At 39.9% G+C, this 72,089-nt stretch overlaps 1 long non-coding RNA gene across 1 annotated transcript; it reads right to left on the reverse strand.

Annotated features, from left to right (window-relative positions):
• Nucleotides 1-6,011: 6,011 nt before the first annotated feature.
• On the reverse strand, nucleotides 6,012-56,328 carry LOC128851437 (uncharacterized). Its single transcript, XR_008448825.1, has 6 exons — nucleotides 56,217-56,328; nucleotides 53,791-53,876; nucleotides 17,061-17,112; nucleotides 16,184-16,282; nucleotides 11,095-11,190; nucleotides 6,012-6,363 (listed from the first exon to the last, which is right to left on the reverse strand). It is a non-coding gene; the product is annotated as an uncharacterized LOC128851437 (long non-coding RNA).
• Between the last annotated feature and the right edge of the window lie 15,761 nt (nucleotides 56,329-72,089).

Here is a 72,089-nt window from a genome sequence, read left to right on the forward strand (position 1 = left end):
TTTCGTTCTGAATTTGCAGGGTTATCACATTAAGTGGCAGAAAAATTTAGAAATCTTTCAAACAAAACCCTCCAGGATGTTATAATTATCCCACTTTTTAGGACACTGGTTGATTATGGTTTTTTAAGGGTGAAGTGTTTGACTTCACCATCTCAGTAATGTTCTTGTCAACTTTATGGATTTCTTTCAACATGCATAACTTCCCAATATTTTTTAAACGACTGACTCACAAAGCAAAACAAACAGCCCCTCAGAAATTGTACTGTTTTATATTGTATGACACATGGACAGGACACCAGTAAGGTTGCAACTGTAAGGTCAAAGGACAGCCAAAACAAGTCCCAGAAAACTGATAGCAGTAATAGACCACATGAAGACCCTATGTTCTCGAGTAGACCTTGCAGTTTGCACCCTGCTTCGCAGTTTGCACCCTGCTTCACAGTTTGGTGCCTATGCCCTAGTCCATGATGCAGGTACTTGAAGTCAGGAATTACAGAGGATTTTTTTTCTTAGCTCACTTTACTGCTAAGATCTCCATCTGATTTAACTGAGAAACTTTTGTACATGGTACCATTATCATAATCAGAAGGCGGCAGACATGTTAATGGGAAAAGTAACCATTTTTATCAAAGATTTACCAAAATAAATCTGTCTTCCCCAGCTCTTCTTTTCACTGGACCTTAGTGAATATGGAGCTATGATTAGACAGATGACTTTGAGGCTGAGATAATTTCTTGTTTTCTAAAGAGAGCAAAGGATTGTTTGTGAACAAAAGCAAGTCAGTGTCCAATGAGCATTTCCTTGTCCCTGTCTTTGTTGTTCTCAGTGTGCAACAGCCACTTTGAAGGCTCATTTTACTACAAAAGCACTTGTGTGAAGAGAAGCTCACAGGACCCTGTAATGGTGATTAGTCTTTGTAAACTCCCTGATCCTTTGTGTCAGACCTTCAGCAGGACAGTTCAAATGGGTTAGGAGTTCACTCTCACTTAATTAATCCCAGGTTTTGTTCATACGGCATACATTGTTGGTGGCAGAACTTCTAAGCAGGACTGCATTAGTATGAAATCAGCTAACAATGACTTAATTTTTCTTGGTGATTCTATGTGACACAGGCCTTAATGCAGAAAAAAACCCAACAAAACAAGCAGAAATAAACACAAACATACAGCCATCCTTTCCAGAATCAATACCAAGATAAACAATTTCATTTCAAATGTATTCTTCAAGCGTTGTTTACAAGACCCAGATGCAGATTGTCAGAAAAATAAAAAGCCTTCAGATTTTCCTTTAATATATATTTGATACTACCAAACACTGAGCTGACTCTATCACTTCCCTCTTAAGTGATTCCCTGTCTTGCCCCTCTATCAACTTTTTTTTGATGCTATAGGCATTTCTTGTTTACTTGAGAAAAATTAATTTTAATGTATATAGCTAGAATCTCTAGCCCTGTAATTTGAGAGCTGTTCATATGAATGTCTGTTTTTTCAAACTATTGCTTATGAATAGAAAGATGTGTGTACGCATTGTACATGTATATAATGCAGTCCTTTCTGCTAAGCTTAACTTTCGTCTGTGTCTGCACAGAGCACTAATGTGCTTTATGATGCATGAAGGATTTTAAAAATCTACAAAGATGATAAAGCACCACAAATGAACAGGTGTATACTGCTATACTGGCATTTTTTCTCAATGTAAACCTCAACAATGTGTTTTCTTTAGATACATTCTTCAAAATTACTCTCAGGGTTGGAAACACGGTTTTAGCAGGGATGGAATTCATAACAAGTTAGGATGTCCATGATGTAGACATCTTCATCTGAGTTGGCAAACTGCTAATTTATTGCAGATGGTAAAGGGAATTGATGCACACAATTGATCTTAGTCTAGTAGATGGTAAAAAAAACAACGCAAACCAAAATAAAACCAGAAGAATTACTTTCTGCAGAAGTCTTTTTCTGTCCCTAAGGATTTTTAGTGACTAGGGCAGATACAGATTTCTGCATTACAAGCATGTAAATCTAGGACAAATAATTATTATATTTGTCAGTTACTTGGGTTGCATTAACGTTTTATTTACTATGGCTGCCACTAGAGTTCCATATTACAGTCTTTCAGCACAGGATATTGGGGAATCCACCTCTTCTTCTGGTGCAGAACACAAGGACAAATAAAGGCAAATAATAGGTTTGTTGCATTAAAATGACAGTAAGGTCCTGGTGGTGATAAAATCATTAGATTTAGAAGATACAATTGCCCAGAAAACATCCAGTCTATCCAGGGACTGGCAAAAGGAGCACTGATAGAGACAAGTACTTTAACACCATCAATGTGCAGAGGACAAAGCATTACACTCCCCATGTATGTACCTCTTCCATTGATTTTGTCCAGATATTGGACGAGACCAGTTTTTGGTCAAAAATCTTTTTAAGGGTAAATAATCAAAATAGAGGGTAGGCAGGTGGGCAAGAAAAATGTTTTGAAAAATTGTGCAGGCTTAGTATAAAATGCATTTATAGTAAATGTGTAGAAAGAAAATTGCTTATTTTAGGGATTCATTTAAGAATGTTCATTTTTTTTTTGTTGTTGTTGCTAATGCCAACATGCACAGCAGCTCCGAAGTCCATCTAGTTCTGGTGGACCATTAACTGATTACAACTGTATATACCTTTGCTGTCTGGTGCGTGTGTTTTATCACATCCAGGAATATGTGGGCATTAGGGTGTTAGGAAGTAGGTAAATTCTGCAATCGCTGAATGTTAGAGGGCATCTCTGCAGGAATGTAGGTGTAGGTAAGAGAATGGTCTAGATTGCTACATATCATCAAACCCTAAAAATCTTTAAATGTTTCAAAACACATGGTTGATGACCCTTTTCCCTCAAGAGAAAGGTCTTTCTCTTCCTAATACAACACATTGCACTTCAGCTTAAGCTACACTTTTGTCTAAGAGGCAGGAATGAACTCCTCAAGGAAGGAAAGATCTTCAGAGTTCACTGCATTTCCTCAACCTACCCTCTATAGAGGAATAATATGTACAATGGGAAGAGCAAGTATGCTAGGTCTGCTGAAGCCAAAGGCTACATATTGTCCTAACTGTATTAATGCCTTTATATATCATACTATCAGTTGTGCACTTAGCATACAGACAGTGGGTGCTCAGGTGCTAAAGCTACTTCTCTAATAAAAACTAAATGTGGCCAGGACTTTTGTCTGGCACTGAGGCCACCTAGGATGGAGCACTGCCAAAATCAATACTACTAAATTCTATTAAATACTACATCAGTATATTAAAATGTCTTGCTTTGCAAAAAGGGGCAACTGCCTATAGGGAATGATTCCTGCCATGTGATAATCTCACAACCATGCCTGAGAACAATTTGAGAAACTCCTGACACAGGCCAAAAATATGCCAGAAACTTCTCTAATAATTTAAAACCATAGAAGATTGACTTGCAGGGCCTGGGAATACTCCTTCACACTGTTATTATGGTATACGGTATAAGCCTGTAGAGATGAAGGCAGTGTATGGTCCTAAAGAAACTAGGGTAACTGATCTATACTGGAAATCTGGACCAATCAATGCAGCGAGTCTATCAATCCAATTATCTACAACCCTACATTAAGTCTATGACTTACTAAGTGTGTTGCCCTAGAAAACATTTTACATGGTGAAGCATTGATTTGTTATTTCCCAATTATTCTGTAGTTATTTTTAAAGGACACTTTCATTAGGCTCAAGGAGAAGAAATGTTGTCTTTATAAATCACGGATTAGAAGATAACACAAGGGTATATCGGAGTATTGAGAGCAGGGATTAAGTTCACTGAAGCTATAATAGATGCAATTACAGATGTTAGGAACAGTCAGCTGAGGCGTTCTTCTATTTAGGCGTTTGAACTATGTTTGAAGTTTAATTTTTAATTTAAAGCCTTTTTACCACCCTCTTTCCTGCATGATATAGCGGCCTCCCTTAGTCTGCATGAGATTTTAAAATGCTATTTGTGGTGGAAAATACAGAAAAATTAGTATTCTGACAGGTTCATACTTTTATTCATACTACACATTATAAGCATAGCAAGTAGTGTATGTGCAATAACATCAAATAATTTGTTCTATTAGGATATACAGTACCCTTTGCATGACAATATGCACTCTTGTTCTCTTAATCGTGAGATATAATTATTCCTTATGAGCTTGCTATATTTAAAGGAGAAAGGAAAATGCATTAAACCAGGGAAATACTGTATTTCATTTGGCCATGTGTCGCAGATCAGAAAGGACTGAGTTAAACCCTATAGAGTTAAACCTTTACATCTTCAAACAAAACCCAGAATTTTCCTTCTGAGTCTGTTACATCGTTTGCTGTGTAATGTTATCACTAATAATCACTGTGTGTTAGCAAGAGAGGCCATGAGTAGGTTCAAGCAATAGACAATTTTGTGGTTGCTGTTATTAACAGTCTGTCAAAGTCAGACTCCCAAAACAGTGGAAATGAAGAAACAGAGAGAGAGAAAGGAAAGAGTGAAGGAAGAAAGGAAGGAGAGTTGGTTGGTTTAATACAGAGGAACAAATTAAAAGCAGCAAAAAAAGAATGAAAAGAGACCAGGGCTTGGGGAGGAGAGATGAAAGTAAAAGAAAAGACAAACATACACAGCTAAGGCCAGAGTGCAAGTCCTTTCAAGTCCTCATTAACCCCACAGTAAAGAGGTTCCTTGTGAACATTTAGCCTTTTCATTGAGCTCTGCTTTTCCATTGACAAATGTCAGCTGTGAAACATGCTTGGACACAGCAGTAACCCTCTAAAACCTCTTTCATAAAGTGCAAGCCAAATCCTCCACTATGATTTATTTCAATGTGCAGATGCACTAATGTGAATACTATATTAGACCAGTGTGTGGTTGTGAAAATCACACCAATGTTTTTGCAAACAGCCATACAAGAACTGGGAAACTAAAACTTCCCTGATTATAACCTGAGTACCAAAGTCACCAGGTCAGTGTAATTGTAAGAGTGAAGGATGTACGCTCACTCAAAGCTTCTTGCTTAGAAAACCTCCTGGAAGAACATGAACCCCTCATTCATCTTTCAGGGCCTCAGGAGGAGCTGTCACAAACAGGGACGATGACACTGCAGCCAGGGACAGCTTCTTTCTCGCAAGCATCAGGGTCAGCACCCAGGCTCTTTCCTCAGGTGCTTAAGCATGTACTTAACTTTTAAATTTGTAAGCAAATCCATTACTTTCAGTGTGGCTACTCAGACGTTTGAACCCAGGCAGAGGATTGGAGTTCTTTTAAAGCCCTGAAACACAGATCCTTAACAGAGTCTGAAGCCCTTTGAATTTAGGAAGTGCTTTCCTAGGGAGGATTTTCAACAACTCTGTGGATAGGTTTGATATAGGACACTATACAATTTAAGTCGGACAAATAGTATTCTTCATGTAACCACGTTAAAGAAAAAAAAAAGGAAAAAGTAAATTATTTAGGAAGCTTAAATATGTCTGAGCCTGAACTGTGAATTACTTAAATAATGGGACGTCACAAAACTGACATCAGTGCTTCAGTCCCACCCATAATAAGAAGCTATTTGAACAGCTTCATCAGAGCAAATAAACAAAGGTTTTGTGAAGACCCTATTGAGAGCTCAATCCAACAAACATGTATCCAGCCAAATTTTCTTTGTGAAACTAGAAATCCCTCTGATATTTCCTTATTCAGCAAGTAGAGAATGTTTTGATTACTGTAGTAATGACCGTGTACAAAACCAAGTTAAAGAAATCAGTACACATTTCTCTTCTTCATGTAGATTGTCAGCAGAAGAAAACTGACATCTTTAAATCTTGTTTCAGTGGGAATGAAATACCACTTTTTTGGTAGGGGAGGGAAAAAGGCAAGAACATAACAGGGAGAAATGCTGCACAGTCCAGCTATTATGAACATGTCCTAATTACTTTATTAGCAAATGTTACAGAGAGAGAGATAACAACGGACAACGAAAACATTCCTGTGAGAAAGAAAAGGAAAATATCAGTTGTAATGAGAAAAACATAGGCAACACACTTGGAAGAACAGTTTTCAAGGAAACCCCTTTTTACAGAGACAAGAAGCAAACGAAACAAGCCTCTCAAGTGGAAGCATATGTGCTCACCAAGGGGAGCTGATGTAATTGGTAAGCAGAGCTTGGCCTCCTCCAGAAAATCACGTCTTTTGGAGGAAAGAAGAAGGGTGTGTGGCAGGCAGCAAGGGAGGGGTGTGAGGGAGCTCTGTTTACAGCTGAGGTGACGTAGGTGGCTTGGCTACTGCTGTCCTGGAGTCCACACCAATCTGTGAAGGTCACAGCACGGGGTGGACTCTTGGAAGCTGCCCCTAGAAAAGAAAAGAGTTGTTAGTGCAAAGAACTGCACTTTTGGGGAAGACTTTCAATAACAGCTCATGGTTTGGCTGTTGTATTAAGAGAAATTAGAGTAGCAGAGTGTCTATAGGTATTTTATTGGTGCAATTACACACATCTCCACGCCCAAAAGTGCCTGTCCTGTGGGAGGTACCCTCCAGAAACCTTTGTCTGAAAGAATAAACTGCAGTCTCCTCTCCATCGTTTTACATTCTGTTTGCAACTACTGCCGTGGTTAAACACAGGCAGTTGTCATGGCTTGTCACCACTCTGACGCCCTCAAAATGACAAGTGTGCCTGTCCACCACCACTGCCTCTGAGCTCAGAGCCCACAGGGCTGAACAGTGGCAGAACCCAGAAAAAAACAAGTGCATCCAGGAGATAGGTTCAGTGTGGTGCTTTTGGGAAAGGGTGCCGGATTACAACAACCCCTCATGACAAATTTTGTTTTTAAGATGAGTCAGTGACTGTACATCCCAACCCATACATCCCAGCCTGGCCACGAGGCACACCATTAGAAGCTTCCTGCCTCATAGTTGCAGATAGTCAGTAGCATCCATCCACTTTGTACATGCAAGGTACAATTTATGGCATGTGAATTTGTCCTTTCTAGTTATTTCATTCTGTCTGCTCAGATTGTAACTTTTAAAATAAACAACTTCACTCTTTTTTGGGCTCTAACAGCATTTCTTGAGGATTGTTGATATTACAAAGGTTTCCATTGCCACAAAGGCAAAGGTAGAGGCTCAATGCAACGAAAAGGTTAATTGATGTCAGTATGTTTTGGAGAGGGATGTGAAGAAGGAGGAGTGTGTGATTACAGTATATAACCAAGACAAAAGATCCAAGCCCTTTCTCCATCTGTGCAGCAGTCCTCTTGCATGGATCCACTTAATGTCCTTTGCTGATGTTACTGCTGTTTTGTGATGTATCTAGCGATGCCCATCTGATCGTGGCCATGCAATTCTAGGTGGGTTTGGCACAGCATGAAAGGATGAGAAATTATTGCTAAATTTGGGTGAGAAGGAAAGAAAAGTCATGGACGTAACCAGGCAGAGCAGAAGGATATATATCAGAGCACCCATCGGAGAATAGAGACCACAACCACTACTGAGCATTACAGCAGAGGTGAGTTTTAAAGAGACGACAAAACAGTCTGGGGGAACTGGGGCATCCTTCTTGGGCATAGCAGGAGATATGATTAAAACATTTTAGAGAAAATTACAGTAGCAGGTAATAAACATTGGAAAAACAGTCAGAGGGGATGACAGCAGCATGGTAATAATATGGCTGACATATTCTTTTCAAGTTCCATCTATAGTGGCTGAAGCATTAGCATCCCCAAGCCTCCTCTCCACTCCTCACTTTCCATGTAATCTAGGATATTAGGTCCTCAGATGCAGGGATAGAATAGCTCTTGGAGCTAGACAAAGCAATCTTTCTTAGTAAAAGCCAGTTATTTAAAACATAATCTAAACTAGGTTGGCTTGATTTAAATAAAATGGATTAGGGCATGAACAAAGCTATTTAACTGGCATTTTTAAGGAAGTGATAACTTTTCATGATGAGGTAGTTGTGAGTGTCTGGGGTTTGTAAAACTTTCTCTGGTGTCTGGAAAGCATGGTTCCATGGCCTAAGAGAGGATAGGCAGGTAGGAAAATAATATTTATAGCCTATGAGAAGATAGGCAGGTAAAACAGATAACATTTAAGTAGTGGCACTAAAGAGAATAAGGCTTCACTGTACTTTTTTAGCTGGAAAGCACTAAAAGTTAAAAAGCATTATTATCCCATTATCGTAACAGCTCACTCAACACATAAGGAAAATGCACTTTATGCATTTAATTCAGTCATTTGCCTGTTTATATTGAAACCTGGCTGCTTTAACTCCCCAAATGTCTAGTATCAAGCAGGTTCAAAGAAAAGTATAACTCCTCAGCAATGAATTTCCTGACTTTGCTCTTTCTGTTTAGAAAAGATGATAAAATGGATTGCAATGTTTTACAGAATTTCAGTATTTATTACATATTGAGGCTATTGGCCTAGCATTTTAGAAAGATTTACAGGTTTTTGTCTTCAGATGTCATGTAACAACTTTAAGACTAATCTCAACCAAAGATACTAATTTGCCAAGTAGTTTCACAACTGTCTGGAGCCTTAAACCTTTCACACCGGAATTTAGCTCTACAGGGTCAACAGAGTATGTGATTAAAGAAAAAAAGGAAATAAGTGAGCCAGCTGAATCATTTGTATAGTCATTAAGTGAAAAGACTGCAGTGACCCTTAAACCGATGAAATGAAACACTGCAGGAAGCAGAAAAGCAATAAAGAAAATGGCAGAGGTTGTTGGTTACTATGGACAAGGTGGTGTTAGCAAACACTGAGCCCCGAGACAGACCCTACCTAGCAGCAGAGGCACTGCTTCCCTTTCCTTCCTATAATCCAGAAGCACTATGGTCTACTAGGGCTTCTCAAACGTTTACAAAGCACATTTCCCTTTTGGTTCATCTTTTCCATGTGACTATCCTTTCCCAAACCCACTGCAGATCCATTCCTTCAAGGGGAGGCCCTGAGAATGATGTTACTCCTGACTGCACATGCTTGTGCCCTCCTCCCTGTCCACGCCAGATCTGAGTGCTGATAGCAGTTAGAGACGATGTTATCAATTCCCTTGCTATTGCAAGCCTGACAGCCAACACTTACAGCCTACTCTCATTTTGTCTCTACAGAGAAACTGAGCTGCTGCTGACTTCTGCTGCCTAAAATTTCATGACCCCTTTGGATGCGCTCATGACCTTCAAGGGGTCCATGGCTCTAACTGAGAAATATCGGGCCCTTTCTGTAAAAAAACCTATTATTTCTACATGGATAAATAGCCCTGTGTTCTGAAGTGCACTAAAAGTTTGAAATGGGCCCTTGCAGCTGTTGGACAGTGGAGATAGACTGGCATGACCCAGCTATTACACACTCTGGCACCCTAGAGAACATCATATATGTATCTCTGTAGCCACTGATTGCAGATACTGTACAACACCTTGCCTTTCTAAAGGGAGTTTAGCACCTGAAAACATAAACCCTTCTCTGAATTGTTCAGTTTCACTGCTGGGGCAGAAGGAGACTCAGTCTGAACAGAGAATGAAGGAGAGTCATGTGCTGTGACCACAGCACAAGATACACAAGCACAGAGACTATGTCATCTAGTGTCAGCTGGAGAGCTGCAAAGAGTGCCCACAATCCCATCCCCATCCCACCCACCCCCCACTTCTCCAGTCCCTACAGACATCTGCATTTTTATTACCCCATAGTTGATTCCATCCTTTACCGTGGACAGAACTAAGGGATGTTATTGATAAAACATAATATTGGCTCTCCTGGTCCTGCTTTGGAGATTTCCCATTTGGAGAGTACTCTGTGCCAAACGGAAAATGGGAAGGTAAAAACTCATAGGAGAGCATTGTTGATCTCCAAAGGCATCTGATAGAGAAGAGTGAGAGAAGAAAGGAGCAGGAGACTGGCTGATGTCTGATACAGAAAGTTTAGCAATACAATTCTGGATACCAGTCAAAAAGCCATGCCTGTGAATGTTACATCTTCTAACTTAAAGGCACCTGAATTTGTTTATTAAATGTGATTATCTGAAGGTGATATGAGTTTACATACCAAAGAAAGCTGACACATCCATTGCAAAATAGCTAACAGTGAGGGAGAAAGTCAGAGTCTCCTCCAGAGAGCAGCTCAACACAGAAAAGGAGTGACAGCAAGAAAAAGCACTCATGTGAAAGTCCCTGGTTTGATTTATACATCCCAGAATAACTGAGGAACCCCTGTATTGCAGTGACAGATTTTGGACTCGACCTTCCACCGTTCAAGTCCACCAAACAGTTTCAAAGCCTGGGAGGATATTCAGATAAGGCATGCAGGCAGGGTAAGGCAGTCAGCCTTGGATTTGGTCCCAGATTGACCTTCCTGCTTGATCTTAAGCAGCCTGTGAACAAACATTTACTACAGTAACAGCAAACAAGGGAGTCTCTGTAAGGTGTAAAGCTAGGATGCAAATTGCAAACATATGTAAATTGAAATCGTTTAGGTTAATTTCTTATTACTGAATTCAGTGACTAAGTGCTCATTTAAGAATGCTCATTCCATGCCTTGAGCTACTGCTTTGTCCAGCTCTTTAGAAAGCAATTTAGCATAATCCTCCTACTGTAATGTCCAGTTTTTCCACAAAGATTACAGGCGAAACCAAAAGGCCTTATTCTAAAGAAGGCTTACTGCTTTGCAAAGCTGGCCACCATGTGTTTATCTGGACCAGAATGGCCCATTGGAGAACAGAGGGAAATCTCACATTTGGGAGGATGCATTGGAGGAGTCCTGGACAACCAAAACAATACTTGTTTGCCAAACAATGTGTGCGAGGCTTAAAAAATGATGAATTCAAGACACATTTCCTACTTCACAACATTGGAAAATACCTTTCAATCAAGTGAGTAACAAAACTCACTTCCCGTAACCGGTGAGGCTGATTATCATCTAGTTTAAATCACTGTAATACTACTCACATGAATGTAGCTGCACCCACCAGCTGATATCATCTGAGGATCTGGTCCAGGAAGCTGCGTAAGGCAGAATGTAGGATAACTGTGGGAGACCTTCAATTTTTTGGCACGCAGACCTAGCTGTTAATCTTGTCAAAGTCGGTTCCCTTACCTCTTGTATTGCACTCGGCTTGAAATGCTTTGGGTTTATTCTTTCTCACGGTATTTCTGCTTCTGTCTTTGACTTTTTTTGACTTCCAGCTGAAATCTAGATGTTAAAAGAGGCACCCAAATTACTTTTAAATGTGATTTTTTTTTTTAATCTCAGAAATGTTGTTGCATTGTGGGGGATGAAAATTTGAGTTGTTAATTTTACCGCAACTATTCAAACATTATTAGTGAGCAGTTATGTTTCTTTAGAAAAATAAAGTGATGAGGGTTATTTATTTAGAGAGGTATTCAGCGTTATAGGCCTTGGCCTGCCAGAGATGTGGTTCATGCAAGTCGGACATTTGACCTTTTATTGAACTACTTTTGTGAAGAAAATAAAGGAAGTATTAATCAAAGATTTCCTGGTTTTCATGAACAAATTTAAGTTGCCAAAATCCCAGGCTTTGTAAGTTAGTGGAGAAGTGTTTGCAGTCACAACTTTATGAAGCTTTTTCAAAGTACATGTAAGTTATTGAATACACTTTTAAAACTGGAAAATTTGATGCAGTTTGGGGGAGGAACAGTTCAGTCTGTTTCACTCTCTTTCAAAAGTGGATGATGAAAATATTTCATGGGGGTTTTATTCCCATTCCCATTCCCAAGAAGATCTGTACCTTCCCAGTGCGAAGCTGGAAGAGGTAGCTTTCCTGTACTACGGTGACATTTTTTCCTGGTCAAGTTGAGCTAACTCAGAATCTGTTCCTCTGGCCATTTGTGTTCGTACAAGTAGGAAAGGTCACAGTTTAAGTGTTCAGAATTTGAAGCATATTATACATACACTGTAGAGAGGCCACCAAATACCAGAATCCCATGGAAGTTTACTCACTCTGTAGTTTACAAAGTGCTAGCAAAGTGATTTTCAGTATTCTATCTTCTTAATCATTGCTGCTACCATGTTTAAACAGTTGCTGTGGAAAGGATGTAATGTGATTTAGGCTGTTTTTAAAAAGCTTATCTTGGTTTTGCCCACTTTAGCTGGCCCCAGCATTTCACTAGAACTGAGTCAAATGTATTTGCATTCAGTTACAAGATCTACCAAGACTGTAAGAATTTAAGTGTAGACATCAAATCAAGCTGGCTTGGGGTGAGCTTGTGAAATGGCTCATGTTTATGTTCCGCCCATGCCGTGACTCAGCTTGCTAAGAATACAGTTTCTAGAGTCATGGTACATTTACCCTAAAGAAAGTGGTTAAGGATGTTGACTTACAAACACAGTAGGATACAACACAGCCTGCGGCAACAGCTATAACCCCCAGTTGTGGTAGATTCCTTACCTCTCTCTCCCCGAGACACTGCAGCCTGCAAACCCGACTATGCATGAAATTGGACCTTAATGATGTGAGCATGATATGCTGCCCCAGCACAGTGACAAATTCAGTGTGACTTCCTAACTCGGTAAACTACAGACATTCACTCCTACCTGTGACTTGTCTGTTCTTGCCACAAAAGGTGGCAACAGACAAGAATAAGGCATCCAGGGAGGCAGCTGGAGACTGTAACCACCTCAGCTATCAGTATTTCATCTGCTATGTGTGTATGTCAACACTTGAAACCTAATCTGGGCTCAGCCAGCTCATGTTGGCACAGTCTAATATAAACTTCCAGCTCTTGCCAGCTACTACTAAAGAATCGTGTCAGGCAGATTTCAGGGATTTGCGAGAGAGCTACTTGCTGAACCTGAGCCATCAGTGTGGCCAGTGGGCTACCAAGGTTGGGCACATTGGCTTAATCGGCCCTTGAGCACATATTAGTGCTACCAGCTCTGGGCTGGGGGAAGGTAGATGTCCTTATTGCCCTCCTGCCTGTATGGAGCAGCAGGTAACTGCAGGCAGAAGAACAGAGAAGGTGGCTACAATGGCAAAATGTCTCCTATAACTCTATCAGTTACACAAACCTTGTAATCAGTCATCAGACACTTTCCTTCATCTAGGCAAAACCTGAGCTCTGCATTTTTCATGTTCAGACCTCAGCAGGACTCTTCATGAACTACCAACATCAGAGTGTATTATTAGCATTACTATTGTTTGATAACTGCGTTCACCTTTATTTTTTCAAAGACAGATCACTTAAAATCTGCAAGGAGTTTCCTCTCACATTTACTGGTATCATTTTGGAGTCACATACAGGAAGACAAAGTAAATTAAGCAGCAAAACACCCCCTTGCCTTAAGCTTCTACGACAATTTGAGTCCTAAAAGACTAAATTTCATCCTTAAGGATTTTTTATTTCCTTTCTCACTATGAACTAAATATATACAAAAAGAAAAGAAAAGAAAGAACTAAGAAAGAAAGAAGGAATGAAGCAAAACTGTTTCTTTCTGTTCTAAACAAGCAACTACTTTAATGACAGTGCTTAGAAAAACAATATTATGTTAAATTATTTAGTATGTTTTATTTAATAAAAAGGAAAAAAGGAAGATGAAATAGGGCATTGAGGAAATTCTTCTTTGTTTATTTTTGTCTCTGTAGTGGTTCATTTTACCCACCAGTGTTTTCTCTTCTTTGCAAACCCCTTTCTCTCTTGACTGAAAACAGACTCTAAACGGTTTAAGATCACAGTGATAACTTCAATTCAAGAACATGAATAAAAAGCACACTTAGAGGAAAAACCCCATCTGCTCACATATGATGTTAGGAAGGGAGTGCATAATGCAGAGTAGTGATTGCTGCCAGGTGTAAGATTACTCAGGTCCTCCACGTATGGTTTCTAATTTATATAACCACGTTTAAAAAAAAAGAGGTATTCAAGTATCCTCTAAAACAGGTCCTATGTTTTACATTTGACCTTTTCCTGAACGCCAGCCTTACTAAAAACAAATAAAAATATGTCCTCAATGCAAGCTGTAGTTTGATCCAGAGCTTATGGATCCTGACAGCAAACCTGCCATTGCTTTTAGGAGGGCAGAAGCTGGCCTCTGCTTCATTCAAAACGAAACCCTTATCAAGCTGCCTTGCAACGATCACTCCACAAGTGATTTCTATTTCATTTTATTCTAATCACCTTACAGAACTACATTTTTCACCAAATTGAAAGCTTGTCTTCCCTGAAGCCCTGGAAAGGATTAGATAGCATTACATCAGACTTCTCAAACAGTAAATTGTGAACTTGGGAGAAGCACTTCAAAGCATGGTTGTGTGAAGTGTCGAGAGCCTTAGCAGAGCAGCAGAGGTGAAAAAATCACAGTCTCTGCAGTGGAAAGCAGTGACTCAGTGAATATAAAGCATGAATTCTATTATTTTAATCTAATGCATATTATCATGGGGTTTAAAATTCATGTCTGATATACTGTGCTAGATGCTGTAAGAATGCATAAAACAGGGCCTAGACTCAAAGACAGAATGTGAGCAAGAAAGAAGAAGATTATGAGCAAGATTTTACACATTTTTTTGTAATAACTGCAGTAACTAGAGTTGTGAAAGGAACAACTTTTTTATCCAAAACAGTTAATTAGGAAAAAATAGTCCAGTATAGAAACAAATGAACATATATAAAATAAGTCTTTGTCTTGCAGAGTTTACTCATCTGAATTCATGAAAATAAGTTAAATTGCAATAATTACTCTTCTATCTGTTTAAAAACTCTTCACTCAGTAGAAGTCAGGGATAAGGGTTTGCAGTGCCTTAATTATATTGGTACAAGATAGCTAAGGGCCTCTACCTATTCATACAAAACAGGTTCCACTTTACAAGCATGGAGATGTCCCTTTTGTCCCCAAACAAGGCATTAGTGAGCTAGTAGCAGTGGCCACAATTCACTGCTGCCAAGCCTTTATCGGGACACAGAAATACATGAACTTAAGGAAATGTTTGCTTTGGGGGTAGTTTGAAGTGAGTGGAAGAGGCAGCTTACCAGGCTTTGACAGAAAGCTTTTCATCAAAATGTGTGTTTGTTTGTTTGTTTTATATTAAACACAAAAGTTTAATTTCAACTGACTGTCACAGTGATTTCTGCCAGTTTTCTCTGTGCTTTTTGCTCATGCCTCTCCCTGGGCTGGATTCCCCAAGGGCTGTAGCTGTCAGGGATTTTCATAGCATCCCACTGCAGTTTGGGAGGGCAACATGTATGTGCAGAACAAGAGCTACTCTGTGGTCAAGTAGCCTCTTATTTGTCAAGCAGCAAAGTGCACAACCAAGTAATACTGCAAAAGATTTTCTGAGTCTTACTTTTTGGATTTATGCTGAAAATAATTGATCAAAGATTTGGGGTTTGGACTGAAGGCTGTTTCCAGTCACAGGAAGTCCAAATATTCTTTCCTGGATAGTCTCCATCCATGAAAAATATTTATAAAATTTTCTCCTAAAAATGCTTTTCCTTAGAAGTCTTGAATTATCTGTGTAGTATTTTATGTTTTTCCCATTGCAGCATGCTTATTATCAAGTGTAGCTTGTGTTCTTCATCAAACTTGGACCAGAGGTGCTAGATTGTTTGCACATAGTCATGCCAGAATGTCTGAGAATGACAGCTGAATTCGCCTTAGGTTATTAGAATTAACATACTGGCATTGTGACAAAAATAATCTTCCTTGACTATACAGTTCACATACTCACCTTCTGTGCCCTACGCTATATATATAGCCGTGCCCCTGCAACCCTGTATCTCATAAGAACCTCTGTCTCCTGGAAAGGTCCTTTGTGCAGGACATTGAGGACTGCGAGAAATTAAAGCTCTTACCACAGATGAGTTCGTGGAAGTTACCTGGTTTGCTAATGGTGGTAGGCGTCAAACACTCACATCCAGTCCAGCCACAGGCAGCAGCTTTGGCTCAGCAGCTGCTGGATTGATGTTGCAGCCCCATGAACGGGTCATCAGACTGCGTACTCAGCCACTGCATATTAAGTTAGTTCAGATGTATGGGGAATACCTTACCTGACACAGACTGACACCTTTATGCTTCCCCTGACTTACAGCTCCTGCCTACCTTCCATTGCAGGGCATCCACTGTCTTCCCATTTTCTTCCCATACCCAATACTCTAATCTTACCTCCCCCCTTTTCCACGCTTCTATCTTCTGCAAAATCAACCTCTTGTATTCAATATTGTCTAGATTTTACCATTGTCACCCCTGTCTTCACTCTTCAGCTCCTCTCCCTCTCAGCCGCTTTTTGGCTCCTCCCAAGACATCTCCCAGTCATTCAGCCTGCCAGCATCCCCTGTCAAACACCAAGACACTGGGTCAGTAGAGGAGGCAACACTGATAGTCCTGCCCCTACACAGACTCACAAGTCAGGACAAGGGAGTAAGTTTTAACCAGCTCATGATGACAGCCAACTATGTTGTGTGCTGAATGAAGCCTACTGCCTAAGTGCAATGCAGGTTTATTGCAGACGATGCTGCTTCTCTAGGCTTATGCAATTAAATATTCTGTATCTATCTTGCATTTCCTCATTTATGAAAAAACTTGAGAAGGTTATTCAGCATGAAGATGGAGCAATCTGAAGAGCTATGGAAATGCTAAGTTATTATAACCAGTGAGTAGGTGGACCGCAGTTGCTTGTGGCTGTTATTTACTGATTTATCACTAACAAACAGGCAGACTTTATTTTCAATTAAATGCACATCTGCCCCTTATCTGGCTTCTCTCTCAGTAAACCTTGACTACCAGCTGTGTCGTAAACATCTGTGAAACAGAAGATGAAGAAGCCAGGTGGCTTCTAGGATGGGAGGATGTATAAAAGAGATCATGTAAAATATCTCAGCTGAAGGACTGAAATGTAACTGACCTGGGAATGTCCTGTGTGTCTGGTTTTGGACAATAAAGTCTGCCTGGAAAGGATGCCATTTATCTGCATTAGTCTCTGTAGCAGGCTTAGCAGTCTTTGCAGTCTTGAAACTGCTAATCTATCGTTGCTACTGTAATCTTAAAAGCAAACGGCCTGATGGAAGAAGCATTTTCAAGCTGCAAGCATGGTAGGAAATAAAATACCATACCTTTACAAAGAGAAAGTTAATGTCACTTCCCAGTGAGCAGCTGTGCTTCTTGCTGTAAAAAAAAAAAAATCAGTTGTGTTTCTCCATTAAATATTCATCAGCCCATGCAGCAACTCTTTAACTCACTGTAGAGTCACTTGCCGCAGTCTGCAACTCCAATACATGTAAGACTGGGCTAGAATCCCAACTTATAAATGTTTTAGGACCAAGAGCTCAGCAAAAGCACTGGAGGAAAGGGCCTCTTTCACAGTCAGCTGTGATTCTGATTGGCACCTTTAAAAAATCATTGTTGAATAACAGATCTGATGGATTTCACTTCATATACCCAGAAGGCAGATTTATTCCACTGTATGACAAAATCATCTAAAATAAATAAATTAAGCCACAGAAGATTGTGGTGCTTATTCAATCAATATTTTGTTGTTAATTGTTTGTAATGAACAGCCAAAATACAGAGACTCTGTCATGACTAGGTAGTAATATTTTAATTCTCATGATAATAAAGTCTTATCGTTTATTGAGAAGCTGATGTTTCCTGTGGGACTAATGTTTACCAAGGGATGTATACTCAGTCCAGACAGATAAAAATCTTCTTCAACATATAACAGGTAGATTTTGAAAGGCTGAGGAACTGAAACTTGTAGGAGAGGTGGATGGGGAAAGGAAAATATAACCTGTCAGAAATTAATGGAATTTTTTTGATAAAAGGTCTTTGCGACTAGCCAAAGTGGTACAGTTCCACAATTAAGGAAAAGGCAAGTATTTATCAAAATCTGGTAGGAGATGAAAACAAATGTTAAAAAGCATGGTACAGCAAGTGAAATGGAAAAGACAATTAATACACTTGCAGGTACACTTCTACACAAAGCTAAAGCTATTATAGAGAAAACTCTGCTTAATAGGATTAGGGGCAATAAGTATGTTAAACCTGTTGGTAATAAAGCAAATCCTAAAGATGATATAGGCTTATTACTACAGAAAGACATTAGCCTTATTAATATTGCTGAAGACAAAACATGTTCAATAAATATCTGTTCTGTACTTAAAAAGCACAAGATGAGTTTATATTTTAGGAGAGAGATGACAGATTTTCTAGGCCATTAGTAGCAAAAGTCAACATTAAGCAGATTTTCTATAGACAAATATTTCAAATCAAAACTCAAATAAGAATCACCTTAGAGTCCCACAAGAGCTGACCGAAGTGGTCTCTGGCATGCAGGTGTTCATTATTAACACATTTTGGTACACCAGGGAAATACCAGGGAAGACAGCTAATATTGTGCCCCCATGGAAAAAAGGGGGATGGAGTGTCAAGAATAGGCTGATGAGCCTGACGTCAACGTCAGGCAAAAATAATTACTGCTCTCTCCTTTTTTCACTCCTGACCTTGTTTCTTTTTGGACACCACACCAACATCCTTGAGGCAATGTTCTGTTTTCCTGTGCAGTAGGGGCTGAGACTGTTTCTCACTGAGGTCTCTGTGAGCCTAACTGACATTCCAGTACCCTCTCTGCTAAATACATTCTGCTGCAGTGGAGCACACTGTCCCTGAAAGGACTCAGGGAAGCATATGTCCTGCTGTGTGACAGCAACACACAGGAGCTGGGAATCAGTCAACAGGCAAGTGTACCAGGTGATGGATTTAAATAGGGTCCCAGCCCTGTGGGGTCAAAGAGGACCAGAGGCATATTTCTCGGGAGGGAAGATCCAGAAAGACACAGGTTGCAGCGGTTCTTTCCTAGTTTCTCTCCCAAGAACTGAAAAGCAGGGACATCTGGCCCAGAGAGGGATAGTGGGTTGTGCCATTTTCCTTCTGTTTCTTATGTAGGATAGAATTCTGGTCCAGGCCTCTTTCGTTTTAGTAGTGTGTAGCCAGCTATAAGATCTACCAATAGTCCCTATACCTTGTGTTCCCCACTTTTATTCAGTCTCTGAGTTTTCTGCTTTTTTCTGCTTACTTTTTTTAAATATGTATAATTTCAGATATCCCTGGTACTCCCCTCAGCCAGACTCCCTGCCACCTCTCAAGTGCAGCACTGTAGAAATAATAAGAATGACACAGGACTTTCACAGATAACAGAGGGGATACTACAGAGTCTCTGAAACTTACTGTAGGGGTTAAGTATATTGTATCTATGTCACAGCTGCAAGACATGTGGAAAGGTCCATTTATTGTATAAACATTGACGTGGATGTATGAGAATACACTTGACTTACAGAAGCTAAGCAACCAAGCCTTTCTTCTGAGCATGCCCTGGGGCAATGTTCTTCTATGCTCTTTTGGTCTGCTCATTTGCAAGCTTCAGAGTTTGACCTCCCCTTCCAACTATCCCAGTTACTTCAGCTTGCACAGTCTGTCACACTGGCCAGCCTAAGAAGTGTGCTTGACAGCACATACGTCTTGGGTGTGTCATTACTCCTTTTCACCAAAAAATAAAGGAAACCTGCAGGGTTATTTAGTCATCTGAGAACAAACAGAAAAGATAGTATAACATCTGGAGTTCACAAATTCTTTTTCTTTATTAAACTTCCTTTCCAGATCACTTTAAAATAGACAAGAGAACTGAGGGGAAAAAAAAAAAAAACGTGATAATACTACTCCAAGACAAGTTAACTGGAGGAAAAAATTGAACCTGAAACTATTGTCAGCAAACAGAATCTCAGTAAAAGAAGGTATGAAAACTGGACACAGGAAGGGTAGCGCCACATTGCATCCAACAATGGATTAGTTTCCTAGGCACAAAAATTAGAATTTCTCTTACATATATAAATAGAAATTCTGCAGCTGGTATATCTTGGTTACACAACAACCAGCCATTGATTCCTGAAGTCTTGAGATGGCTGAAGAATACTCATGAAGCTTTTATTGCTGTTGTTTTAATGATCCTGGATGCAGACTCCAGAGGACTAACAGAATGTTATTTTTCATGAGAGGGGCCAAGAAAGAAAATGACTTAACATTCTTCAAAAACTAAAGTGAAGAGGAACTCCATGCCCTGACTGAAACCATACAGGGGTTAGGATAGGAAGAAGTAATATTGGCCAATGTCATTGCACACGTGGCCCACTATAGGCTAAATGATGCCAAAGGACAGAGTAAAAACTCCTGCTACCTCATGCTCCAAAGAACTATCAGTGGGACCATGTGCATCACCTAACCATGAGAAGGTATTTTCTTGGGTGATAATTCTGCCCAGTCTTTTCAAGGCAAAGGGAGCCTGGGTTACTGGTTAATCCTGAAAACAGAGAGAAACTGCATGCAATAACATTCCAGTATCAGCTAATTTTCCCACAATTACATGGCAAAAGTTAACAATGCCTCTCTTATTGTTTCTCTTACTTGCATAAACATGGAGGATCACTGATGACGCTGTGAACTTGGAAGTGGCATTGCTTAAGTAAGTCATTTGTCCCAGTAACATTTGCTAGAAAGGTAAAATCCTGTTGCTTTCACTCATAAATAGATGCTCAGCAGTGGATAAGCACTTTCAAAAACTTCATGAAAGATCACGTTTCCTTCCTGATCGCCTGAGGACATGTTAGCTAGACAGGCTTCCTCATCTTAATAAAATCAATTGATGTTAGCTAGACAGGCTTTCTCATCTTAGTGGATGCAATTGATGTTAGCTAGACACATTCCTAACCCTAATAATAGGAGTCGCAATTGCTGAATATTATTTGTGGCAGGCTTGTCAGCAAATGTCTGGTTTAATTTATGAAAAAGCATTGTGTCAACAATGGGAATTTATAGTTTCCTACACTTCTTGCCTTCTGGTGTCTTCGATTGGGAAAAGACTTGTTAGGGAAAGGACTTGTGCAAAATATGAAGTTCTGAGCAAATCTGGGGTCACAATTTTACCACCACAAGAATTAAATACCTTTAACTGTTTTAGTTCAAACAGGCTCCTTGCAAGGTATTTGATAGTGCTCTCCCTCACTTGTCAGTTCTTTCGAGATAAAACATATGTAGTCAAACATGAAAATTAATTTGTTCCTTGAGCACTCCATGTTCCTCATAGGAGCTAAAAGTTGCAGCATTTCACTAAGAAAATCCTATAAGAAAACACCACTTTTTCTTTTTTTTTTTTAATTATTTTAACCCTGCATTGTCTTGCTCAATTAAAGAATAATTTTGGTAACAAGAACATCTCTCTGATGTTCTCAATGAAGGTACTGATGACTGACAGGATTTTAGCAAACTCTTCACAGGCCAAGTCTGTTAGCTTACTGTTCAGGTTATGATCATTCCTCTGTCTTTCTGCTGAAGCTTTGTGGGCTTTTGTCCTCTGATTGCTCAGACTTAGATGTGGTAAAGCAACTACTATATTAGGCAGAAAATAAGGAGTGAGAATATAAGTGTGTGTCCTGGTCTTTTCTCCTTTGAATTATTATATATATTCTGGACCTGAAAAGATGGAAATGCTCTAGACTAGATAAATAGACTAGATAAATAAAGTCTCTTGAATGCCAGCTCTATCTCAAAGGAGAAATCTATCTCTAACTTAAATTTGCATGAAGAAACAACATCTCAAAATGTGATAACCTTTATAGAAATGTCTTTAGTGGGATACTCAACTCTGCAAAATCATTACCAGTTTCAGAAAATGCAGGTCACTAATGTGAGAAAATCTTCTACTGAATTGCTGTATCTCTGTGCAATTTTGTTACCACTGTTTTTGCTATCAAAAAGTAACTACTTTTAAAACTTTGTTATAGGGTTATGCACTAAAGAAAGGGACTGGCCATGGTAGATTTGGCAAGTAATAAAATAGAATACTTTATGTATATATTGATTATCTTCCCTCTGTTGTGGTACATACAGATCATAGTTGTATTGACTTGTAAGGCCTTCACAAAGCAACAGCTGAATGTTTTGAATCCATTCATGCTTTTAACTTCATCGCAACTTTGACAGTAGAGAATATTATAGTGTCCAAGGCCTGCATTTGCCCTTCTAACTGTAAACACTATAATTCTGCAGAACAGAATCATAGAACAGATTTGGTTGGAAAAGACTGTTAACAGTCATCCAGTCCAACCATCATGCAATGAGCAGGGAAACCTTCAATGAGATCAGGTTGCTCAGAGCCATATCCAACCTGACCTTGAAAGTTTCCAGGCATGGGGCATCTACCAGGTCTCTGGGCAACCTGTTCCACTGCTTCATCACTCTCATTGTAAAAAAATTTCTTCCTTGTATCTAATTTGAATCTACCCCATTTCAGTTTAAAACCATTACCCTTTGTCCTACAACAACAGGCCCTGCCAAAAAGTCTGTCCCAATTTTTATTATAAGCCCCCTTAAAGTACTGAAAGGCCGCAATAAGGTCTCTTCAGAGTCTTTTTTAATCCAGGCTGAATAACCCCAACTCTAGGAGAGGTGTTCCATCCCTCTGATCATTTTTGTGGCCCTCCTCTGGACTCCCTCCAACAAATCCATGTCCTTCCTGCTGAGGGCTCCAGAGTTGGACTCAACACTCCCAGAGGGGTCTCACCAGAGTGGATCTTAGGGTTCTTACATCGTCAGTGAAATACAAACGTTGTTAGAGTAAAAATCTGCCTGAAAGTGTTCTTAACTTCCCAGTTAAGCCACCACACCAGGCAACTGAAGGAGGAGGATGGTGAAGGTCATAATTGAAAGGACAGGAGCTGACTAACTATGGTAGATGCAAAGAATTTGGGCCTGACCTCATGAGCATGGAGAGGCTGAAGAAAAATTCCCTGCCATGTTGCACTTGCAATGCTATTGAGATGCAGAGATGAGAGAGGGATGCTGAGTTTCACAGACAGCCTACTGCCCACCTGACAGGTTTACTACCCTGCAGGAAAATGCCTTTTGGTTATGAGACTAACAGAGGCAAGCCCTAAAAGCAGATATAGCTTCTAGCAATCCATCATCCTCTGAGCCAGAATTGTTTGTTGTTGTAGAAAGGGTTAGTAATGATGTTTTGCATCTCTGTGTTACAACTGGTAGTAAACACTAACTAGAACTGGTCTGTAGCACCAAACAAGACAACGGCCCTCAGTAAAAACAGTTGGTATGTCATGACAGGCTGTGTCAAGCAAAATTTCTGGAGAAAATTTGTTTTATATTAAAAAATAGATGGGAGCAATGTGGGGAGGTCTGGTTCTTTTCAAGCATTATCTGATACAGCATTAACATACAACAAAAAAGAGGGAGGGAAAAAAAGATAAGTCACCCAGAAATGGATATATAGAGTCATAGTTCTAAGTGGTGGTATGATAAAATTCTTATATATGGCACATTTTTTTCTCATAGCAAGACTATCTGACCAGATGCGGGTGTCTCATGGAACAGAACAGGGTGGAGAAGAGGAAGGAGGCACAGCACGTATGGTGGGTGAGGGAATCCAGATCTTTGAGGACTGCTGGCCTGTAAAGTTTTGGTACATGTATTTCTGTGGAAGTGGGAGGATCTCCTATTGTATTTCAAACTGAGAGAAGAAACTTTATACCAAATTATCACTTGCAGTAAGTGCGAGGTCAGCCACTTCTAAGAAAGCAATTAAGCATTCCCAGGGAAAGTTTCCCTGCACTTCTGTTTAATTTTAAGAGCTTTCTGAAAATTTGAGTATGATTAATAGTGCCGGGTACCAACAGAGCCTGTGAAGAAAAAGAGTATTCTTATGAAAGTTAATATACAAATTATCAGGTCTTCTTCCCGTGGTTTTCCTCAGACAATGAGAAAATACCACTGCTACACAGCTGACCTGAAAGGAGGGTTTCCTGTGAACAGACATCTGTTTCAGGCTGACTGTTTTGACTTGTGTATTTTCTCTGCTGGTAACAAAGCTCTCTACTCACACGACCATATCCTTGTGTTCAGTGACCTGAATTAACAGGAAGAAAAAACATCTTCATGAAGCCTCAAAATGGCAGGAGGGATCAAATTAATATTTTCATTGGCATCTGTTAATGTTTCTTTCCCCAGAGCAGGAACTTTGAATGCCCAGAAAAGACTTTGCCTGGAGCTCTGTAAAGTCATGAACCAGTGCTTGGAGATCACCAAGCCAAGGGAGAATATGGTCTGTCTGTATTCCTAGGCACTTCTTAAACAGAAATAATGAATGCACTTCATTATGAGCACTACCACCAACTGTTTGTGTTCACAATTGTGCCCCATTCACAGGTATAAGACAGAGAATCTCCAGCATTTATGTAAATAGTTTGCACAAGTCCAGTCTTTTAAGCTAATAGCTTTGAGCAAAATTTGTGTTAGGAAATTGTAACAACACCATGGCTGAATCTTCTATAAACCAAGTGCTGAAGTATCAATTGGATCAATTCCTCTGCCCATCAAGCCCATGTGAAAAGTGGGATGAGGTTCCCACAAGTGACTACAAATTCAGTCCTTCTCAGACTTTATTTCTTCAATTCTGTGTCCTCCTGCAGTAGCAAACTATGCTGACCAGATACCAGGTGTGTGAAGGCCTGCCTTTTATTTGTTTTAAATTTACCTGCTGGCAGCTACATTTATAATAAAGTGCTAGAAGACTGGAAAAAGAGCGTAATGCATCTCAGGTGTTACCCTGAGTTGCTATGAGGATATGATGGGTCTGGAGAAGGGTAACAGAGAAAGGTGCTGCCCAAAGCCAGCATTGTGGGTGTGAGGAAGGATCCCCAGAAGAGTGTTTAAACCTCAAGTCAGCCAGTGTGGGAAAGCAGAGCATGAAAGGAATAGAGAAATCTGCAAAAATACAGAAAGGGATCATCTCATTGTATGTCTCTTCCACAACCGTGCAGGTTGTAAAGGAAGAGTGGGAGGACAAGAAAAGAAAACAGATGTTTGGGCATGGGATAGCTGCAGAAAAAAAGAGCTATTGCCCAAGGACTCCTCACCAGTTTCACTGGCGTATGATCCTGAGAAGTCTAATATTAAGCACTTTGGGTTTCACTCAAAGCCTACTAAGTCAATCACTCTGGATTTCTCTGCGTTTTGGACCACGTCCTTTCAAAACAACCAGTGAATAAAACCATAGGTTTTCTTCTTCCCTATGGCCAGGATTTTCAGTATATCTCAACTTCTAGGATTGTGGCTGAGTTTTCCAAAATGAGTTCCCCGGGAATGGAGAAAAGATCACAAGTGACTGAAATAATCATGCTCTCTTCAGGTGGTTCATCAGCCCAGACAGAGAGACTCACTGCAAACTCACTGCCTGGTGGTCAAAAGACATGAATAGACAGGCTGGCAGCCAACACTGCAGTCCTCCAGCACAACCAGGAACAAGTGTACTGTTACAGTAGCTTGGCTTTGCTCACTCACTTGTAGCCTCCTGACGGTACACTTTACTTTCATTTAGGAAGTTCAATGCATTTCTGAGAATCTGGAACTACACAGCGTGATTTGTTGTTTGTTTGTCTTTGTAATTATGGCCAGCTTCTCCCAGTAAGAGCTGCAGGTAGCTGAACACTATCAAAGATCTTGCTCTGGTTGTGTGTATTCAGGTTTTTGCCAACTCTGCGCCAGCATCTGAAATTCATCCTCTTTTTCCTGCAGTAGCAGTAGGATCTCTGACACTAAATCAGGGATGAATTTTCCACTGCATGCTGGAGCTGGAGTCCCTTGAGCACACAAGTTGGCCAGAAGTGATGTAAAGCCTCTTGAACGTATACATGTGCAGTTTTCTGTCAGATAGGTGGTATATTTAATTAAATTTGAGAAGATATTTATTAGGTAGGGCATTAGCCAAACATGATGCTGAAAACAAGATTTTTTGCTTTCACGTAAACTTGGACTGTTGGATATTTTTTTGCGTGCAGTAGTTCATAAACACCTTGACTAGCTTTCCATTTTTAAATAAATATATTCAGACAGGCAGAAAGTGTTGTAAATGTTTGTATTTTGCTTGCTTTGTATTTGATTTCTTATAATTTTGAAACAGGACTTTTTTTCCTAAAGGAGCACAGTTTTTTACAGCATTTGGGTTTTGTAATAGGTGATTTTCTGTTATCTATTATCAGCTTTATTTTCCAGCTCACAAAACGTAGATAGCTCATTCCAGTTTTCCACAGGACCTCCATAGGTGTTAGTAGGCACAATAATTTCCGCATTAGGAGAGGTCCAAAGGGGACTAAGTCTAAATTAAGGGGTGTCCAATCTGTGTGGGAAATTTTTATGCAAAACATTTTCCCACTAAAAGTGAAAAATGATCAATTTAAAACTTTTTGGGAGGGGGTGATTAAGTTGATTCAATTACTAATTTTGATTTCCAAGATAAAATTTTAAGCCTGATTTTCAGCTTGAAATGTTTTTTGTAAAATTTATAATGCAAGCTAATCAAAGAAATAACATTCAGATAAAATTCAAAACAACACAACTCAAACACATTTAAACAAAGCATAACGATTTCCTGGGATGGAAGAACTGTTCCTGTCCAATAGTATCTTCCTGAGACCTATGAATCACATCCATTCCTCCAGTTTCTACACTTCAGTGGCGCAGACCCCGACCCTCCAGAGCATAGCCCAAAAAAGCCACTTGTAAGGTTGCACCCTCAGCCTGGAGAGGGTGGTGGGAGCACGTCTTACCAGCTGCTCTAGATAGGAATAAGGCTGTCAGGCTGCAGCTGCACATCCTGGCAGCAACAGTGACTAAACTTCCAAAAAGTGGCTCTTTCCCACATAATTGCCAGTCCAGGTGATTCATCTTAACTGCCTTGGGGATATTCCCTCCCTGAAAGGCCTCAGGTTATTCGCTCCATCTGGTTCATTACTACTGTATATTCTGCATTTACGATGTTGTGGCTCAAATTCCAAGTTATTGGTGGGGCTCTGCAGTTCATGTTTATAACATATGTGCCTGGTTTTCAAGTGCTTCTCTGGCTCTGCCAAGCTGCCACTGCTGCCGGCCGGCTGTCTGCGAGACTGCGCAGTGCAAGCTGCCCAAAGCAGGACATGAGCATGGATCCCTCCTGCCTGTGCGTTAGCAAGAAGATTAAATGCCTATTAATGGCTCAGGATTCAGCAGGACATTGGGACTGATGGATTTCTCAGCAAGGCAACCACCTTCTGCTTGCTTTTATTTTTTGTGGGGCAAGGAGACCTGGCACACAGTTCTGGTAAATAAATATAATTGCACAAAGACTGTGCATGACTATCAGCTCTTCCTCCAAACAGAAACATGACACAAAAAAACACACCCTGAATAGCTGCTAAGCATTCAAGCCTAAGGAGCATGGGATTTCCAGCACCAGAAGTTCATAGTTTGTTTGCAGCATTCAAAGAATACTTGCTGTGAGCTTTTCTACCAGAAGGTCCTGTTTGATGGGCAATTGCTCTTCTGAGTATAGAGAAATCATAAGGAACACAAATAATTTTCTACATACAGGTAACTATGTTCCCAGTGAAGAACCAAAACCTGCTAAATGAGCTGCACACTTGGAACTACCCACATGTGCCACTGTTAGCAAGTGGAAGTCTCTAGTGAGTATGCAACAAGGATGATAAAGCTGCTCGGGAGCTTAATACTTAATACTTGACTTGTAATTAATACATCCAGAAAATATGAGGCAGAGCTTCAGACATTTTATGACAGATACATCATTTGTCCAGTGCCGTGTAGTCGTCCCCTGCCTGTGCTGACGAGAGGGAGAGAGAAATGAGCAACTGGGCAAGTGAAAAGGGAGATTAATTAAGGAGACAGTGCCAGCCCCATGGCTGTGGGGTCTGTGGGTCCCTCTCTGCCCAGTTCAGTGTTAAAGCAATTCATATATTGCTCTTCCTTTATATTGGTAACGTAAAGGTATTCTAACATTATATCCTCCATCTCAATGCATCTGGCAGAAAGACGAGCGAGCAGCTGGAGCAGGAGATGCTGGGATTATGTTACCGAAGAGTTCCCCAGTTGCTTACAGCAAGTGTCTCTCTTGAGAAATAATCTGTTATTTATTCCTAATTGCAGCAGTATACCTGTTAGTACTTAGGTTTCCCACTTCTTTTTTTTGGCCATTCATATCCTAATAATGCTTGCCTCTTTTTTATGTGAGATTTGCACCAACTTTTGACATGGATGGGCAGGCACTTAGGGAGACAATGCCTTTACTGTCCAGAAGTACCTGTAAGCTACAAGGGGTGCATAACAACATCATCAGCTCTGGTTCCAACCAACGCTCAGCTACACCATGCAACTAGTCCAAACTAGTTTAATGCAGTTAAAATTCAGATACCTGCAGCCCATCTACAGCTTATGGCTGAGAGTGAGATCCATAATAAAAAAAAAAAAAGGATATCCAGGTCACTAAAGTACTGAAACAACTACTTTCTTACTGATTTCAGTTGAACTGATGTACCTACATATTTCTGCTTATAAGCGTTTCTCCCCTGGCTCATCTCTGTCCCAATACAGACTGTGAAGCAGTTGAAGTAGAAGCTGCATAACCTTTGAACCCCTAGAACAACAGAACCTTCAGGGCTGCTAAGCGTTTTGACATCCTAGTTGTACAAAAATACCAGTAATTCTACAGTTCATACCATGATATGATTTCTAGGAGGACAGAGTGATTCCTGAACTAAACCTTGGATGGAATTGAAGCAGAAAAAAATACCTACTTAATGATGGAGACTCCAGGTTCACTTTTCACTTCTTTCTGTCATGAAGTGTCTATAATCAGCAGTAACTTACTGTACCTGTATGTCTGTGGTACCTTAGACCTCTAAGGAAGGGGAATAATTATTCCAGAATAGTTTTACTTTCAAACAGGTGTTTTCTTAGACAGTTTCAAGTTCAGAACAGGGGGAATTCAGTGACCTAAACATATATACAGTGCCATCTAAGGTGCTTTGGATGTCAAGACTTCTGGGCAAAGCAGATGCAACAAGACCTATGGGAAACTCATACCCATAGGCCAGCAGCTGGCTGAGAAAGAAACCCTGAGGAGCTTAAAATGGTACCTTGTGCCTATATTCAGGCCATCAAGTCACGATTCAGTCTTCTTTTGGAATTAAAGTTCTCCTAGAAAAGCTATTTGACTGGAAATTTTACGTTACTTCCATCTTTATGTTAAAGTGTTATCAAGATATACCATAAATTTTGAAGGTCAGGAGAAGAGACCTTTCTTACACTATATCCAAGCCTTAGGTATATCTTCCCTGGTTCAAAAGTCCTCAGGCAGTTTAGTCTCCAGTACTGGAGGCAGTGTTGAGCTGGACCACAGGATAGGGCCAGGTGCGCGAGGACACATGGGGCAGCAGGGTGCCCTGAGTCTCAGCAGCATCAGAGGGATGTTGTCTTCTAGTAGGTCCTGGAGACACCCTGAAACACTGGTTCTCATGGAGTCCTTGGCACACTCAGTTGATGAAAGCTGTCTGCAAACCACACATTGGCCAGCAGATTACTGAAGGTCCACCAGCAGGGCTCTCTGGTGGGTACACTGTCCTGCAATTATGTGGTGGCACACACCTGATTGCACGAGGAATGCAAGGGGGAATTTCTTCAGGAGTATTTTTCTTAACACAAGGAACTTGAAAACTTCTGTGTCTGAAGGAATTAGCCGTCTCCTAGATATTGGGCAGCTCTCTTTGGAAATAAACCTCCTCCCAGACGGAAGCAGGAGGGAGACATTCATTGTGTCATGGGTAGGGTGGGGGCTCACAGCTCATTTCTGTCTGTCCTGGTTTCCCTAACGCATGTCTTAGTCAGGGAAGCTCTGCTGTCAGAGAAAGTGATGACTGATCTGATAAAATGAAAATTCCTTTATTTGCATCATTGCTTTCTGCACACCCACTTTATTTCCTCATTTTTAGTAAACTGCAGTGAAAAAAAGCTGTTATGAAATGTTGTTTTTCCTTGCACCATCTGATGAATTAATAGCAGAACCAATTAAATGCAGCATGAAAGACAGCCAAGTTGTATGAGTCTCCAACAGTCTGACTCTCTTTAAGAACTGCTACATCACTTTTAAGTAATTTCCTCTCCCAGATGAGGCAGTTTTGCTTATATCAAAGAGGCTGATCTAAACCAAACAGTCTTACAATAAACCAGACTGCCTTGATTTTGATATCATTAGCCTTTAACCTCAGAGGGACTTCTTCAGACAGGAGCTGCAACTTGTTATCAGATATCAAAAAATGTTCGTCATGAAAACCTTAAGTGACAACTCAAAGCTAAGCAGTGCAAGCTTTGATTTTATTTTAAATGTATTGTATTTTGATTGTATTTTAAATGACAGAACTGTTTATTTGGTATAGCAGTGTCCAGGGTAGCAGGAGGAAAGAGAAAGGGAAGTATTACAAATGCCACATCACAATTGGCTTTAAAAACTCTCAACTTCATGATTTAGCCGTTGGATTTCTCCATAAACTGCTAATTTGTGGTGTGAAAGGCAGCATTTGTGGTTTGCCCTTGAGAAAAGCAGAAGCCCTCCACATATTATAGTACAACAGTGAATACTGAACATGTGACTCAACTCAGGTATGGTTAAGGAAGGAAGTTTTCAGGAGTTCCAGCTTAGGTAAAAACACATGTCAATTGTTTTATTTCTGCAGATAGGACAGGCCAGGTCAGATGACTTTACTTTGAGCAGAGGGGGAGATTTATCAGAAGAAAGTGTAATTCTCTGTACTTTCTTCATGAAGCTTTATACAAGACCTGACACAAAATGAATAAGGCTAACCCTATAGCTCGGGAACAGAAGTGGGAGAAAAGAGACAAAGAGATGATTATAGAACATATTCTGACCTGTCACAGTGAGACAAGGCTCAGATCAATCACTTTACTCGGTACAAGTGGACACATATTCAAATAAAGACGTTTCTTCCCCTCAGTCAGAAAATGCCAGTGTGCAAGAGTGAACAGCAAGTTAACATCAAGACAATGTGCCAGCCTACAATGCTCTGTGTGCAGCACTTTTTAGCAAATAACATCTTTCTACCCCTTCCCAAAGATCAAGTCAGTGCTCAAAGGAATCCATTTTCTGTCAGTAGAATATGGTAAAGCAAAACCAATAGAGATCCTCAACAGCCTTTCAGAAAATGATTTGTGCAATTGCTATGAACATTGGCAGCATCATATGCAGCTGTGTGTCAACTCAGAAGGGAACTATTTTGAAGGTGATCGTAGTTGATTTTCTTAATTTCTTAAATAAAAAGAGTTACAGGCACAATCTCTTTTTTTTTATGTGTGTGTGCCAGACTTCTTTTACTACCTGTGACAATAAAACAACAAAGCTGTTATAAAAACTGCTGTCATGGAAAACTGTATCTGATTTTTAACCTGTTGTCTAGAAAGGAGATGAAAGCAATCCCAAGGGAAAATCTGAATCAGGAGCTGAACCTTATCAAGTTGTTTCTTTTCCTGATTGTATCCCTAGGATACCTCAATTCATAATAGAAAGAGTTACCAGAACCATCATACAGCCTCCTACATAAATTCATGATCTAACCCACAGACAGCTATGTGAAAAAATCTTTTTTCCTTTAAGAGAGAGTTATTTCTTTGTTTCTTTTAGGACAAAGCCAGAACTCACGGTTTATTCTGTATAAATGAGTCATTCCACTCCTTATTGAACAGATATAGGCTTTGGAAGATAATTAACCACTTATGGTTTATCCAGCCCACAAAACTTGGTTCAGGTGTTGCTCAACACCCACATGAATTGGCCAGAACAGACTCACTGGTTTTGGACCAAATATTGTCTCACCAGCACTTAATATCCCTGCATGAAAGGAAACAGAAACCCGAGAAGAAGAGAAAATTAGAACGGTGGGAACAAAAACAGTTTCTTAACTGTGCAATGGACTCTGTCTGTCTAATGAATCCTCTTTGAAAACCACCCATAGTAATAAATTAGTATGTAATGTATTGCAGATGGATCAACAGTGGCGCACACATAACCTTATGTAACTGTCACAGGTGTTTGTTTTTGCATTTGACAGCAGGTCAAGGAGTAACCATGCAAGGACCATCCTGCTAGAAGAGGGGCAATTCTGTTTTGTACCAGCTTTCAGGGTTATAAGCTTGTTTTTCTATATTGGAAGGAAAACTAAGACTCTCAGTTGTTTAGTGGAGTGGAATTACCTTGATACAACTGGCTTAAGACCAAAAACATCAATTAAAAATAAAATCTGGACTTTTTTTCTGCATACAGCTCACTTGTAAACCCTAGTCAGCTACACAAACATTGTAATTCAGGGACTTTAAGAAAATGTTTTACTTTGACAGAACAACACATGCTGACAATATTTAATTTAAAATGTTGTGTCTAGGACTGGCCATCTCTTGTGAGGTCCTTCATGCACAGCCTTGTCCCATTGGCTTAGACATTGGATGGTCTTTAGAAACAAACCTCAGATCATGTAGTCATTAATCGCATAAAACCTTTGAGGGTCTTCAGCATCAATAGTAAAGATATACTCAGTATTTTTTTCAGACCTTCAGATCAAACAAACAAAAATTACTGTAACATACAGGAGAATATTCTTTTCTTCCAAATAAGGTTTAACATTTACAGAGAAAAAAAAAACAACGTCACATGTAAGGATGTTAGAGAAATTGTCATTGAACCCTATACAATCTGTCTAGACTACTGCTGCTGTCAGTGCTCCACAGTTTTCTACAGCTTCTTAAGGAGGGTTGGAAGGATTAGCCATTTCCTGAGTTCCAGTCATGCTTCTAACAGCAAACTTCCCACACATGTTTCAAGTCATTTAGCGTCGTTGTTCCTCCCCTCCATATTTCTGATTCTTGATGAAAAAAAAACCTGACTGCAAATGGCTTGGGAATCTCCCAGAGGGAGCACCTTTACAGTGTATACAGAATATCTGTGCATCAGTCATCTCAGTGCTCAGTACCTCAAAACATAAAGTCAAGCACTGGAAGCTGAATAGTTTAAATTTTGGTATGTATAACAGTTTATTCTCTGTTCTAAACAACTACTAATGATCGCTATTGAAGCTGGGGTATTTACTCAGCCAAACCTGTGGTTTGACTCTGTATGGCAGCTCTTTCATTCTTACAGTGCTTATTCCTGAGTTTCTGCAGATGCCATTTACTATGATCTTGGTGTTAAATATGTGCCAGACAGTCTTTGCTTGGCACTAGTTTTGAGACTCATTTGTTTAAATCGGTGTTCCTGGGTTCCAGCTGATGCTGCAGAGAGGGAGATGCTGGAGCTCTTACAGTCTCCAAGATCTGTCTGTGGCCAGCACGGTGTCTTGCAGCCAAAGTCTTGCAGGGCTTTTTGTGGGATAACAGTGCATTTCTGTTGCTGACGCTGAGTAGATGTTAGATTTTTAATTGAATTTCTACAATTATGGTCTAATGGCAAATGTGTATGCTCTGCATTATGCCCTCTCATGATTTAAAACTGGGAGAGCTACAGCAAAGGGGCTCTGTTAATAATAAACAATATTAAATGTCAGCCAGATGAAACCAAAGAATGGAAAAAAGAATAGCATGACACAGGGAGGTTTTCTTTCCACTTACTGCATTTTCACTGCATTTAGAGGACTCCCATACTTTCTCTGCCTTGAGGAATACTTTTCTACATAGAAATTCACTTCTATGGAGTGAGAGTTCACAAGTCTTCCTACTGACTTGAGTGAGGAGTACTAGTGTAGGATCAAGACTGATGTTTCAGTTTCTCCTCCTTACCAGCTTAGAGTTTCTCTGCCCAGACATTTTTCTGTTTGGGTATCTTTTTTTTTCCACATGTCCGTCCTATATGGTGAAGATAAGCTTCAACTGCATCCAATACATTAACATGAGAGGCCAATTGTTCTGCAAACAAGGAGGAACGTTTTATTGTTCTGGATTTTTTTCTCTTTGGGTATGGTTTAGAAACCAAATAATACATTGAAAACACGCTTCAACAGAAGCAAAGCCCAAGAATCTCATTTTTGTTTCTTTTATTTCGTTATTGTAAGACTCCTAGCAAAGCTAACACCTCATGACTTTAATGGAAGTCCTTCAACAAAAATGAAGGGTAAGATAGACAAACACTATACAGTATTGTCACGACAGGTTAGAGCTTGCAATGGTCCTACTTATTCTGTGGAAGTCTTTCCCTTTCTTTAGTTTTTTTATTCTTAGTAAACACAAGACAATTTTCTGTGTTTCTATACTAAAAATTAAGACTCATGAAAATCAGAAACTAGCTTAGTAGATATAAGAAACTATTAAGGCATCTTCCTCCAAAAATTTCGCCTCCAGTTGCCTGTAGCAAATAAAATTCCTTTCAGAAGCAATGCACTCAAATTCTGCACATTTTTTTAATGGCAAGAATAGAATTTGTACATCAAGGCTTTATCTCAGGGCTTCCAGGAGACTCTGTGGGGTTTATGTAAAAGGGCAAATTTAAAAAAAAAAAAAAAAAAAAAAAATCTGTGAGAAAAAACACATTGTAAACTGATGTTAGAGTAGAACCGAGGTTTTAAAGCTATTTAACCTTATGGTCATATTTTAGTGAAAATTACTAGCTATTTCTGGGATTATCTAGAAACAAGTAGTCTGATTACTCTGTCAGCATGGGTCTCATTAGCACAGAGCCAAAATCAAGGCAATTATTTTTGTGTACTCAGAGTAATGGAGAGTGTTACACTGGCAACTAACATCACTTCAGGATTCACAGGATCCATCATCACCAGCTTTATAACTAAAGCCTTGTCTAAATGGAAGGCATTTTATCCACAGATCTTTTCTCAGCTCATAGGATATTTTGAAGATAAATGTACTAAAGCATTCACATTTTGTGCAATGGCATTTTGAAAAGTAAACAGGACTGGAAAATTCATTCCATGGTTGAACACGAAAATTCTTAAGAAACAGTTTATTCTTGTAAGGATAAATGTCTTTAACTCAAGTCAAAGAAAGACTTGAATATGAACAATAGCATTTAGATGAGCTCTATCATTAATGGAGCCAGAATAAACATTTGAATTTTGCAATCTTCAGTTCACACCTATGCACACATGAAAAGACCTGGCAAAATACATTATGAGTAAAATGGCATTGTGGCAGTGACCTTAGTGACAAGTTTCCCACAGAAGTAGTGCCCAATTTCTTTGTCCACAGATGGCAGATACCACCATTCCTTCAGACAACAAGTTACAAAATCATGTGTAATTGAAGGAAAAAAGAACAGTATCTTCCATTAACCAAAATAAAGCCAGATGTTCTGTTTTTACTGTAAGAAGTGGGAACTTTTAGAAGTTAGAAATAAAGTCACTACCAAAAGAAGATGAAGAAACAAAAATGTGGAACACTCCTAGTTAGCAATGACTGCAAGAAACCAAGATATGGAATGCTGCCAGACAGCAACAGTTGCTATTCACGATTTTTGGAAAAAATTCTGACCCAGTGAAGCCAATAGCAAAATTCCTGCTGCTGCAGAGCAGGAGTTCATAAAAAGGCCTGGTGGCTTGTGAGTAGGTGTCAGCAGGCAAATAATTTACATTTTCATATTCCAAACTCAGATTAAAAAAATGTCACTAGTAAGTGATAGTTGTTTTCTTGATTGATGCTGTAACTGAATTGTTAATGTTCATATCACACTTTGCAGATTCTGCGTTTGTGAGGGATGGCAGATAAGCATGTTAGAAACAGCACTTTCTCTTTCCATAGAAGTCAGTTGTTGGGTTTTGAACACCCTAAAGTTGGAGACTCAATTAAGACTTGTGGATTCAGTCTGTCTCTAGCATATTTTGCCTCACCATTTCAATTCCCTTTCAACTAGGTACTTTATAGACAAGGAAACACTGTCTGAATCCAAGAGCCTATTCTGTCAAACCTCTGACAAAGTCAAATTAATTACACCAAGCCAAATGCTGGTTTATTCACTCCTTTCTATCAGCAATATACTTGAATTGCTTCGGACTGCCTGAACAAATATTTGGCCTCTGTTGTTTGCCACCGAGTGCAGACTTCATTACTGACACTAGTCACGAGATGAACTCCGCAGTGTTTTCTCCTACGTCCACCACGTCCTTCCTGTGTTGTGGTTCACACTCAAAGCTCCTGGGCCCTCTGGACTTCACATGTGATCTACATGTTCTCCTTGAAATACTGTCTAGTACTTTGAAGTATGCTGCTGGATCATCTGGCCTCATTTCCCCACCAAACTTTGTCATTTTACCTCAGATATGGGTTTATGCGCATGTTCTTCCTCAAAACACAATACTTTTTTCAATTCTTAATCGTAAGTACTGAGTAGACTTATATATGAGATTAGTCACTGGGCACAATGCTTCAAGACTTCCCAGATTCAGAGTCTAGCATCTTGTCACAATTTTGCAAATTCTTATGAATGTCATTATGTTTGTCTAACTCTCCTTTTTTTAGGTTATTTCTGATTTACTTCTCTAGTGATGGCTCGTTCTATACATTTTCCTAGTGGTTGCTTTGCTTTTGCATAAGTAGCCCTGAGAGTCTCTTGCTCCAAGCATACCACTGTTTTCCTAGATCATATTTGGAAAATAAAAAGATATGTATGTTTTTGTTCTATAACTTTATATTGTTTTTAAAGTAGCCACTTCAAGTATGTTTAAATAATGTGAAGAGTGAGGACCAGTTTATTTACTCCCAGTCTTTCTCCTCCAGACTCTAGGTATTAAGAATCTTGCTTGTTCTGGCTTTTTGTCAGGAGACTTTCCTGTTGAATTTTTTATTAAAAATGCTGATAAGTGTTGCAGTTTTGCTGATTAAATTCTTGGAAAAAAAAAGCCTCTCAGTGTCTCTGCTTTTGCATGGCTTGCCAAGGACACTGATGTACAAACAGTATATGTTCTACACTAACAATGGAGGTTGCCAGGTGTTTTTGTTTATTTAATTCCCCAGTCCTTTCTTTTGCCCCAACAGAAACTGTGGTAATGTGGGCTTTTAAAAAATACTTGGAAATGTGATCTTTTGCGTTAAAAAACTAGGCTATGGTCATACTGCCTTGCCAGAAATGCACGTTTGAAGTATTAATGTACAACACCTAAAAGAAACATAATATTAATACAGAACTTTGCATTAAAACATGCTTTCAAGACCAGCCAGCTGTCTTACCCTGAAAAAAAGCCAGAAAACCCAGATGTGGAGCTAATCAGATTGTTCATTATAAATGAGCTACCTGGCAAATTTAGCTCGTTTTTTCTTCCTAATGATTGAGAAAAAGCCCTGTTTTTTACTTACTTATTGTAACTTGAGTTCATCCAGTACCTTGTGCAGGCAACTGCTTTGATTCATTGGCTAAGCATCAGTCATTAGTGGTCTGACTTAATAAAGAAATGTCTGGACTGAGAATCTGTTGTATGCAGGACTTTCTACTGTGCTTCTCTGTTATCCTAAGGCAGAGAAGAAGCAGACTACGGTTTAATTGGAATCTTTCCATGGTGAAATCCGCACACATAACAAATAGTCCTTCCTCTCCTTGGGATCTTGCAGCAGATACCTGACTCAAGCTCCATAACTGTTGTCTGCTGAGCATGGGATATTGGAAGAAGCAACAATGAGCCAGTCTGCCAGTGCTGACCAGCCATACTTGACTTGCTCCACAAACACTCAATGACCAGAAACTGCCATTTATTTAATCTAACTGATGGAACCTTTTCACTGCTTTCCTTGGGAGGAATGGGCCTTTTGCTATTGGGTTTTTCATCATGGACAACGATCTACTGAACCACTCTTATGAGTAGTCCTCCAGACTTGTCCATTAAAATAACACCCAAGTCAGGAGAATAGCTTCCTTGACTTCTCTGGGCAACCTGTTCCAGTGCCTCACAGTAAAAAATTTCTTCCTTATACATAGTCTAAATCTCCCCTCTTCTTGTTTAAGACCATTACCTCTCATCCTATCACTACACTCCCTAATAAAAAGCCCCTCCCTTTCTTTCCTGGAGGCCCCATGTAAGTACTGGAAGGCCACAATAAGGTCTCCTCAGAGCCTTCTGTTCTCCAGGCTGAACACCACCATCTCTCTCAGCCTGTTCTTGTATAGGAGATGCTCCAGTCCTGTGATCATCTTTGTGGTCGTCCTGTTGACTCGGTCTAACAGATCCATATCTTTCCTGTGCTAAGGACTCCAGAATTGGAGGCAGTGTTCCAAGTGAGGTCTCATGAGAGCAAACTAGAGGGGCAGAATCACTTCCCTCAACATGCTAGACTCCTTTTGCTGCAGCCCAGGATATGTTTGGCTTTCTAATAGGGTGGTTAGGGGGAAAGAAACCACTTCAAGGAGACAGACAGAGCATCTCACTAAATTTGAAGTTACTCCAGTCTGAGAGCAATGAAGATCAGTGAACACCACTTTTGGAAACCTCTGCTTTCTTCTACCCGTGTTTCTTGAACCTTTCTCACAGTTGTAACACTTTTATTTCGTGACTGCACTGTGCACCAATTTAAAAAGAGTGCTGCAAAAAAACCCACCTTAAACTTAATAACCCCACCTTAAAAAACTCCATAAACATTGCACATACATATTAGGTTGGACAAGGTAGTCAGCATGAAGACAAAGCAACTTAAATGCTGTATATGGCCATTACTGAGGGAGAACTCAACTGGGATTCTGTTGAGTTGTTGCATGAAAGGATCTAACATGGAAGTTCAAGGTAATATGGTTTTTTTTTCTGAGTGGTACTGTCTGCTGGGTTCTCCTGATACACATTTGTTGAAAAGAAGCAACGAGCATATTACCATTTATGACTAAAGAATTATCAGTCCTACTCAAGGCATCAGCAATTCATCAAGATTTTTGACTAAATTAGAAATGATCAAAAGCTCTGCAGCAGGTAAAGTAAAAACCTTTTCCATTTAAGGTCAAATTTTTGAACTGTTCAAAAATTCACAGAATCTTCATTGTCTTCAATCTACATGCTGTTTCATTAATGGGGAGTAATGCTAGTCTACTTGGAGTAATTTGACAAGGGATTCATGTGACACAGCCCCTTTTATCTCCTTTTCCCCCCTCTTTCTTTATGACGAGCCAGATTTGGGAACCTATCTCTGTCTCAGATTTTCCCCACATTCCCAGCCATTTGTTTCAGGCTACTCATGGCCCACACTGCTTCGCAAATAAGCAAAGGAAACACAGTATTAACCAACAACAAAGAGCTGGCAACAGTAAGTAGCTGTGAACCTGATTCATAACTCAAAAAATCATATTGTGTGTGTACAGTAAGAATGCCCAAGGGTTTGTAGATTGGCAGCTTTCACTGTAACTGGATAACTTCTGAAGATAAGCAATATTCATCCAACATTCTTTCAGGTCCATTCGAAAAGAGCAAAGCATCTTTCTGAAGTTTGCCTCTGTCACAACACTTTTAATTGGAGGAGGGAAGTAATTTGAAAACAGCCTGAAAGTTGGAAAGGAATTAGAGAATTTCCAAAAAGAAAACAAACTTCACATGTGAATACTTACAGGGTTGGGATCATAGAAAGGGAGAAAGTCTGAGTTCTTGGTAAGTAGGATATCAAATTGGGTGAGGACGGAAGGTGATGTTGGAAGAGGGTAAGCATTGGAGATGCAGTGAATGCACATGATGTTTGAGCAGATAACGGTCACCGGCTGTTGCTCGCTGCTGAAGGGCAAAGCTGAGAAGCCATACAGTGTAATAGTTATTTCCCCAGGATTTTTCTTGGGGGCTTGACTCGTGATGAATTTTCTTTATTCCAAAGGCAAGGAAAAACCTGAGCTGTGTACTAACCAGGACTCATAGGGAGCTGTTTGCAGGATTATTTTTTTTCGTCCTATTCAGGCAGCTCTTTTCTGAAAAAAATACTGACATTCATTTCTTGACATACTGTAACATATTTCTTAGTATGTCTTAATATAGGCAGGAAAAAAACCACATCAGATAAGAGAAAAGCACTATTTTCTGTTTTCCCTGACGTGTTACAGTCAGCAAAAGTGAGTCCAACAGAGGCCAGCAGGACAGTCAGGGCACTGGAACTCCTGAAGTACAAGGAGAATTTGAGAAAGCCAAGTTTATTCAGCCTAGTGAAGAGGTGGATTAATAAAGACCTTATTACTCTCTGCAACCGTCTCATGGGAGGCTGTAGTGAAGACAAAAATCAGTCTCTTCTCAGACATGCACAAGCATGGGATAAGAGGGAACAGACAAATATATAAATTACAACATGGAACTAAGATATTAGGGGAAAGAATTTCATAGTAGTAAAGGTCAAATTTGGAGCAGGGGCACAGAGAGAAAGTGGTGGTTTTCTATGATGGTGTAATGGATTTTTATGATGAGATAACCACAGCAGTAGACACGGGAAAACCAGTGTATATGTTCTATCTGCATTTCTGTAAAGCCTTTGACACGGTCTCCCACAACATCCTTCTCTCTAAATTGGAGAGATATGGATTTGGTGGGTGGACTGTTCGGTGGATAGAAACTGGTTGGATGGTTGTATTCAGAGAGTAGCGGTCAATGGCTCAAAGTCCAGATGGAGATGTGTGAAAAGTGGTGTCCCTTGAAGGTCCGTTACTGGGACCAGTGCTGTTTAATATCTTCATCAGTCATACAAACTGCAAGACTGAGTGCACCCTCAGCAAGTTGCAGATGACACCAAGCTGGGTGGTGCAGTTGTCACACGAAAAGGATGGGATGTCATCCAGAGGAACCTGGACAAGCTGGAGAAGTGAGCCTGTGTGAAACTCATGAGGTTCAACAAGGCCAAGTGCAAAGTCCTACACCTGGATTGGGGCAATCCGGGGTTTCAATACAGGCTGGGGGATGATGTGATTGAGAGCAGCCCTGCAGAGAAGGACTTGGGGGTGCTGGTCCATGAGAAGCACGACATGAGCTGGCAATGTGCGCTCGCAGCTCAGAAGGCCAACCGTGTCTTGGGCTGCAACAAAAGAAGCATGGCCAGCAGGTTGAGGGAGGTGATTCTGCCACTCTGTTCCTCTCCTGTGAGATCTCATCTGGAATCCTGTGTCCAGTTCTGGAATCTTCAACAAAAAAGGGGTATGGAACTGTTAGAATGGGTCCAGAGGAGGGCTACAAAGACGGTCAGAGGGCTGGAGCACCTCCCATAAAAGGACAGGCTGAGAGAGGCTAAGAGAGTTGGGGTTGTTCAGCCTGGAGAAGAGAAGGCTCAGAGGAGATCTCATAGCAACTTTCCAGTATCTGAAGGGGGACTACAGGATAGCTGGAGAGGGTCTGTTTACAAAGGCTTGTAGTGATAGGACTAGAGGCAATGAGTATAAACTGGAGAGGGGCAGATTTAGATTAGAAGGAAGGAAGAATTTCTTCATTATGAGAGTGGTGAGACACTGAAGCAAGTTGCCCAGGGAAGCTATGGATGCCCCATCCCTGGAGGTGTTCAAGGCCAGGTTGGATGGCCTTGGGCAGCCTGATTTAGTGGGATGTCTCTGCCCATGGCAGGGAGGTTGGAAGTAGATGATCTTTAAAGTCCCTTCCAACCCGAACTGTTTTATGATTCTATGGTTCATTGAGATACTGGAAACTTGAACGGCAGCTGGGATTGAATGACAACTGCGCTGTATCAGGACCTGCCATGAATAGCAGCTGGGATCAAAGACCTCCAGAGGCCCCTTTGAATATTATTCCATGAGTCTATGAAAATTTCCTAGGTTTTCTGCCATAGTTGTTGTTGTAAGATTGTTATTGTTTCTTCAATTGAGATGGGCATAGCCCTCCAGATTTGCTCTGCCCTGAATGCTGGAACAAAACCCCCAATCTGAGCATGGCTTGAATTCTGGTGGAAAGTGTTATAAATGCACCCTGTCAGTCATTACTCATCAGATTAGGTGATGATACCTAAATGAGGTGGGATATGATTCTGCCAAACATCCTATGTATCTTCCTACACTGAAGAGATTCGACTTCTGAGTATGCTACGCCTGTTTAAAGTATAAAAATTACAAGGGCTGTTGACACCATATGCATTACTAAGACTAAAGGGATAATCCAAACCCTATTGGAATCAGTTAAGTGTTTTAGCATTAGCTTCCATAGTTCTTACATAAACCCATATAATAACAGTTGTAACTTTCTGAAGTTAATTGCCTTGGCTGTTTGAAATGGCAGAAGTAACACTGCATTGTGCACTGTCGTGCCAAAGTATCTAGTATTATTCCAAACATCTTCCCAAGTATCTCTCTAGTATCATCATGCAAACAATATAAAGCAACAAAAGGTTTTATTTTACAAAACAGTATATGTTTTGTGGAGTAAAGCAGTACTTAATTGTCATGAATGGACGGTTTTGTGAATGTGGATTAATATAATTCATCAAATTTCTTACCTTTCAGGAACTTAATTGGTTTAAGTTAGAAATGTAAAAACTCTGAGGTGGAGTAAAGAAGGTGTTAATTTATGGGTATTGAAAAACCACTGATGTTGTGCATGGCTGTTAAAGGAGGGGCACATACTTGACATCTGTAGAATAATAAACACTTTGAAGGTGACAACATATATACAAATAGTCACCAATATATATACAGCAGGATTCAATAAAGACTATCAATGGGCCATTTTTAAGCTGACAGCTACAAACAATAAGCTTCTACACAAAACCCACATTTAAACACTTTCTTATGAAGAAGTAGAACATTGTTTCTGTCCTCTGGCTAGTGTCAGAAGTAAATCTAGGTAACATTCAATAATCTCTGTAGCTGTTTCCAGGCACTGCTATTCAAGTCTATACAGTGCTCTTCATATGCTCTTGACTTGAACAGCACTTGAGAAAATGCAGTCACTAGCTAGGCACAGATTTACTGAGAGGATCTAAGACACTAGCACTAGTCACTGCGGAGAATGCAGTACAGACTACACTATGCAGTAGCTGTGGCATGGATCTTCCCATCCAGAATGAAGCTCCTTTTCCTGTTGAAAATGTATTTACAGGCTATGAGGAACAACTGAAAAATGTATGTGTAAACAGTGGAAATGAATGATGGAAGATGGAAATTTGGTTTTATAATATTGTTGGAATGCTTCAGAATGGTGGATCTTAAAGCAACTTCCATAAGAAATGAAAACAATTTGATTGTAAAAACACCTAACAACAAGAAATGAAATTATGGAATTATGTGCAGCCTTATAAGTAACAATAAATTAATATTGCTAGAATGAAACTAGAATGTTGTTAAAGAATTACAAGGAAAATACATGATGAAGTCATGGATGTCAAGAAAGGAAAGTATTTTTTTGTTAATACTATTTGGCCCAGGCTTTTTGGCAAGACAACCAAAAGATGACAGGCAACCAGTGATGATGGCAGGGGAGGAAGTTTCAGGAAGATACAGAAAACAATCCTAGCAATAGACTTGAAGAAAAAAACTTGATATGAACAGTGTTGAGAAGGAGAAGGGCTTTGCAAAAGCAGGAGAAATAAAGAGGATCTGGAAAGGATATCAAAGCTGAAAATCTGGTGGAGAAATCATCTGTTATGAGATGACCGCTGAAGAAGTATGAGGAGCAGATCTTCAGTGGCTGAGGAAAGGTCATTTGTGGGTGCTCACATGTTTTGACAGGGTTATTAGAATAATTCTGACCTGATGAAGATCTCAGGTTGTTTCTAATACAAGCCTCTCCTCCAGGCATGCACCACTCCAAAGAGCCTAGCTCTTTCTTCTTGATGACCCCTTCAGCAGACCTGGCAGGTTGCTGCCGGGTGACTCTGACGCTGTTCCTTCCCTGGGCTGAACAAATCTCAGTCCTCCAGTTCCCCTCACAGCCTCAGCTTAGTGGCTTTCCCTGAAATCACTCCTCTTTAGTGTTTCTTTCTTGTACCTGGGGGGGCGGGTAGCAAAACTGTGTGCAACATATTAGCTTCCTGGATAAACCAAAGTCTTATTACCTAAAGTATAGAGCCTTTATTCTGTTAGTTTCCTTCCTCCCTGACTACAGGTTCTTCACAATCCGTTCATTATTGTTACACTCAATGCCACTATTGATTGTCTCATCACCAGCCAGTTCCTCCTTGTTATTGAATGGCAACTCCAGCTGTGTGTCATCACAGCTTGTCCCATGCAGTGCATGTATGAAGAAGTTAGTCCTGACATCCTTCATTACATTCCAACATCTTGCTCCTCCAGCATATGTCAAGGAAATTTTCCACTAGGAACTTCTTGTAGACACTTGAAATGGACATGCTATCACTGCCTGAAGATCTACCTCAAGTACAGACTCTTAGGTTGCAAACTCTGTAGTATATGTACCTGCTTTTATTTGCTTATACATACCTAGCAAAACAGGACTCTGGTTTGTGACAAGGATTCCTAAATGCTGTCATAAAACAATCATGTGGTGCCTCAAAAGATTTTCCCTTTTGCTGTCTGAATAAGCCCCTGTGTTCAACAACTGCCCAGCTCCTTTCTAGAGAATCAGTCAGAGCACTAAATTCTTATCTATGCGTCATCATGAATGGGGGAAAAAAAGCCAGCAGTGAGCTAGGGAGTTATCCACAAACCTTGAGCATTTGTCTCTTCTGCTGTGCTAAACTGGAATATGATGAACTTGGGGATCTTTCACTTGCTAGTGCGCTGTGTCTGGCCTGGTGATATCCTTTGTAAGGCAGTCACTGTGGCATGCTTTAAGGGGGATCTTTGATTCTCACTTCACCGGTGGTCATGAGTCAGTCTCCTAACTTGATATAAATGCTCTCCTTAATTCCAGGTTATTAGGCCTATCAGGAAATAATTAAGTCTTTTATTTTTTTCTTTTTTTCTTCTGTTTTTCTGGGAAAGGATTTGCTTTGATCAGTAACCAGATGCTGGAATGGATTTGATTTAAAGTTTTCATGATATCAAGGATTGATAATCTGAGGTTTCTTGCTGCTGTCAGGAATATTTCCCAGTCAGCAAGTTGTGTCTGCAAGATGTTACCAGCTGGTGATAGCTCTCGATTTGCTTTCGGAGAAACAGTGTTTTGGCAGGCTTCCTCACAATATGGAAAAGTGGTTATGTGGCAACACAGAAATCAAATAGTGGCTGTCCATTTCCACTCAGTGCCAAGGATGTCAGCCACTGCGAAGACAGGGAGCAGGCCAGCAGGAAGAGCCAGGCATCACAGGAAAAGCAGAAAGGAGGACAACAGGAGAGAGGGGCAGAGGGGAGTAGAAGGGGAGCCAGGCAGCAGAAGGATTGAAGTGAAGAGAGAGACAGGAACTGATCATGGTAGAAAGTTGGGGTGGCAGGAAGAAAAGAGAGGTCTCCATCTGCTCAAAACCAGGACTGCAGAGGAACTGACCATCCTCCAGACTCCATGAAGGGCTGAATGTCAGCTGAGGAGCAACTCCCAGCAAAAGGCCAGGTCCTTCGCTTGTGCTTCTCTACATCAACAGGGTTCCCTGAAGTCTTCAGATTATTTTACTTGTTGGTATATGAGTGAGGTCAGACTTTGTCTCTGATTTGTCCACAAGGCAGCACACAGAGCTGGGTCCAGACCACCCCTATACCTCCACTTACTTTGAGCCACAAAACTATGCCAAAAGATGAGGCAGGCTCTACATCTCACTCTGCTGATGACTGACCACTATGGACATTCAAGAAGAAGGAGTTTGTTGGCTGCAGAATCTACCTTGCCATTTTGTCTTCATGCAGACTGATAGCTGAGGTAAGAGTGATGGAAAGATCAACAAGAAACTGCTATTTGCTTTGAGTCAGGAGTGCAGAACGAGTTTCTCTTTAAACATCAAGGAAAAGGCAATGTAAAGTCTGCAGTTTAGAGAGGAGAACCTTAATATTTCATATCAGCAAAAGCTTTCATATGGCAATGCAATTGTAACATACTGTAAGAAAGTTAATATCCCCAGCAGTTCAATAAAACAAGCTCTTGATAAAGATTTCTTTGATGACTCTATATTTTATATCTCTGGCCAAACTGTCAGCAGCAAAACACCTTCCTTGTGCTCAGTAAGTGGTAAAACTTAGCCCTTTTATGAATACTATTAGAGAAGAGATTAATCTTTTGATAATTGCAGATTCACCTTTTAACGTCATACCTTTGCCCATATTGTGAAATCCAATTCCAATCTAATCCTCCTTTGGTGATATTTGATGAAAATCTCAGCTTGATCATAGCTTACTATTCAATTCAGTTTGAGAGACTGTTGCTTTTCAGACTTCCCCCACATTAAAAAAGGATTTAAATATTCTGTGTGGAAAATGTTCAGAAGAATCTTCCCCTCTCCCACCAACTAATTTCATAATTCACACAACTTTAATTTTCTTTGAAATCACATGACAGTTTAGCTACAGGCTTTGCAGGTATAAGAATACAACTGGCATCCCATGCTATGGACAGGGCAAATTTTAAGGAGAATGTATTGTGGTGGTGGACAGAAGATAAATGCAAGAAAAATCCTGAAGTTATTCCAGTATGTGACCACAGTAATCTAAGGGGAGAGAACAAGGAGCTGGAGAATGAAAGAATGGAAGTGGACAAAAAAAATAGAAAGGCAGCTTTAAAACATTTGGCGATCTACAGAGAGAAGTGCAGATCTGCAGGCTAAAAGCACACAGCAGGGTTTTCAGGCCAGGTCCCAAATTCCTTTTTGTTTCAACATTTTGTAAACAGATATGTGGAGTCTTCAGCATAGCAAGGGGTGATGGATGGGCACCACTGAAGACAGTAAGTGGTTTAGGAGTCAATAGCCCTTTTGAAGAAAGGATATAGGCATCAAGGAGAAGGCAAGACTGACTTTTAACAGATTTAGATATCGCCTAGTGGAGCAGAGCAATGTATAAATCCTACGAGCCAATGCCTAAGTGAATTTCCAGTGCTGTGAGCTCTGGCTCCACTCTATCTGGCTTTCTGGGGAGTGTATGGGAAAGAAGATATTCTGAGGTCTGTCTAAGTATGCTGTGAGCTACTGAATCAGCCACAAGCTGAACACAGAAACCCAAAGGCTCCATTTTACTTTCAGCCCAATGTGCTACTCTGGCAGCCTAGGACAGAGCTGTGGCAGACAGCCTCAGCTCTTGCCCTGCATTTATAGTCTTATTTTCTCCACTAAGCTGCGTGTGCCACTGTTGTCCCACCCCTTGCTGTTGACTTGTCTCCTCCAACCTCTTGGCAAGACATCAGGTCTTCAGTAGGTGACAGTAGCAGACACAAGATCATTTTCTGCATGTCAGAAATCCAGGCAGCCAGAATTTGCTGTTTAAGATGCCTGTTCCTCTTTCCATTTTTTCTTTGAAATCTTCTAGCAATTCCAGACATTTGACTAGTCTAAGGTCAAAGTAGATGAAAACAAACAAAAAATAATCAAAGCATCTCAAAGACCTGTTCAAAGTGGTTCACAGAGGAAGGTTTGGGTAATGTTGTACTAATTCTTTGCTTTCCTCACATGGAGCATCAAAAGCAACAGTACGTTCTTTATCTTTTCCATGTCATCAAAGTAACTGAGATAAGGAAAAGCCACACTACCTTCATTTACACCACAGTGAGTTCATATCATTGTTGCACAGCCTGTAGTGTCAAAAGGATCTATTAAAAATGATGTCTACTCCAAGCAGGTATGAACAGAGGGTTCAGATCCCTCAACCATAGAGATTTTGGCAGGGACAGGGGAAATACCTTCCACTTTTGAACTGTATTAAATTTGACAGCATTTCTATTGCACCAGCATGCTTACATCAGTTAGAAAGGGGTCTTGAGGCCAGGGAATCTGCATGGATAGAACCCTGGCTTAAACTAATGTATTGATAGAAAATTGCATTGTTTTGGTACAGTCCATTTTGTTCTGCAACATGCTAGGCCAATATAAACAGTTTGATATCAGTATAATTGCCCATTCTCTTGAGGATTTTCTATGTTGCTGTTTCAATTATACCACTGTAATTACAGTGGCAAAACCATCAAACACAGACAAGCCCCTTCAGAGGGAACCCGAACTGTCTGCCAAACAGAAATTTGTATTGCTCAAATAAACTCTACACAAATAAATTATTCAAAGGCTGCCAGTCAATAAACACCAATTATATTAGTTCATCGACTGCCAGCCAGTGTGGGCCAGCTGTATAGAGGCCGTTAGTGACATAAATATGGAGAAGCAGCAAATGGAGTCTACAAAAGTTCCTAAGCAAACTAGATGGCTGAGTCCCATAAGCTTTCATTGTGTGTCTTGTTAGACACCTGAAAATCTTTGTACAACAGACTATGCTAATGCTCTGGTAAAAGTATTTTACGCTCCTAACCTTCACAAACAAAAGAATTCTGAAGTAAAACATAAACATCCTTTGAAGATGTCTGAGATAACTACTGTGGACATCCATCCAAAATTTCTCATCGTCACGACTTTTTGGATATCAATGAAAGCACAGCATAAAGTTCAGTGGAAGGTTTAATGAAAGGATGCTTAGGTCAAGTCACGGGCATGCACAAGAGTCTCTCCAGTTCATCTTCCACCTCCTGCCCCCATCTCTAGAGATTGCAAGTATTTCTCTCTCCCATGCTTCAGCACCTTGAAGGCAAACCTCACTAGTCAGCCAGGAAGTTGAATTCACTGTGTTAGCAAACCACACAGTCTTGATCGGGAGCATTAATCTGTGCAACCAGTTTAGCTGCATGCTGGAACTGCAGATTAGCAAGGGCTCTTCAGTTGCATAAAAAAAATAGAGTGATCTTTCATAGACAGGACTAGGAGCTAGGCTTAAGTTACCGTGGAGTTCTGGTCTGTTTTCCTGTGGCAAAGACTGCACAACCCAGCATACTCCGATGCCTGAAACACAGCTGGAGTGAAGAGTCAAGGAAGCATCCATTTTGGAATGGGAAAGAAAGGGAGTGGTAAGGACTAGATAACCTCTCAGGATCTCTTTCTAACCTACTCACAAGGATTCTCTGCTGCAGGAGGTAAATGCTGGCACACACAAGATCAAGCCTTGTGCTATGTTTGTTGGCAGAGTTTAAACAACCTCTGTTCCCTTCTCCATAACAGCTCATGTACTACTGACAGCAGTACTGTGGTGCTCATGTTCCAGCTGTATTCCAGCATTAAACATCACATTGAAGGTTCAAAACAAAATGTTAGCTTGAACTTTTTTTCAAAAAGATATTCTCACAAGAGGACATAGATCCCAAGATATTCAAGTATAACTCATAATCACCTATCATGTGAGGGTATTCCTTGGGGAAGGAATTCCAATATAAGATAGCTCCAAATAAAATGTTCCAATTTTAATCCCCATCTGATGTTTTCATGTCTAAATTCCCCAGACAATTGTATGCTTTGAGCAAAATCAGTGCCTGTATTCAGTAACGCATTTGGTATTAGTGAAGATCTTGTCGGAAATTTTCAAAGTACACAAGTGTAAGTGTTCTCCATCATAACGATTTAGTAAAGGTGCAGCTTTACTGTTGCTGGATATAGCTGAAATAGGACACTTGTTCTTCTATTATGGTGTGAAACACGGAACTTACCTCCTCATAAGGTCATTTTGTATCTCAAGCCTGCATGTCACAAGATGCATATACATTAGCATTTCATGTTGCAGCAGATTTGTGCATTTGAAGCAAGTGCCATCATATCCTCTTACTGTACTTTGGTCCCCATTGTGCAGTAAGCTCAGACAAGTAACCCAAATTCCATTCAGCTGGGCATGGATTGGAAGAGATGGTAGTGGAGTGACATTCTCTGACTACTGCAGGAAAAAAACTAGAACTAATATCAAATAACTCTCCAAAATGCTATCGGTGTGGTTGTCAGCTGCTCAACACCAATTATTTCAACCTGTAAGCCTGTTCTTTGTGGACTCTACTCCATGCTAATATGAACTTTTTTCTTCTGGGGCTCTATGGCATTTCCCTTCCTTTTCTCACTCTTTTGATTTCTGTTTGTCACACTGTCTTTATTTGTCTCTTTTAAAAATCTGCCAAATAGCTTCTGTCTAAGAAAACTCTGTGGAGTGGTAATTACCTCTGACTTTTTCTCCATGTTGTGACATTTCCAGATAATGTTTTAATATTTTGCCTTTCTCTAAACAGTTTGGTTTTGTCAAAACAAAACCATTAAATCCTTTCCATCATACTTTTTAGGCACATACTTGTATCTGAATAAATCTGAATCCCCCAATAACAACTGCAAGTCTGATTCTAAATAATATTCAGTATTAAGCATGCAAGGACACAAAATATATAGGAAATGTAGGTACTCAGGGAACTAAAATGAGTTCTCTTGAAAGCAAATTTGGGGCTAAATAGATACTTCTGCATCCCACTTGTCTGTAATATTTGATGACCTATAGTTTTTACCACTAGAGAGAACACAGGATCTATTTTTTTGGTGACAGAATACTGTTCTCAGGCACATCAGGGACAAATTTAACAGTATATTCAGTAACATTAAAAATATATATATATAGCCTGAAGTGTAGAATTTATCCCATTTACCCTTTGACAAATAAAACTAGGAATCTGAGACTTCTGTAGAGAAAAGTAATCAGTGTCTCCAGGCATTTCAGCCATCTAAAATCTGAATGACCAATTGGAGATGCTTGTGTTTCTCAGTTGAGCATGTTAGTGCCCACAAAATCATCTGTCCACTGTGAAACAGAAAACATCATAGATTGGCACTAACAAAAAATTAAAAATTCTGTTTCTGATGTAACATCTTTTTTTACATAGCCATGAAGATAATAAAGTCCTTCTGTCAGATGTGTATTCTATTTGCTGCAGCTTTGCTAATAGCTATTGTAGAATGAGATGCAAACCTCTGGGAGAGCTTCAAAAGGGTTTACTTTCAGGGATTCCTCAATAGGAGACATTTTTCAGTCTACTTCTAAAGAGAAATCAACATTGCACCTTCGGGAAAGAATAGGAGAAGAGATACTAAAAATTTAAAGCCTGCTGTGAACAACAGGATATTAATCAAAAGAGTGCTTTCATCCACACACAAGGGCTTAGTGTACCAGAGTTCAGTTCTCCAGTCTACCAAGTCCTTTTGTGTCACCTTGGAAAAACTATGCTTAATTTTTGAAGCATGCAGATAACTAAAGATTAGTAAAGATCTATGGTGCTTCAGTTACTTTTGTTGAAAGTGTAAATAAAAACAATTCTCTACATGAGAAGGGTGTTTTAAGCTGTTCCATTCCTAAGGAAAAAGGGCTGAAATATTTAAGACAGAGAATCACTCATTGCATTTTTATGTCTCCATGGCTGACAAATATAGTCAGGGTCTGCAAGAAACTTGTCTGCGCCTGCCAGAATTCATTCAAGTTGAAACTGAGTTGCAGTAGCATTATCTGAATAAGCAGACAATTATTCTTTGGCAATAAAAACTACTGTGACTTAAAAATATATGTTTTCTTAAGACCACCAAGACAGCAGGGACTGCATGAGGGCTAATTACTAATATCTGACATATATAATTGTGCAACAGCATCTCGGTAAGCTTAGCCAAACCTCATGCCTTTGTATATGTTTCAAACAGTGCCAGAGACTCTCCTTCCAAGTCCAAGTCAGGACACCTCTTTATTTTACAATAATTCTGTGCTTAGGAATCTGAACAAAGGCCACCAGAAACTTGTAATCCAGAAATGAAGTCCAAAATAAACAAAGTCAAGCTTCCTCACATTGGCCTGTTGCTGAAATAGAAGTATCATAGCAGTTGTAAGAGTGCAGCCCTCTGTGGATGCTCTTTGTTATCTCAATGGTTATCTCTAGGTATGCCTGTCAGGATTGCTTTGGAACCAAGATCATACCTGTGATTATAGATGGAGTTTTAAAGATCTCTAAGTCTTTGTAAAATGAGATTTGAATTTTTATTCCCCAAAGGAAAGCCTTGCTGAACACTGTTTAATGTAAGTGTGGCTGCAAAGAAAAGGGAAACTCACATTTTACAAGGAGTCATGTGGAAAAGATAAGGGGTAATAGGTGTCAGTTACTCCTGAGAAGATTCCTATTGGACACAAGAGGAAGGTATATGTCACAATGAGAAAAATCAGCCATCGGAATATCTCCCCAGGGGTTTATTCTCAGCCAAGAGACTGTGGCACATGGAGTAATAAGGAGCACGATATGGTTATGTGATTATTTGTATCTGCCTTTGTTTCTGCAAGGTGGATAGGTGGCTCTACACACCTTGTGCCACAAGTCCTTGAAGAATTTTTACCTTCATCATTGTCTCCCTCAAAGGAAAAAATTAGTTGTAACAATTAACTCATGTAAAATAATGACTGTATTTGTTAACAGACCACATTACCATTGATGTGAAGAGCTTTGAAGTTGATATGAGGAGGACCTAACTGAGTTCACAACACTCTTGCTGTATACTAATACATTGTCTCTGCTCAGAATTCCTGGCCTGCACCAATGCTGTGAGGTAGCAAACAAACCAAATTTGCATGTTTTCCAAGACCAATTCCTACCTCCATGTATCTTTGTAAAATATTTGTGGCAATGTCACTGTGATGGCAGTAAGAGAACAAACATTGAAATGTTAGTCACAGGCTTAGCTCGGACTGAGTAAAACAACCTCAATTCCTCTGTCAAAAGCAGAGTATGAGGAGTGCAGTTCACTAAATATTGCCAGGTGTTCTACAGTTTTCACATTTTGACACAACTGAGAAACATAATGGAGCTAAACACAAATTAAGACTGATATTCCTTCGTGTTTGCTCAAGGAATAAGAATGAAGGTTGTTCAAAACATTTGTATCAAATCAGTGTGCCAGAAAATTGAGTTTGACTAAGGGAAATGACCACAAATGTCAGGGCTGACAGCAGATGCTTTCCTCTTTTTCAGTATCCTTTCCTCCTTTCAAATGGTATTCCTAAACAATGGAGGTTTTCCTATTTTGGCTGAAGAACTCTGTCGTTTTGCTTAAAGAACCCTCCAAAGTAAGAAGCACTTCAACATACCTGTTGCACTTCTACCTACCCAACTATCACCAGGGTGTTCTTTGCAGAAGCACATTCACACACTCCCCACCTCTAATCCTCCTCCCAGTGTAGTGAGCTGAACTGATTTCTACGGGCATTTGGCTCTCACAAAAGCCTTGCTGGGGATTAGTAGCTAATTAGTGCCAGTTAGCCCACACTTGAGGTCTGGAATCCTCATCCATAACAACCTTCAAGTACTTCTACGAGATCTGAGGTCTATGGTTGTTCTTTCCCCTCCAGCAGCTCTTTACTTTGTCAGTCAGATCCAGAAATCACAGTGTGCGTTTGGGTGACAGCTGCACATTTTTTAACAACCTTAACACCAAGCCTGGCATTCCCTGGTGACATCTGCACAACACCTGAGCTGGCTGCCCAAAAGATCCAGATCTCACAGTGCCACATACTCCACCAGGACTCTATATAGATGCAGCAGTCTGTCCTAAAAGGTATTATGATGATTAATAGAGAAAATTACAAAGAAGTCTTGGTCATTCAACTTGATGAATACATTTTTAACTACTAAAAGGAGCTTAAAATATAGAAGTTGCTCTTTCCTCAGCTCTGTCACTGCAATGTAACACTGCTGTTATTGTTATCTACCACAGCACAGGGTTTGCAGCAATGCATAAGTGAGCCAGACTCCTTGAACGCAGTACACAGAGCCCTACCTCAGAACAACACTAATGTGATAATAGTATAGATGACCAGTGGCAGCCACTGGAATTCTACCATTGCTTTGCCAAGATTTAACTAGGTTGGGTGAGCCATGGTCTATGCTGAATGTTAATTGCAGGGATGGGGATCCTGAGGTGGGAAAAGACTAATGTAGATTGAGCATCAAGCTACTTTTTCAAATGCACTGAAAAGCAGTAGTGCAAACAAGTAGTAGTGAATATATGACTAGTTATTCACTGAAACAGTGAGGAAATAAATGTACTTACCAGGCTGCTCCGGGAAAAACAGATGGGAATGTACCATGATAGGAATGATATTGAGTTCATTGAATTTGCTGAGTTCATTCAGTTCACTGAAACAAGAGAAAGCTCGTGAGGAAAGACTGCAGATGCAGGATGTGTCATCCTGTGGGATTTTTGACACAGGCTCACAATTGGTGGGAGAACCTTATAACACTTCTCTGTGACCTGGTAGATTAAGTGAAGCTCATAAAAAGACCAAAGCATCCAAAGGCCTGTTGCAAGCTAAAAAGAGGCCTCAGCAGGCCCATGAACCCTGTCTCTGTTTGTATGGGAACATAAAGAGGAAATCAGTTGTGTTGGATTGAGATGGGTAAAACCTTTCATTTCAGTCTGGCTTTCCATTTCCAGAATATGGGTTGTACTGCCCATAAGAGCTGTCCCTTGGCTTTGCCATGGAGTAAGCCAAACAGCTGTATACATTACATCATTATTCACTGACAGGCAAGATTCTCCATGTTCTAATCATATATTTTTAATAAACCCACCAATCCCTTACCAAACAAGCAAAACAAAGATTTGACATGTAAGACTTATTTCCGCAAGACTGACTCATATGGTGTTATGCCTTTTCAGAGAGAGCAAAATGTTCAGACATGAACTAATGAAACAGTTCCTGCAACTAGTGGAACATGCCTACGTGGTCCTGGGCTCATGAGGACACTGGATATGGGTGGAGATCAGCAAAAAAAATGAGAGCTTTTTATGTTTACCAGAAGACTGGTAAAGGAAAAATGTCTGGGTGGCAAGGCACAAGATGAGAGCCTGTTACAGAAAGACAAGGCAATGAGCAGCGGTCTTGAAGTGGGGAGAAGTTGTGAAGAGGGGAAGACCATTGAGTTGGGTGGAAAATCTCAAAGAGGAATGTGCCTTTGCTCCCACACCATCTCATCATGCTTTCTGTATTTCCAATACTTAGCATTTAAAAATCCAACTGACTTTACGATTGGAAAATCTAGCCAGTTAACTCATGGATCTCTGTACCTTGTCCCTAGAGGGCTGTGCCTACACTTTTAGGAGGTGTCACTTCAGTTCCTGATGCCAAGCCCCAGCACCCCCGCCAGCAGCATCAGCGCTTCCTGGCAGATGGGAACTGTGCACGATGCTGCCCAGTGGTACAACTGAGTGTGCATGATGAGGGGAAATCTGTCCAGAGGTATTTGGGATGCTAGATTTATCTCAGCTGTACCTGGCTGGAGTAAATGTAGTTCCCTCCTTTGTGCTTCCATGAAACAGATGCAGACAACTGGATATGCTCAACTGGATGTTGCTTTTTCTCTCTCACTCCCCAGTTCTGAATCCCCCAGCTCTCAGCAGACTGCCTTCCCTGAACATTGAATCAGTCGCAAAAGCTTGGGGCTGAAAATATTTGGCCTTGTTCTCATTGTTAGTCGGCCTTACACTCCACACAAATTTTCTCAAGGAAGATCCACGTGTATATTCTTGTACAGCTGGTCAGTTAAGCCAGAACAGTTCCTAAAACGTATCAACAGATGTGTCTTTGCAAGCATCCAGAGTAACATCTTGGACATGACAGTTTCATCTTCAAGGAAGTAAATCCTCTTTTAACAGTTTTAGTTTAGATAAAAGGCCTTTAAACTGGATTAAGTTGGGTTTTGTCTAGCAGTCAGCTTCATCGACTCTCTAAGTGGTTAACTCATTCACTTCTGTGATGCCTTTTGGGATGAGGTTTGTTATTTCTTTGTGCTGTTAATCAGCTGATAACACTGGCAGGGAGTTGTGTGTGCCTAGGACTGCATTTCTTGTATATTTGCTAGAGATAAAGACTGAACAGCTTCTACCGAGTCACAACAATAAAGCTTCCGAGCAAGTAAGGAAATGCAATTGGTTCCACAAACACAAGGTGCAAGACCTCCTTTTGTTCAGGGTTCTAGTAAGTATTTTCATGCCTCTGTTCAAGAGAATACAGTGGTCAAATGGCAAAGCTGCCTGCCTTAAGAAAATGTTTATTAGTTGAGCTATGGTTGCTGAAGTTACACCTGAGTAAAATCACTGCTATTCTACCCCAAAGCAAAGGGGAGTTCATAACATAGAGCCTAGTTTAGCAAATTATATCTACTGATAGAACTGACAATTCCTAATGAACATTAATAGACACCCAGTTTTCCCAGGCAGCATAGATTTGCACTGGTTACAAGGCTATTCCCACAAGCTGAGAAAGTCATGCTTCACTTTTCCCAATATCATAACTATATCCGAAAAAATGCCTTAGTAGAGTTACAATTCTAGCAGCCTGTGTCTTCCTGCTCTCTGTTACAAAATATCACAAGTACTCTCGGGACAGAGTTCAATAACTTCCTGCAATCTATGCCTGGAAATCATAAGGATGTGGAATATCAAAAGGTAGTAGCCCAACATTATTTCAATCTTACCCACTTCTTCAGGTGAAGGACTCATACTTCACAGCCCACCTACTGATGGTTATTAGTCATTAAAAAAGAGAAAATCTGAGAGGGCTTCCTCTTAAGTGCCTCTAAATCCCTCTGCAAGTTATCGCTGACGTTCAAATTTGAAAGCTTACACAACTGGTTTACTGAAGTTCTTGGAAATATACCCTTACGCATCACAGCTTTTGTGCAATACATTTATGCTAAAAGAAAATTAATATCCTCTGTTTAGTCTGAATTCATTGGCACAATGCCTAGAGTGACTAAGGAAAGCAACTAGCGTTCATAGAATAAAGATGGAATTAATTCTTCTAGTGAAACCAACTGTGTGGAGAAAGAGTGTGAGAGGTGGAAAACAATGGGACTCTCACTATCCACAAGTCAAGAGTTGTCATATGTTCTGGGGTCCATAAGGTGGAAAAGAGAGAACATTTATTAGCTTAGAGGACAAAGTATCTGATCCAAACTCCTTGACTATCAGTGAGAATCTATATGTGTCTGTCAGTGAGGCTCAGATGACATCTGTATACATTGAGCTGTTAACAGTTGTGGGGCCAAATTCCATACTCATTCATCCTGGTGCTAAAACAAAATTAATCCATCAGAATACAGCTAGATCCACCCTTCTTACTGTGAGGCAGACAAAGAGTGGCTCCATTGTAAGCACTGCAGCTGTACACACCCAAAACCTGAATTCTATCTGACCTGTTCAGAGGGGAGGAAAGGAAAAAATTGCTTGGCTTATCCAATAATACCCCAATATAAATCTATTAAATGTTTTGGTCACCATTTTGAAATATATAAATGTAATTTAAGGGTTGTCATAGCAGAGATCTTAAGGGTGCAGTGAACGCTATTCTACTGTAAACTAGGTCCATGCTAGGAAACAGATTTTTGCTACAAATTCAGTAGTGAAAAGACCTCATATTCCCAGAACTGGGAAAATGTTTGGAAAAGATGGGCTAAGTATGTGCTTGTAATATTTAAGCATTCTAGAATTGGAAGACTTTGGTGTTAAAGAATGTTCAGGAAGGGGATAATGGATATGATTGAACTTAGGAACAGTTTAGCTTGATGGAAAATGGTATCAATTAGAGGACACTTATACCTATCTTGGAACCAAAACTTAATCACCATTCCTATAATAAATGTTTCCATAAGCTAATCACAGTATAGTGGTTACTTGTGTTTCTTTGGGGTAAAAGAATGGTATATTAAAACATCAATAATATAGAACAACCCACTTACTGAGGAAATATTTATTTACAAGCCACAAGACAATCTGTTTTAATGTCCCTTATGTGATAATTATTTATTAATGAACTCCACAGAATAAAGGACCTTCTGCATGAATTAATATAACTCGGATAGGTAAGTCACTGACAAATATGGACTGCTTGATTCCTTTTTTCATTTGATGAAGTTATCCACTAATCAAATAGATCTAAATCTTATTTTCTCGTGAGGCAATATCTTGCTGGAATCAATGTTTAGAAGAGCAATAACAGTCAGCAACAATAGCATATGAATTTATAATAGAAAGTGCGTAGAACTGTAATTGAAAATTGGTTAAAGACATCCCTCAATCCTTGGAAGAGTTGACAGACCAGACCACAATGAGTTTTATGGTTCAAAAAGGAAAGCAAGTTTGAAGGAGAGGTTTAACCATTCATATCCAGTTTGAGCAGGTCTAGATTTAACCCACCATTAAGCCTGGGCACTGTAATTAATAAAACTGCTAGGGGGCATATTTCAGCTGTCAGTAAGGTGCCGTGTGAATGTTGCTATTGTAAAACAATAACTGTCTCTAGATCCCAAAACCATAATTATTAAGTGCTTTGTTGTTCACTCCCAGCAGTTTATAACTATGTTTGTAGAGTTGATAATCTGTGATGCCTACTTCTCTTCAACTCTACTTAATAAGTCTGTTACTGGTGATTTACATATTTATTGCAAAGACAAGTGCTAGCCTTAAATATTAATAAGTATTAATAAAGCCTGTTTTATATGTTTACAGTTATCAGCATAGCACGAGACTGAAAAGCTCGACAATGACTTGACAATTCAGTACTTCCATTGTTTTTAAATGCCTCAAGAGGATGTTTCAAGAGATATTCATACTGACATGAGAGGCATATGTCCCCATGGAAAAAGCAGATTGTTGAAAGGTGACAACTCAACTCAGGAGCAGAGGAGTCTGGCCTCCCTCAGGGTTATTTACTTTTTTCAAGACATATGTGTGGGTAGTTCTCCCAGCCTACTAACTCTTTACTTCTAATGACCTACACTGTAGACCAATATAGTATTCATTTACGTTTAGAGCTTATTCTGGGATGAGATGGTCAGTCTCCTCATGAGTGGTTTGCTGTCACTACATGTTCCTGTTCTGCTTAATTCATCATGGTGCAGCTTTTTTCTTCAGTCTTTACCATCAGCACAAAAACCTGCTTGCAGCTAAATTTATGGTCATTACTTTGCATAGTGCTAAATTTTACCTTGAGTTTCTACACAAAGTCTGAAATCAGTTTTCACTTGCTACACTGCTTTGGCAGAACAGAGTCTGTTTATTGCCATAATTGTAGTCTGCACACAGAACTCACTCCTAAAAGATTTATTGAGGTCTCCAGATATTCCCTCCTTACTGTTTCAATCACAAGCTGAGTTCACATAAGTAAGCAGTGTCTCCAATCCACTTTGTGAAATTGCCCAGTTGCTTTTAGCACCCTCAGAGTCATACTCATTTGATTTAGGTTTTCCTTCATGAAAGGCTGGAGAACTGTCATTTATTTCAGCCAGCGATTTTTATTTTTTATGATCGATGATCCTGGAGGTCTTTTCCAACCTAGTGATTCTGTGATTGTGAACATTATTATATGAATTGCGGGTGAGTGTAGCAACTGCAGCCACACTTCAAATCTGTGTTGTTCATCTCTGTGAAAGAATAATAAAAAAAAAAAAGATGTGATACCTTTGTAGCAGAGGCTAAATTAACTGAAAGAGGATCTATAATCAAGTCACTACAGCTTGAGGTGTTACTGTGCGTCATCAAAGCAAAAGGAACAGTACAGATCTGTAGATTTAGTTATACTAAAAGAAAGTTGTATTAGAAACTGTCATTATGAGAACTAATTACGTAGACTTATTGCTGTCAGCCCACTGTATGTCATAGTTACCAGTAGGTACACAAACATTTGTTGCAAATAGGTCACCTGCAAGAACCTGCTAAACTATGATAACAAGATACCTCAGGCTTAAACTAGTTATTTAATCTACTTATTCTGAAGAGACATGCCAATCTTGACATGTGTCTTGATAGTGTATACATGAAATGTATTGCAAAGATCATCACCATATCAGCAAGACTCAGAAGAACAGTTATTTACTAGGTATAAAGTCAATCAAAAATTTAATACAGTTAGCAATTTAGGCCTACAACACACGTCCAGATATCTCTTGCTGCATCTATATTAAAATATTAAAAAGAAACACTGCAATGTGAACATGCATACAAACCCTTACGTGAATATTCTAAGAGAAAAGCAGGGCTTCTGAAGGAAGTGGCAAGGTCTGGGGAGCAAGAAGATAACCTTTCTGCCAAAGTTTTGTTTAGACTTGGAGGTGGTCCTAATGCTGCTTTTGAAGCCATTTTGGTCTGCAAAGCAGTTTGATTTTCCCAGGCCTCCGTGTTTCCCTTGACTGCCTTTAAGAAGACAATGCAAAGCAAAAACAAACATCAATTAAGTTCAGGTAACACTGAATGTCTGACCTGAATCCACAAAAACAAGGGATCTTTCAAGTCGCGCTGGAAACTTCATCCCTAAGTCAATTGTCTCAGTACTACTGCAAATGCCGAGCTGAGATCATCTAACAGACTGAGACCACAGGTAATTGTGTAAAGAAAACAAGGTTCCCTAAGGATGGAGTTAGGACTTTAACTCTGTACATTGTGGCTTCTGTTGGCTTACAAGAATACAGTATTCTGATGCTTTTAGTACGGTCTTAAAAGGATAGGCAATAACAAAATCTTTTCCTAGTTAAACAATCAAACTGTAACAACCAGCTTTAAGAACCGAAAAATCTCCATCTTTCAGGTGTTAACAGTTCAAACAAAAGGTCCTGTCTTAAAAGGTGATCTTATATTGATCTATTTGCTGTAATTTGCATAGATGCAATGCAGGGAGTACTTTTCCTAATGTTACAGGAAACAGGGAGTTTACATCAAAGAACACTGAAAGGTGTTCTGTAAGTTCACAGAGCAAGAAACCCCTTTGGTCGAGATATCTGGATGGAGATCTCATGAAAACAGGCTGTTCCATAACATTTTCAGTCATTTCTAATCCTAGCTGGCTCAGAAACATCAGAGTGATAACATTTCTCACGTTATTTCAGTAGCCCTGGTTTTGGTCAAACCCAGGAAGCATGTAAACTTTACAAACAAACAGAAGTCTAGCAGACAGAGGAAACCTCAGAAGAAAGGCTTACTTCAGATTTAGTTCATCTGTGGGTTCAATTTTTTATAATACTAATAAAAATGCTTTGTACTTTCATCCCAGAATGATGTACCCCAAGGCCTAGACTGTGCTTCAATTTTTAATTTATGCTATTCTGTAAGCCCAGAGTTCCTCACTGCCATGGTTAAATCTACATTTTAAGGTGCTATATCTATGTGAGGCATTTTGTGCTACTGTAGATCATCTTGTTTCACTGAACCAAAATCAAACTCTATTTGGGATATGCTGCTGTGGCTAGAGGAAGGAAATATTTCAACATATACATGACCCCACCAGAAAGATAACAGTGAGAAAAACTTCTGCTCTTCTGATATCATGCTATTGTTTTGGGTTTCTTTTACTGCGATCCTTTCTCAAATGTAGGGGTGCAGGAGGTGATGCATGTCTCTGCTTGCTGTTGTCTGGTTTTGTCCTTTGTTCACTCCTAAGTTGGGAGTTTTGAATGCAATTTTTTCTTTGTTACTTCATAACTTACTTTTACTCATTTCAGGCTTTTTCTGAAACTTTGAAATCAATCAACTTGCTTCACAGTAGAGTCTGCAAAGCTCTAAGCCCTGAGACTGAGACACAGTCACAAATGATTAATGAACTCTTTTTCTTGCTTTATCAGAAAGCAGAGATCAGTATGGCAGATGCTGTGACATCCAGTAGCAGCTACGTTGAAACATTAATGACACCTTTTCTGTACTTTTGGCTACCAGTTTACAATTTCATTTAAATATGACATGACTGCAATGGAAACAATTCTGTCCAGCTCACATCAGTCCACTCGAGATAGAAGACAATTGCTTACACCACATTATCTTGACAGCTTATGCTTCGTACAGCTTTCCATGTACATTAAAAAAGACCAAATTGCAGTCCGTGGCTCAGCATTGAATTTGCCAGTGATTTTACCGGTCTAGAGAAAACTGAGAATTTTGCCATTAGTCAGTAGTTTCATTTGTTTTTCTCCTAGAATGATCTAGTCTTGAGTATAGATGTCAAATCATTGCCAGGAGGAAGAATGTCACACAGTCCACCAAGACACAAATACCACAAAACTGCAGATGTTTGTTTGAAATCTCTTTGTAAAAGTATAGAGATAAGACAGTACTACAAAGGAGAAACACTGCTGGTCCGTGAGTAGTGCACAAGACTGGGTATATGGCTGTCGAAACTTCCCCTGCAAAAAGCTTTTAATTCCTTTTAATTCCCAGCAGGAAAGGATAGTTCTGACCTCTCAGCTGGTTACTACCTTCTTTAGTTTGGGTTTATTGCCCATTTATGACATCATCCAAGCCAGATATCTGACTCTTGCATGGACAAGGTTTCTTCAAAACAAAGAAACAAAAGCCGGAATTTGGGAGTTACCAGCTACAGGCAAATCATGCATGAATAACGAGATCTGACCATAATAACAGTAAGTAAATTGAAAACAAATTTCCCATTGGTAGGTTGTTTTTAAAGTATAAACCATGAGGCTAATAGTGCTTTTTATTTTATTTTTCAACCTACATAAATTTTAACTTGTAACTACACTACCATAGCACACACTTGAGCTCCAGTCACAACTTTCAAAGCTAGAAAATTAAAGCAAGAAATAGAAACATGATCCCATTCCCCTTTGAGGTACCTTTCACTCCACAGTAGTTAAGAGAGATCTCTTAAAGTTCAGTGCATTGGTGCCAGCCATGGACAACCTCTTCTTATTGCATCCCACTCATAAGTTTTGATCCAAACTCAGGCAATTCTCAGTAGTAGGATGGTTATTCTAGAGCATAACCATCACTAAGCCCTTCCTGTCTTCTGAGGCTGTCCTCTAGGGCTGTTTTGATCATTGCTAGCAGTAGGTTCGCTTGCTGGCAGTGCTCAGAGCCAGACACAGCCCCATTTGAAAATAGTCCTTCCCTTCCTGCCATTTTCGGTGGGTGCTTTCTACTGGCAATGTCTGTGGTAGGCCCTTCCCACTGACCAAGGCTACTATTAGCTGCCCTGTTAATTGCTTTTAGTTAGTTGTTATAACGAGATTTATTTCTAAGTAATCTTTCCCATCACCTATTTGCCACTTTGCCTGTTAATTTGCTGGCTGCTGCTCTAGTTTGTAGGGGAGGCTCTCACAACCATCCCTGCAGAAATCCAGTCAGGGTTGGTGACATGGAAAATCCACAGACGCCTCACTCCAAAACAGAAGATACTGTTTTCGCAACCACTGTTGTGAAAACTGAAACTAAAACCTAAAAACCGCCCAGTACCTCTTTGCTCAGTGTGAAGAATGATACCATACTTCCTCACCTCTTTAAAATCTGGCTGTTCACAAAAGAAATAGACCCAAATAGTGAAAAAAACCCCTCAAATAATATTCTCACTTCATCCTATTCTATTAGCCTCTTCTGGTCTCTTTCCTTTAATCTCTGAACAGATACTGACTGAGGGTACCTCCTTCTCACAGTGCTCAGGTTGCCTTCTCAGCCTTCAAAACAGCAGACTTATAAGTGCCATTGCTAGCATTGCTCTTGGTGACTTTGCTTTGACTATTATTATATTATTGTTATGCTGTCTGCCTAGTGATTTAATATTTTTCAGTGCCGCAACATCCTTAAAGAAAGAACATTATATGTATGCAAAACATTATCAGAATTAGGCATCTCTCATTCAGATAAGAGCTAAAGAGATTCTTCTAAGAGGGAGATAAATGTCATTTTCAGATTCAGAAATAGAGGCTTCCAATGTGTAAGTAAACCATTCATAGATGAAAGATATAAAACTTGCTTCCTTTCCATAGCACAACTTATTAAAGAGTGGACTCTTTTGTTGCTGAAGTTGACCAGAAATTTTAATGACACTGTCTTCTCCTATTTCTGAAAGACAAAAATAGACAAAATTCTATGTGGACCTTCACAACCAGCCATAAAAAGTTAAACTTTATGTCCAGGCTACAAGAGGTAAAAGAATGAATTACAGCAAAACTCTGTCTGACAAAAGGCTAGAAGTTTGCAGAAAACACACACATCGCTTAACGCTAACTAATCTGACAGATGTATCAAGAAAAATCAAAGCTTATTACAAAACTTTCAAGTAAAGATTTGATAAAAATGTTGAACAGTGCAAGGCACGGAACAGCCTATTGGGGAATTTCCATAAGAAACATACCCATTTTGTAACAATTCCCCACAGACAAATACTTCTTGAAATCTGCCAGCTGGCCAGATCTTAATCCACTTAATATGTGCCACATTGGCATTTTAACTGCTGTGGTGCTAAACCAAGTGACTTTGCAGGAATATACCTACGCTAAATCTGAATAATTATGTTTATTAGCCTACATGTGATCTCATCAAAACCAAAAAAAACCCAGAAAATCTACTTCACACAAAATCATGTTGATTGGCATTAATACGTTCTATAACCCTTTATGGATTGATTTTGTTCCATAATTTTTTATTGGTTGATCCTGTCTCAGCTTTATTTTGCCTGACAGTGAGAGCTACCTAAATTAAATTCAAAAAAGGATCACCAGGAAAACAAAAAAACTCTTTTAAAAATGACGGGGGAGAAAAAAAGCACTGCTAGAATCTAGAAATCTTTACAGAGGATGTTCAACATCAACACCTCTCTTTGTCTGTGATAGTTTAAGGGTAAAGAAATGAGTAGTACTGCAGTTGGGGGCCTAAGTTTCTTATACAAAGGGCAGGAGGATCATGTATCACTGGAGAAGTACAACGTATTACTGTTTCTCTGGAGATAGTTTTTATGATTAATTTTCTTTTCCTCTGTCATTATCTATTCTATTTTTTGTATAAATGGAACCATTATTTTTAACAATATTTAGACTTTTTAGATCTACATTTAGAGAGGTTATTCTGTCCTTGTACTTGTCACTGGTGAGAACGCACTCAAATACTGTGTTCAGTTCTGGGCCCCTCGCTACAAGACGGATGTTGAGGCTCTGGAGCATGTCCAGAGAAGAGTAATGAAGCTGGTGAAGAGGCTGGAGAACAAGTCTTATGAGGAGCAGCTGAGGGAACTGGGTTGTTTAGCCTGGAGAAGAAGAGGTTTAGGGGAGACCTTATTGGTCCCTAAAACTACCTGAAAGAAGGTTGTGGAGAGGAGAGTACTGGCCTCTTCTCCCAAGTGACAGGTGATAGGACAAGGAGGAATGTCCTCAAGCTGCAACAGGGGAGGTTCAGACTGGATACTAGGAAACAAAAATTCACAGAGAGGGTCATTGGGCACTGGAACAGGCTGCCCAGGGAGATGGTTGAGTCACCATCCCTGGAGGTGTTTAAGGAACAGGTTGATGAAGTGCTTAGGGACATGGTTTAGGGATTGTTAGGAATGATTGGACTCAATGATCCAGTTGGTCCTTTCCAATCTAGTGACTCTATGATTCTATGAAGAGGCAAGAGTTAATTGTGTTCTTATAAAAATTTTGATAGCAAATTTTGTGCATTTTCATACAATTATTTTGTCTTCAGGTGTTTTTAGTTCTGGGATCTGTCTTCTGTCTAGTTCCCATTTATGTTTTGGGAATGCCCCCAAAGGGAGAATCTGCCAGGCCTGAAGCATGTTTGAAGGGCAGTCAGAGATACTGATATACTCAAGAAGACCTCAGCTGTTCCAGGCGGAGAAACAAGTGTAGAAAATGGAAGTGATATTCTAGTTCCTACCCTCCTGCCATGGACAGGGACACCTCCCACTAGAAGAGGCTGCCCAAGGCCCCATCCAACCTGGCCTTGAACACCTCCAGGGATGGGGCATCCACAGCTTCCCTGGGCAACCTGTGCCAGTGCCTCACCACTCTTATGGTGAAGAAATTCTTTCTCATGTCTAATCTAAATCTGCCCCTTTCCAGTTTATACCCATTGCCCCTGGTCCTATCACTGCAAGCCTTTGAAAACAGTCCTTCCCCAGCTTTCCTGTAGGCCCCTTCAGGTACTGGAAGGTCGCTATAAGGTCTCCTTGGAGCCGTCTTTTCTCCAGGCTGAACAAGCCCAACTCTCTCAGCCTGTCCTCATATGGGAGGTGCTCCAGCCTTCTGATCATCTTTGTAGCCCTCCTCTGAACCCATTTTAACAGTTCCATATACTTCTTAGTTGAGGATTCCAGAACTGGACACAGCACTCCAGATGAGGTCTCTCTCTTCTATTGTATGTTCATGATCCACAGAAAGTACTTCATCTATCATGCAAAAACAAGGTATTTCTTGACAGACAGCTGTGAATGAATGACAAAATTCATAAAAATTTGTGTGTGAATAATCTAACATAAATCAAATAAATTACTTGTGACATGTCAGCAACATAAATAAGAGCTGTTCCTTTCCTTAAAAACAACTATTCTCTCCTTCCTAGTTATGATACTGATGCTACAATTCTGAACAACTCGCATGAGAGATCTCATACAACAAAGATGTAGAAAACTGAGGCAGTCAACGGGAAACGTAAATAACTTTACAATACGTGTGATTTGATGTCTGAGGAGTGAATATATATTCATAGTGCTTGAGGTTTATCAAGGGAAAATAGACTGGCTTGTTAACACCTACTCAGGGGGATTCACATTTGACTGATAAAATAAAAAAGGGGATCTTGTTAAAGCACTGGAAGTTGATGGAATGTTTTGTTACTGATAGTCTCATTCTAAGCAAGATCAGCAGTGTTTGTACAATCTAATTATAGGGGAAACTGGATACAAAACATTATCATGTCTTCAAATGGAGGACTCAGGATGAGTTAGTGGAAGTTTTAACAGACTGGGCAGGAAAACATTCATTAGTAATACCCACGTGACTTGGAAGGTTTGAACTCTTACATTTAGGAAAAGGAAAACTTTGGAAATATTTTTTTAAAATATAAGTGGCTCCTTGGAGCTTCTATTTCTCCTTTTTCTTTAGAAAATACGTAGAGGAGGGTTGAACAAGTATGGGTAGAGAAAGCAGTGTGAGCAGATCAGGGGAGCAGCATAAAGCATTGCCACCTTTGCCCTCCCACCCAAACCTTGGAGGAGCCACACCTTACATCCAGAAACCTTCCTGGGACTTCAGGCACCATTCTCAATCTCAGAGCCGGAAATCTCAGAATTGAAAATGGTCACTCCCATAATGAATGCCCCACTAAAGCAGAGTGCCCGCAGAAACACATGCATTTCGTGATACCTTGATCATCTGAACAGTTCAGGGAAATATGCTTCAGGTGATATTTCACTCAAAGGGAGGGGAAAACCAGACAAAATGACTCCCAGCTCAGACTCACACGTGCTACAGCCTCATTTGTAGCGCTGTGGTCTCCCTGCTGCTCTGGGACGTTCTGAGTACCATACAGCTGGTCAGATGCACCTGAGACAATGAAGCAGGTGTGCATGTTGGTTGGGATGCTAGAGCTGGGAGAAGGATGCTGTACCATACAGCCCTCAAGGGGAACCATCCTTGGAGGAAGAGCTGGGTGCGTGTTGTCTAGACCTGACCTTGTCACAGGCTAAAAACAGACAAGAAGAGAAGACCTCATAATTTGGGAGAGCAGAAATTTGGGAGGTGTGAGGAAGGACTGGAGATCCAGTGCTGGGCTAGACAGGTAACTGAAGACTCCATCTCGTCCTGGAGAGTCTTGCCTCTGCACCAGAGAGAACCAGGACTATCCCCTCTGGTGTTACAGAGAGGTTCAAGTAGACTGCAGAACTCGGCTCACCCTATGAGCACTCACCCAGCAGCATCCATCTAGAGTGAAACCTTTCTTGTCCTGGTGCAGGCAGACCCTTAGACCTTGGAAGTCTGCTTGACACCCAGAACCACAGGGTTCTGACGCCTGGACCCTGGCATCTTTCACTGGGCAAACACCCTTCTAGTTGTGTTTTATTAGCCCCACAGTTGTTCCTTAGCAGTGGTGACAATGTTATTGTTAACTGACCACAAGAGCTGTCATCATTTTGTTGATGTAACACTTTTTAGATGTGGTCAAGATATTATGGTGGAAAATATTGCTTCAGACTATGGAAACATATATGTATACATGGCCCTATATGCTGATTTCAGAGCCCGCCTAAGTCAGTAGGGAGTTTCTTATTTATCGCCATTAGTTTTAGCCTAAACCCTGTGGGACTGACATTTAAGAGACCTAGCAAATGGGCAGGGACTCCAGAGACCAGTTTATGCAATTTTTTCCATTTGCCTCTTGATGACCTAAGTCACCTTCCCTGTGACTCAATTTCTCCATCTGCAAAACGCGTAATAATCCTGACCTTCCTTGGAGAATTACTTCTTTCTGAGGATGAAAATCTACAAACAAAAAAGGTGATATGAGTATGTTATTCTTATCTTGTACTTAGATAAGAAGTTAAAAATACATGCAATAAAACAAGAAATAAAACAAGATTACACACTTAATCCATTTGATTATATATCTTTTCTTCTAGTGGGGAAGCTGAGTTCTCAGAAGAATTTGGTTGTTATTAGCAGTCAAATTTCTCATCAGCAGCTGCAGAGGTTAGTAATCTGTGGCTACCCAGAACTAAAACCTATACTGTCTGCACTCAGGAGTGTGTCATTACCAGACCCCTGTTAATCACTAGCTTAGTGCAGCAGTGGTAGCAAAACTTGATTCCCTTCAGACTCTGCCCTCAGTGAACATAAAATGCAAAACTCCCTTTGCCTTTCCTTCAGGAAGCAGCATGAGACTGGACTCAGCAGAAATCAAGCTGGAAAAAGAAGTCTGTGCTCTAATCTAATCAATGGAAACTCTCCTCACCTCTATAAAGCCAGGGTTTAGCCCCGTATCCAAAAATAAATACCAAGGATTTTCCAGTGCGTATCTGTGACTTTTAAGAATGAGCCTTAATGGACTTCCTCTGAGTAGCAGCAGCCAGCAGCACTCTCATCAGCAACATTTTTGAGCACCTCCTTCATCAGAAAGAACATTGTACGAAATGTGCTTACCAACGCTTGCAGCTATCACACTCAGTCAATCGTATCACAGAGCTTCTGACCTCAGAAGTGTATTCAAGAACATATTTTAGCTATGGCCATGTTAAGGGTTGCTTGCCTGGAGAGTGTTTTGGAAGAGTGCAGCCGCATACTTCGAATAAGTAAATCAAGTGAATCTCACATGTTCAATAAAATTTTTATTGGTTTCTACAGCTACTGGGACAGTGCAGAGGAGGGTATGAGGTCCAGTCTCATAGCTGGAAATACAGAGGAAGATGCAGGATTCAATAATATTTCAGCTCCCCACGATTCAGTAACAGGATTTCTTTGGCACATGAATCTTCTGTTAACCACATTTTTGGAACCAGGCTGATCGTCAGGGAGAGCTTTGTGTTTTCTTGATAGATTTATGATAGGATTTCATTGGCCTTCTGCTCTGTGTTTATCTGGCTCTCGTTTCCAGTTAAGTATTCAAAGCAACACCCTTGGGCTTTGACTGTATGAGAATCAAAACTGCTGAACCCAAACGGCTAAAATTTGCACATCTTGCCTAGCAGTCCATGAATCCTTAGAGATAAGTAAGTCTTGTCACTGAGCTGGTTTGGACACTCAGACAGGCCAAAGCATCAAAGTGAGTCTCCATGTGGTGCCACTAAATTCTGAAATTTGAGGTGATTTTACTGTCATGAACAAAAATTCAAAATATAGCAGTTTGTGTAGATCAGGGCACACCCTAAAATACTGCCAGTCTTCTGTTACCAGCACAGGCAAGGTTCAGTGAAGGACATGTATCTCATTAAATTTCAGTGAGCAGAAAAATGCAATTGGAATGTAAAAACATCAGAAGGAAAGCAAAAATAGGGTTCAGAGACCATGAGGGGAAGGGTGGGCATCAGAAGTGCAATTTGCCAAAGCTGATCTCAGACCACGGAAGGAAAGATCATCATAGATGCCAGTAATGAAAGCAGATGGGGATGAGGCATAACATCATCTTCCCAATACCTTGTCAACTCATAAAATGACCAATACCACAATGATGCATTTCACCACAAAAATCTTTAAGTACCTAAAGACTTCAAAGCTGATAAATTCATTTTGCAGATTACAGATATTGATAAATAACTCAATTAAGAGCCCCATAACCCACCACTCAAATTTAGAGCTGTTTGCCCCAAGATACACACTGAACTCCTGCAGTATAATATGAAACTTACCCCTTATTTTAATTGGGAGATATTTTCTTCTCCACTTACAGAGAAATAATGGCTTTGTCTTCTTTACGGTGGCATCAATCACAAATAAAGGAATATGAAGAAAACATATCCAATATCCAACATATCCAAAAATAATAGTAAGATTTAGGCATTTCATAAGTTTTTATTCTTGAAACAAAAATGAAATTGAAAAGATAAGGGTTTGCGGTTTTTGGTTTTGTCTTTTTCTTTTAGTATAAGGCTTTACATTGTTTTTTCTCTTAAAAAAGAAAAACATGCTTGTAAAAAAAAAAATATTAGTTTCCCTGCCTTCTAGCCACAGCTGCAAGCCACATTAAATTGCCTAATGCTGATGCAATTGCTGATCATAGTTTTGTTGGTCATTTTATGGAGTCAGACCCACAACTTTGATTTGGAGTCACTGAATCAGCCAAATCCAAACACAAATTCAGTCTTGGTTACTTTATGCTGCAAGTGTGGCTCAGGAAGCCACCTCAATAACCTTGCCTATTCATTCATTTGGATTTCGTGAATGAAAACCAGAGATCTGGTGTATCAGTTACAGAGGGTTTGTTTGATTGTGGTTTGGCTTTTTTTTTTTTATTCTGAACAGAATCCTGCTTTTTCTGCTGTGGATATTTATGTGATTTTATATAGTCTGATGTCATTCAGATTAGGTCAGGGCACTCTGAATTTGTCTGTCAAGTGAGCAATGGAGAATTACAGAGATTCAAGACCACACTGGTATATTTCCATAGGTATTTTGTGCAAATAAATATTACTGAAGAGAATGACAACCAGCTTCCACAAAGTCACAATGTTTACAATTTTACCAGAAACTGAAGCTGCTATTCTAACAGCCTGGCTTAATTTTACAGAAAATTGTGAATTTATATGTTATTGTTCAGTTATTCATTTCTTTGTTGTCAGATTTTTTTTTTTTAATTGATTATGTCTTCAATTGAACCCACATCTGCTTATCAAAAAACAACTACTTCCATTCAAGTTGTCTGTTGATGAGTGTTTCATCCTGCTTTGCAAGTTATGGTGTATTTTACACAAAAAGTCAAGTTTTATCTGTGTGCAGGAGAAAAGATCTATTCAGTTATACCACAAGCAGACTGCTGTTAAACAAGTTCTCCTTCATATCATCTCCTTGTGTATTTGAACACATGGTCTTGACAGAGGAAGGCATCTTTCAGCTGACTTTCTCTTCCCTTCCTATTGCTCTAAGTCAAAACCAGACAGTGTTTGACCTAGCCATTTTCACGTGGGAGGCAGGAAACAAGTCAGACTCTGGACTATCGATCTACACTTCTCAGCTGTCCCCCATTAGCATTTCTGAATATCAGAGATTTTATATAATAATTTTGCAGGACTTTAGTTATACCATTTACTCTTAACAAAGCAGATTTGAACTACAGTGGAAGGTTTAGGGTCTGAAGTGTGGACTTCTTTGCACTTAGCTTAGCTGCCAAAGAATTAGGCACTTTCTTTAAATGATCACCCAAGGCTCCTCAGGAAATATTCATTCAAACAACCTCAGGAAGGGATGAAGAGTCACCAGCAGTGTCTACAGTTCTCTGTTGAAAAGTCAGAGAGATTTTAAGTGACCACCTTGGAATTAACATCCGACATCTACATACCCAAAGTTAGGAAGAAACTCAAGCTTGGGAAGTATATGCAAAACCAAAAATTAGCAGCTCTTGAAATTATAATTACGCAAGTAGCACAAAAAAAAAGTTTTACATGGATATAAATTAAAAAAGCTATCACTTTGCTATGAATCTCTATCTACAAAAGTTAGAACCAAAAATCTAAGACAAGATGCTAAAAATAGATGTGTTGGGTGTATATTTAGATACCTAAAGAAGTGGTAAGAATTTTGTTAAAGTGCATGTACTGAGCAGAGCTATATGGGTTGAAGGAGAGCTAATAGTATTTGGTGCTTTTGAAATGAAGCTATGTGTTGAAAGCTTTAAACTGACAGTGAAATCTATTTTATATAATTACTATTGTTACTATTGATTTTGACCTAAAAGTTTTTTATCCTCACATGGGTCCCCAACAGAAGATCAAATTTTGATGCCTTGTTTTATACTAAAATCAAGGGACAAGAGCAGATCTCCAGCACTGTTACCCTGCCAGGGAGCAAAAATTCACTATGCAATTCTCGCGTATGTGCTCAGAACCCCTCCGGCCTATAATGACCATATCTTAATTTTGCCCTTATTCA

The sequence above is a fragment of the Cuculus canorus genome, chromosome 2 (assembly GCF_017976375.1).
Source record: "Cuculus canorus isolate bCucCan1 chromosome 2, bCucCan1.pri, whole genome shotgun sequence".
In the NCBI taxonomy this organism is placed as follows: Eukaryota; Metazoa; Chordata; class Aves; order Cuculiformes; family Cuculidae; genus Cuculus; species Cuculus canorus.